This window comes from Taudactylus pleione, unplaced genomic scaffold (genome assembly GCF_031769625.1).
Source record: "Taudactylus pleione unplaced genomic scaffold, aTauple2 ptg000567l, whole genome shotgun sequence".
NCBI classification, from domain to species: domain Eukaryota; kingdom Metazoa; phylum Chordata; class Amphibia; order Anura; family Myobatrachidae; genus Taudactylus; species Taudactylus pleione.
This window is the reverse complement of record NW_028284969.1, coordinates 1,369,057-1,441,145: the sequence shown is the minus strand read 5'-3', so window position 1 is coordinate 1,441,145 and position 72,089 is coordinate 1,369,057.

The following is a 72,089-nucleotide window of genomic DNA, read 5'->3' as shown; positions in this document are numbered from 1 at the left end:
GGCCTCCAGTATGTAGGGAGAACCAAACGCACATTGAAGGTTAGGATTTCCGAACACATGCAGAATGGAAAAAAAGGTCTAGACACCATAGCCTCTCCCAAACTTTAAGGAAACTCACAGTCAAAACCCAGAGGGCCTCAAATTCATGGGGATTAGCCTTATAGAAGAGAACTGGAGAGGGGGGGACAATGAGATCAAAGCAGTAATTACTAGCTAAAACCTTATCACTGTCATTCCACATCAGTATAACACATAATAGGAATGTGATAGAATAAATCTTTCGGCACATAATAAGACAGCAATATAGAAAATAGTTTTACCTTTATGTATATCATCTGTATGATTACTATGATGAATACAAATAGGAATGCTACTATGGAATAAAGTTTATAATATACTCCAGTATTCCCTAAACCAAGATGACGATTGTACACTTAAAACCACTTTAAAGATGGCAACCACAATGAGTTAACCTATGATCCCTGCAAACTCATGCATACCACAACCAAGATGGCATCCAATACCAAATACTTTATTAAGGGAACCACACTCAAGATGGGGCTTACTAATTATCTGAGGAAGGCCTGAAGGCCAATACGCATTGGAGCTCACACCCAATAATTACAGCTAATACCAAACATTGCTACCTACTGCTTCCCAATACTTTAGAGGTCTCATCGGTGCGATCGAGTGAGCCGCCGTACTGCTGAGACCCGGGAATTGCGTGATCTTGCAAGATCGTGGTCACCCCGGAAGTCTCGTGGTGGGCCAGTGAGAGCTGCATCCCAGACAGCATGTGACAGCCCTCATACGCTGTAACACAGAGGCACAGCAGGCAGAGTGGACAGAAGGCAAGGAGGAAGAACAGACCGGACCGCACACCAGAAGGTGGGTGAAGCAAGACAACAAGGGGAAGTTGTGCACCTGGGGGATACAGAGAGCCGCCCCACCAGATATAGCACCCATATATTGGACACTGCAAGTAAACTAATAGACTTTTAATAAGAGACTATTTTTCTTCATCTAAAAGCCATCAGTGTATTTAAACTTAAAGCCTGGACAGCATATTACCCTATATTGGGAGATTGATAAGAGGACACATAATTAGTTAATTACTGGAGAGGAGCACTATGGCCCATATTCAATTGCCGGTGAAAAGTCCTGGACTTTTCGCATGCTGCAGTTTTCACCGTCATCACCAGTTTAGGCTCCGGAAAAGTATTGCGCTCGTCACCGCGATTCAATTGCAAAGGACGCAAAAACGCGTCCCGGCGAAACTCAAACAGGGGAAAAGTCCTGTCAGATATGGGGAAATCAGCCTGACACCCCCCAAACGATCACTGACATGGGGGATCACTATGGATGTTCCCGAAAAGCCCTGCTCTAGGTATTTTGGGTGCTTAAATGCTCTCAATTGGTGCTATTTAGCGTCTTTGCACAAGTGGTGAAGAATAGCATTTAGCAGGGGTTTTTTTGCAAAAATAAGTAGACTTAGCAAATTTGGGGTACCTGAAAATGGGTGCAAGCATGGTTAAAAATTGCTAAAGTGTATTTTTAAAAAACTTAAAAAATGCATCTTCAGCGTGCACCTGCAATAAAAAAAAAAAGCTTGGGCAGACTTGGGGAACCTCCTGGAGTCTATTTCACTACTTTTAAAGTTTATCCCCTAACTTGTTTTTTTTTCAGCCCCCAAAACGAAAGTACTTGTTTGGAGTGTTCTAAAGAATTTTTTTAACTTTTTTTGATGCAGTTTACCTTTGGGGACTGTCCCAAAGCTGCAGGTGTGTTCCCGCAACTTTGCACCCCAAACCCCCAATTCTGCAGACAGTTTCCGACAGGCAAAATGACGTCATCGGCGAACACTTTTCGCCGAGAACGGCTTTTCGCCGGCAATTGAGTACGTCCCTATGACTCCTTTGACAACCAGTAATCAAATAAAGTAACTTATATTTTTAACATAGATTGTGTACAATTATTATGTCATCAGATACCTAACATACATGGGTACAATCATACTAGCACTTAGCACGGACCTCCCCCATGCATGTGAATACGTTGTCCATCCGGTTGGGTTACCCTGTTAGGTCCTGCACCTTTCATTGACATATTAGAAACCCCAATAACTAGCGTAGCGCAGGTCTTTATCCTAAAATTGGCATCAATCACATCTCCACTTGTGGATTATGGGGTGTAACTGGATGGCAATTGCACTTTTGCATGTAGTCTAAATTTACAGATGGCATGTTGGTGGAATTGCCTTTTATGCAGCGCTGTGTACGTGGAGATACACCTGGCAGATCTCTTGTACCATGGACAGGGATGGTCCAAGTATGCCAGATTAGGGACATTGTAAGATAGGTTAGCGGTGTGTGGGGGTCTACCCCGCCGTCATTCTGTAACCCTGTGTGTCTTTGCGATCTTCTGCTACTTATCCGGCTATCACCCCATGAAAGCTGGCATCTCCGGCAACATGTGAGGGGCGCTGTTTGGCACAATAAAACAGTCTGTTTTGGGTGCAAGGCATGCACCATACACACTGCACCCATTATAGATACACCATTGGCACTGGTAAGGATAAAAGCTATGAAACCAAGTGCAGGTTACGATGCAGACACATAAATGTACAGTATACAACTATGGGCAACTCTGTGTATATATGCGGGTGGAATTATAACTGTCTTCTGTTGAACTCTGTATCTGTCCCATTGTCTACTATGATGAGTGAAGCAAAAGCATATCAGTTCAGGGGGCCAGTGACCTGAACGTAAGCTGGGAAACTGTACTTGGCTTATTATCAAATGGCTATTTATTAATAACCAATTGCTTTGTATTATATATAAGAATATTAGCATGTTTGTAATCATTGTAAGCATAGATATTAATTAAGTAACTGTGAACATCGTAGTGGACCCTTTTATGGTAATAATAGTAATGATATATACATATTGTGCTATATCACGATCTTTGAAAAAATTATATTGTGGCCACACTAGCTACACTCGGTGTCTTAAGGACATGCTGGTCCAGTCTCTTAGTAAGTAGTGTAAAGAACAGCTTCAAAGTCATCCCCATGGGGGGCTGTAAGAGTCTTAGCAGTCAGTGCGTAAACTTTGACTGCACTGCGAGACAATGCTGAACTGAGAATCTGTTTTTCACTCCATTTTTTCTGAACTGCCTTTTACATGCACAGATGGAGAAAGCTCTCCTGAGTGCAAATCCAAAGCCCCCGAGTACCTGCTCCCACGACCTTCTCCCTGCAGGTGGGGAACTGCGGTGCACCATGGAGCCGTGAACTGCAGTTTCTTCTGCTTTAGAAGGGTTAAGGGTAATTATTTGAAGTTCTCTTTTCAAGTCTTGTCTCTGAGCTTCAGCAACTAGTTCAAAAGTAAGAACCTGCTGCTTCGATCAATGAGAGAAACATGATGGAATAGTGAAATATGTCTGTCTTACAATCACGATGGCAGTAACCCTTACAATGCCACAGGAGTCTGTTTACAAGATTTCTAATTAATGGAATTATACAGTGAACTCTCACAGTGATTTCCAGAATGGAGGTTCAGAAAGAGTAAATTATTTAACTAGCCAGACATAAGAGCATGGCTACCATAATTGCCTATGGGCACTTCTGCATGTTCTGTGCACAATACAACTAAGGGGTATATTTACTAAAGTGAGAGTTTTTGGAAGTGGAGATGTTGCCCATAGCAACCAATCAGATTCTAGCTATTATTTTCTAGAAGGTGCTAGTTAAATGTTAAGTAGAATCTGATTAGTTGTTATTGGCAACATCTCCATTTCTAAAAACTATCACTTTAGTAAATATACCCCTACTGTAAGTCTACAATGGATACCTTAATCACGCTGACGTTCTTTTTGACTGTGACAATTTCCTGGATATTTTGGTTCAGGAGTGTTTGCTGCGGCTTTTACACTGTGCTTATGCCACTTACAAAGCTATGGAGTCTATTCATAGTTTTCATATCACTTAAATGCGATATATAGCTGTGTTAAGTAGAAATTCATATACACTTACCTCTCCAGTGAAATGATGCGAAATCCATGGAACCAGCAATGATCCAGTCTTCAGCTGCGGTCGCATCCAAGGTCTCTTGTGCGCATGTGTTGGCAGCCTCTACCTGCAGAAGCAGAACAGGGACAGGGACGGGGTGGCCGAGCTAGCTAGGGGCAGCGGAGAGGCAGCAATGGATGGGTAAAGTAAATTAAAAAGGCATGCACAGTTTAACAAACAAAACACTTCAGTGACATGGACTGCTACTTTTATAGCTGAAGTGCTTGGTTTGTTTGGGCACCGACAAAAGAAAATATGTTGGTGGTTTGGTTAAACCAAACTACTAATGGACTTTCTATGCTATAGTATCTGACCCTCACAGACACACCCTTTCCACCCACTCCAATCACCTAAAACTCATGCTCTTAATGTCCGGGCATGCTGGCACTTGTTGTTCTACAAGTGCCGACATGCCAGGGCAGGCTGGCTGGAACCTGTAGTACCACTGTAAAGAACAATATTAAAATCTAGAATTGACACTGTTAACCCCGCACCCACCACCTCCAGGAAAGCAGGGAATTGCCCTGGGCTTTAAGCCCAGAGCTGATAGATCCTTGGAAGGGGGACACTATTTTATTTTTGGGGTACTGACTTTCTGAGGATGTCCAGCCCTGGGCTGACCAGTTTGGGGCTGGTTTTACATTATGGCAGTAAAACACTGCACTGTGTGTCATCTTGCTATCGTGTAAGCCCCACACCAGTTTTTTCCACCGAGTTTCCATAACCAGACCAGGCTGAAATGTCCATGGCTGGTTATGAATTAAGGGGGACTCCACGCAGTTTTTAAAAAAAATTTTTTAACTGTTTACTTGTAGCCCTAAGAAGCCGATGGACATTGACTGGGTTTCAATTGAAGTTTAAACCCTATGGCTGACAAATATTTGGAATTTGCTGTCAGAAATCCCACCAATATCCATCAATTTAGATCGATTTTTAAAATCAATCTAAAATCAACCTTTAGTAAATTTACCACTCAAGTTTCAATTTGAGATTCAATTAAACTATGTTAAAACATACAAATCATATAGTCCACTCTGGGCCTGATTCAGAGCCGCTCACTCTGACAGAGCGCTCGCCTGATTCAGAGCAAGCGCTCTGTCAGAGTGAGCGCTCTGACAGCGCGCTCACTCTGACAGAGCGCGCGCGTTCAGAGCGAGCGCTCTGTCAGAGTGAGCGCGCTGTCAGAGCGCTCACTCTGACAGAGCGCTCGCTCTGAATCAGGGCCTTGGTTTTTTTTTTTTTTGGAACAGCCTCTTGGCCGCTCGCATAGCTGAGGGTGACCACGCACAGCTATAGCAAGCGGCCATGATGATGGTCACGATGGTCAAGACCATCACGACCATCGGGCTTGCGACGAGACCCTTGTGGTAGGGTCTCGTTCATCGCAAGCCCCAGAGAGCTTTCGGCTCTAACAGAGCCGGAAGCTCTCCACTGACATCACTCGTGATGTCAGTGGGGCCGCCCCAAACGGCAGGCGTTTTCATGGGAATGCCTCCGTTTGGGCAGCCACCCCCCCTGGCCCCACCAAAAAGGGTGAGCTGTCACTCAACATCGACAGCTTGCCCCCTTTGGTGCGAGACCGGAGCGATAGAGTGCCCGTCGCTAGCAGGGACTCGCGCATGCGCACGACGGAGCCGGCTCCGTAGTGCGCATGCGCTGTGGGCCACCATCGACCCGTTTGCGAGTGCTCAGCGCTTGTGACCAGGTCTGAATCAGGCCCTCTGTGTGATAGTGTACATAATGTATCCTGCTTATGTTTACATAAGCAGATATTTGCTGAATATCTGGATTGCGTTCTAGAGTCTGAAAACTTAAATCGCATCCAATGTGTGATATATACTGTCCAACTATTCAGATTTCTGCAGGAAATTGTGGGTTCTATTCTGCTGTCATGATTGGGATTGAGTTGTCCCAATTGCTGGCCCATTGGAAGTTACAGTACAATATGTCTATTCACTGCACATCGCTGAATAGCTGCCACATGCACCTCTCACTGGTGACAAGGAGATGGTTAATGGCCCAGTGCTTTTCAGTGCTAGTCACACTGTGGAATGGAGTATGCCCCCTGTCCCGATCAGCTCAACTTCAAAACAACTAGAACTGTATTTTGAAATAAGATGCATTGTAGTGTATTTGGTTTTACCTTTTACATTGAGCAAGAGCCCAGTGCTAGTTAGTATTGGAAATATTCTACTTGGGGTAAGGAAGGCAGACTAAACAACCAAGCCCCGCATCTAGATATGATCTACGCTGAGTAGCATTCGGCACATCCTAATGCCCCTGAGAGTTACCAAGGATGATAATTTAATTCCTAGTGCATGTACAGTACATGTGCCACTATAAGTGCCAGTTTGCACTGACAACCCATGACTTGATTTGGTTATAGAACTATAAATGCCAGCATGCAGTGCATAATATAACTTATAGTATCACAAGTGTGCACTACAAGCATTGGATTGTACAAAATTAAATAAATGGTAGTGTTTCCTTTATCTAAATAATACATTAATCTTGCCCTTCTTTATAAGAATAAATAATCAAAAGTGCCCTTTCATGTAAATAAGTTATTAGAGGTGCCTTCTTGATATGAATAATTAAAGATAGCTCATTTATATAAATAATGAATAGTGCCCTCTTAGGCCAAAATTTATAATTATATTAGTTGCATTAGTAATATTATTATTTTTACCCTGAAAATTGTCAAGTTATTAGAATTAAACTTTGTTTACCACTTAATTAAATATAATCTTTTACTTTGTCTCTCATTCGTGATCTGCCATAGACCAATAGATTTATGGATTCTTCTACAAATTCCATTTTGTTGGCTTAACCAGCATCTAACCTCTTAATGTCACCTCTTGATGTCACTGTTTTATAGTGAATTGATTGACTGCATTTTATATAAACATTGGTTTAGCCTAAAAAATAGCTGAGTGCAAGGACTTTACTGGGATATTTGCTGCCAGGACTTATGCTACAGGGTCCTATTCCCCTATGACTGCAACAACACAAGGTATATGTATCATACTTGCCTACCCTTCCGGGACCTGCAGGAGGCTCCCGAATTTTTGGGTAACCCCCCCGCACTTCTCCAGCATTCTACCCACTTCCTAGTGAAGTGGGCAGAATGGGGAGAATTTTACCGAGGATCAGCAGGTCCGAGAGTAGGGGGCAGGGCCTAATGACATGCTTCTATGAGAATCACGTCATTTGGCCCCACCCCCTATTTAAATATGCGGTGTACGCATCAAATGACTGTGAGGGGGGCTTAATGATGCAAACCATCCGGCCCCGCCCCCAACACCGCCCACCTGCTTCTCCTTCCCGAGTTTCTCCCGGGGAGGAAAACATAGAAGTCTGCAAGTATGATTTGTATAGTATACCCCAGGATGTTGTGCAAGTAAGGCAGCATTCTGGGGGAACAAAACTAAATTCTACTCACAGGTGTAGGGGGCACTTATGTTCCCTTTCTAACTGGCCTGGTAGTGAAGAGCAAAACTGCTTGCAGCAGAGGAAAATAATGCAATTGCTGACTTGGTAACCTTGGAGGCATTTCAAAATTTGGTAGTGAGACCCCAAAATTCCAATTTAGCCCATGACTGTGTGTAAATGGCGGGTACAATTTACAAAATATTTTTTACCTTTATAGTTCTGTAAGTACACAGAAATAATAATAATATAATAATAATAATAATAATAATAATAATAATAATAATAATAATTATTATTATTATTATTTTTTTTTTTATTATTATTATTATTATATTATGCTGTTAAAGAGTTACAGAATAATACATTTACATGCTAGGAGTTGTGCATACTCAGCTATGTATGGGTGTTTGTGTATCATTGACTGACTCTGTAAACCTGTTTTCATTCACTTTTAATGCTCTATCAGCTTATGCCCAGGGGGGAACCTCTCTGGAGTAAATTTGAAAGTCAGCAGCTACGGTTTATGTGATATGTTTTACCAAATGAAAATCTATTTTCTTCTAATATTTTGCTGTAAATAAATTTATGATACATAAGTCCAACGACAGGTCTGCAGCAATATGTTTGATTTTATTATGGCGTGCCACCACTCTCCATACGCATGAGCTATGGATTAGCACAAGATGAGGCCTCATGTTGACCTGAGTCAGATAGAAAAATGTCATTGCGTACTATCCCTTCTAGACACTCTTACGGCAATACTAGCTTGGCGTCTGTCCCATCTGCTCCCCTCCTGCTGCCACTGATTCCAAAGGCTGTGCAGCTGCCCTTTACAAGTAATGCTAATACATTTACTGAACAAATCTCAGATGCTGGCAGTTTTTTTGAGGTTCATTTTGTAGTTGTTTCAATACATCATAATATGAACAGCACAACTATGAAATGTAAATTAGCAGATAATGAGAAACAAATTAGACTCTCAGATCTCTGCATTCACCTTTTGTGATGTTCGCTCTAATTGCCGACACCCACACATTCAACTGCAAATGCACTTTTAATCAATACACTTCTACTACAAGTGTGTTTGTAAGCCTATGATACACAGCTGGATTGTACACGATTAGAACCATGATCATATTATTAGTACATTCAGAGAGGATCTGCCACAGTATAGCTATATTGCATAGAGACATCATGCTAAGAAAATGATTTATTATTAAAACAATGAATATTTTCTTGAATAAAATCAGGACACTGGATTTCTCAAAGCAGCTACAGAAGTTCAACAATTGCTTGGTAATTATAAGACAGCATTCCAGCATTATTCAAAGAGATATATCGCCATAGATGCTCTGTTCATTGGTCTATGAAATGACCAAAGGAATTCATTGGAGTGGATGAAGAATTATCTTTATTAAAAGGTGTCCTGTACGGGATATTTATGAAAATGAGGTAACTGGGAAACTGCAGTGTTGTCAGTAGCAGCCAATCAATCAATCAGATATTTGCATTTGTTTTACATTTTTAAACTGTACAAGAAGGATAGCTGGATTCTAATAGGGAGCCACGAGGAACAGCACAGTTTCCCTATACATTAGTTTCATACTGTAAACGTCCCTAAACTATATTTTCATGATTTTTGTGGTTAACATGGGCGTATCTATAATGGGCTCAGGTTGTGCAGTGCACACAAGCCCCTTGCACCCATAGATAATACATACCTGGGAAAAGAGTACAGGTGACAATTTCCCAAAAATCTGTGCATAGAGCGGTCTCCAGGAAAATGGTATACGCGCCATGTTTCCAGAGATCAGCACATGAGCAGTAGACTTTAGCACACTGCCAGAACCTGCTAAATGCATGTGCTGAAGAGAGTGGGGGTGGATTTAGAGGCTGCACATGGCCCCCCTCCTCTCTTAATCTGACTCTGGTGGATGCACTTAATATAGTAGGCAGTTTTATGGCAAATATGACAGTGCAGGACTGTAGGAATAATATTGTACACAGTATGGATAGATGATGCTCTATATTTTATATGTTCATATTAAAAGTTATGTTTTAGTTGTGCTATATTACTTATAATTTACTATCATTTATGAGGGATTAGTGCCCCACCAAGGAGAGTACTTTCTTCCTTTTCTTCTACTTACATATACTCCACCTACTCTCATGGGAGCACCTCTGTGAACTAATTATATTTATTATCTCACATTAGTTACTCATCACAGCAGTATAGCCATCATTTTCTATTTTTCTGTATCTCCTTTTATGAGGTCATTGTGCCAGTGCTCTAGTCGTGTCCCATTATCCCCATCCCCCCAGCAATACATACCTAAACAGATGCCTGGGAACTTTACAGTAACAGCAGCTCTGGTGAGGCAGTTAAGTAGAAACTGATGTATGTTTGGGGCCCTGAAATTACTAAGCTATATAAAATTGTGGCTAACATTTTGAATGTTTGTGAAGTTACGCTTTACATTGTGGCTTTAGGGTACACATAGCTATTAGTAAGTGGGTGTATACCATCTGCACTGTTATTTCATCTGAGGTATTCAAATGCCACCATTTAAAGCAGGTGAGGGCTCTTACACTTATGTGTGGCTATTAGGGAAAATCCTAAAAACATTCTGGTGTAACTAATAGGGAAGTCTTCAAAGCTGAATCAGTAATCTGCAAATAGATTCATCCCTAAGGAAGTTAATAAACAGTTGGCGAAATGCGTTGTACACTCTAAAGCTGGCATTACCCACCAAGCTGCAGACTGTATTGCATTCCGGAGCTTGGTACTTATGGAAATGCTACCAAGGCTCATTAAACAGCAATTTTGGAGTTTTGGACGTATTTTCATGCTTAGGACATCACGCCTCCAAAGTGTTTTACAATGATAACTTAGAAAGTCACTTCTCTAACTGTAAAGTTAGCAATTTTAGCATGAAATTACTAATTGAGATCGAGAAGATAGTTTTGTCCCTTTTCCTAAAATCAGGTACATTATGGTCACTTTAAATGTCTCAGCTTAGTGTGAATTGTCAGAAATTCGAAAAACAACTTGAAGTAATATTTCCAAAACTCTTTATAAGTCAATAATAGGTTGCAGCAGTGACAAATTGGTGTTTATGTTCTCAGTGCATCTGTAGAATCTTGTGCTGCTCTTTTAAGAAGACATAATAAACTTCAGTAGCTGCAGCAAATCAATACTTTACAACTTGTTTGATACTAAGGACCTCATTCAGAGTCGGTCATTGTGGCCGCATGCTCGTACGGGAAAAGGGGCCGGATATGCAAATGATGCACTCGCAAGTTGCGTCCCTAAGATCGGATCGGTAGCTGGCCAACCAAGGGGAGGAAGCGGCCGGAAGACAAAAAAATATGCCCCCTTCTCGTACGCATTACACGTCATCTCCGGGCATATAAGGATTAATCGAGACCATCGGGAACCATCGGAACTGGTCGTAGGACTTAAGGTTGACCATACCCTCTCTTAAGCTCTACGATCATGTCAGTGTACAAACCTCCCATGTCACATGTGCCATGACACTACTTTGTTAATTATGCACTCCCATAAAATGCCGTTTGCATAATTAGGCACGCCTGCGTTCGGATCTCCACTCCCCCATTTTCAAGCACCTTCCCCTGTTACCACCCAAAAACGCCTCCATCTGTCACTCAAACTACCGACCTGGCTGTGTTCAAGGAGAGAGAAATTTCTGATCGTAGCGGCTAGTTTGCGCACGCGCATTGCGAACTTTACGCATGTGCAGTATAGCGAACATCGGTGGTGTACGACCGTGCGGCCGCTACGACCGACTCTGAATGAGGTCCTAAGTGTAGTTCATTGGGATTTCAGACTTGTCTTATATATAAGCACATTACCTATGTCATACTTGCCAATATGTCATAGCTCCGGAGTCTTGATGACGTGTTTTACATTATTGCAGCTGTTTCACTACTTCAATTTACTTTATACAGAGCTCATATTGATGTTATTTGTACAAATAAAATTTCAAGGGTATAATTAAAAAAGTACAGTCCTCACCATAGTGCCTGCCAGAGAGAAATACACCTTTCATTCAGCTGAAAAACACAGGCATGGAAAATAAGTATTCAGGCATTTAAGGAAATAGCCTCATAACAGAAAAAAAGAGAATGGAGAAAATTGTTCAATGGCGCATCACAAGTGCGTAGCGTAACTGCTGAATACATTGTCTATGAGTGCTCTGGGGGATGGAGCGTGTTGCGCAGAGAAGATTCACAGGATGATTAGAGATTTGCTTAATCAGCCATCACAATCCTTAAAGATGAATAATATTCTGAGCCTGCAGCATTCTGAGAGCTTCCGAATTGCATATGAACAATTGAAATTTGCATCATTTTAAATCCTTGGCTGGCAAGAGACTCTTATTAAATTGTCCCCATCACATATTGGGCAGACATTTTGTTGGCTGCAGGAGTATTCAAGAAAGTGTAGCATACTCTTTTTAATCTAAATGTAATTCCGCCTCCTTTTTGTCCAAGGAACTTTTCCGAATAACCTATATTAAATAACTATCTCTGTGCCTGAACTGATTCCCGGCCACTAAAGACAGTTATAGTTTATAAAAAGCATCTTACACATTGGCTACCTGGGTTACTTTTGGGGGTCTTTGTGTACATGCTGGGGACTAAAATATAGTGTGTTGCAGTACTGTATATCACTCTAAATAGAAGCAAATGTCTGATACTAGAAGTGGATGCTGGTGTGTAAAGAAGTACAATATTATTTAATATTATCACCACTTCGTCGACCATCAAAGACAGGATGCAGCTTTCCTTCAGCACCTACATACAACTCTCCTCCCCCTGAAACGCAGGACACAGCAGTCTGAGTTCAGGTTATAGCTTGGCCACACAGTTCCCTGCATCAGTAGCGCACGCAGGAGGGGTTTCTGAGTACCCAGAACCCCCCCGACAGCCTCGAGAGCAGACACCTTGTTATTAAGCCCCGCCCCCCTCATGGCAAAATGCCATGATACGCGGGTTAATGAGGAGGAGGCGGAGCCAATATGACATGATTCTATTAGAATTGCATCATTTGGATCTGCCCCCTCTCGATTGACCCACGAATCTCGGCATTTTGCTGCTAGGGGGAGGAGGCTAATGACATGGTGCCAGCCTGTCAGGTCCCATCCCCGCAACTGATGCAAGGTAAGTGTAATGTATGTGTGACATATGTATTTGTGTGTAAGGTATGTGTGACATATGTATGTGTGTACATATACTGTATGTATATGTGTGTGCGTGTGTATATACAGTATGTATGTGTATATACAACCGAGTAGAACCGAGCCTGCACATCCCTACTGTATATATGTGTGTGGAAACCCCCCTGGAAAAATCTTGCGTTTGTCCCTGTGCATCTCTAGTCCTCTCCGCAAAGTTAGTACATAGAGCCTTGAATGTCAACTCAAACACTGTCAGTGTTAGTACCCAGGCAGAATAGGTGCATCTCCTCCCCTCAGCAGGGTTCTTCACAAGACATCTAAAGGTCAGGAGGGGTGTAATTTTATATCTGCTGGCTTCTGCTTGGCAGCTTTCTTATCTGAATGCTATTTAAAGATAATTCAGTTCTAATTACCTCCATGCCTTAAAAAAGGGACAAGTGGTCCCAAAACATGTTGGCAGGAGAGGAGATGCAGGTGCCAGCTTCTGCCAGTACAAAGAGGACAGAGCATGCAGAGTGGAGAGATCCGGACTACTCCTCTGTATTTACAGTTTTACACCAGTGCCTGTTACTTTCTGAGATCTGGTAAAGCACCTGGCGAATACAGTTATTTTTATTTGAATTCATTTTTGCATGCAATTCGGAGTCTTGCGTATGGGTAAGGGATGTCTGTATCAGACAGAACTCTTGCACCTAGCATGGGGCTGGTGCAAGTGCTGATACTAATGATGACGGTTATATCTGCAAACACTAGAACAGTGGGTGATACTTGCACTATCAGACGCACAGATTTGTGACTTATTTTGGCTGATTGCGGCTTTAGCATATAAAAGTAAGTACAATGCTGCAGTCGTAGGGAAAAGCTGCCGCAGAAGTGTGAACTCATAGTCAGCCCGAAGGTCATTAACCAGTTATTACAGTTAGGAGCTGATTGATTGGTACTTTAGCTCCGTCCACTTTATCTCTCTCCAAGGCTTAGTACATAGATCCCTAAAAAGCCTTATGTACATACTGTATTACATGGGAGTGCATAGTGTCACATAATGTTATTAGCCACTGACCATGATCAATTATAGGATGGTCACCCACACACATACACACATTTATGTCTACTAGAATTTTTACATAAAAAATCTTCCTGACCTGAAGCTAAGTTTGAGCCATAAAAGCCACCACATATTTGTTTGGGTGATAAATAGGATTAAACAGGATGTAGTTAGAATACCGATGCACGGGAAGCCGTCTGATGAAATCCCGGAGTCGAAATCCTGACTCCAGCACTAAAGATAGGCATCCAAATACCGATGCCGATCTTTAGCCCGACAGCGGAATCCCGACAGACGGCTTCCCGAACTAAGGTAAGCCGGGACAGGGTTAGCGTTAACTGCGGGTGGGGGGGTTAGGCTTAGGCACCAGCGGGGAGAGGTTAGGGTTAGGCACCCCCCAGGAAGGTTAAGTTTAGGTAGCGGGAAGGGGGGCATTAGATTTAGGCACACGTGGGGGGTACATAGGGTTAGGCACCAACCCTGGAGTTTTAGGGTTAGGCACCCCTAAGGGAGAATGGTAGGGTTTGTATACTCAAGTGCCGTGTCAGGATTCTGGTATTTCGGGCTTCCGGCGTCAGCTTTGCACCCAGCGGCTGAACAACCGTCGGGATTTCATACCCAACTCGATTAAACAGCTTTTATCCCCTTTACCACATTCATCTGTTAATTTGGGAGAATTAGTTTGTGTTCTGGAAATCTAAGCATTACTACCAAAGTAATGAGGTACATGAGGTTGCAAGGATAATGAAGGTGGAGGAGCCAGTAACAATGCATTTATTGTGTATTGTTGCATGTATATATATATGAGAGGAAATAATAGGCATTTGAGTACAAATTACATCCCGATGGACATTTGCGTGGCAAACTGAGTGACAATTGATGAGCAAATTAATAGCACATTACTATCTGATGGGAATATGAGTGGCACAGCACTATGTATGTGCATCTGGATGGTATTTCACTACTATTAGGCAAATTTGCAAAGGACATTTCATTACTAAAGATTTTTGATTACTAAAAGCAAGCATTCATGAAATAATCAGTAAACAGTCAACATCCATCATTAAACCAGAATAATTCACCATGTACCCCTCATTCATCATCAAACATTAATGGGCCCTATACAGCTGAGCCAAAACCGTGACCGGCGGACATTGATGTTCGGTGATCCGTCGGTGGATCAGAGAAATTCAACATGTTAAAAATCCCAGACTCTCAGATTCTGACCATTTTCGGGTTGGGGTCGGGCATTTGAGATTTTTCAACATGCTGAATATCCCTGATCCGCCGGGCCAGGTGCCGGCAGAATGGGGAAATGTGGCAAATGTACGGGCCCCTTAACCCACCAAACTCTCTGATTATGGATTGTTTCCCACTAAAATATTGCTTGAGTGTTGACCAGTCTACAATTTGACAATCCAATTGGATCTTCTTCTTCTGATACAAATGGGAACAACTTTTTCCTGTAATCCACAGGAAATATTCTTTAATTAGACAGTAATCAAAAGAGAATGTTCTTACAATCAAAGGGAATTATTCTTAATTTTAAATCATAGGGAATTGTCTTTTTTTAACCATGGGAATATAATATTTCATTTAATCCACTGGAATTATAAACAAAAAATAAAAACAATTCCAGAAATTGCTCCGCAAGTAGCCACCCGCAGACGACAGTGAATTTAATTGACCATGCCTCCCCTTAGGGATTTCCCACACTACTGTAGCTGTCATGTGATTGTCACCAGGGACAAGCGATATCATTCCCAATATTTTAAAACAGTTTCCAGGTACAATTTACGTTGAGTCAGTACATACAGTATAAGCATGTCATGCATGGTATTGGTTTTTGGTGGACCTTTTTGCACTACAATCCCTTCATGCCATGTATACTTTTTATATATCAAGCCAGTAATGTATGTTGGTAGCAGAGCTAATATATGCATGACATGCAGTATATACATGCCAATATGCAGGATAATGTAGCAGGATCTCCTGAGCTAAATGGAACACGTCCACCTCCCACAGTGAATCTCCTACACAGTGAGAAGATGGCGCAGTGCATGCACAGAAGACCAAACTGTGACCATCTTGGTTAGATAGAATCCTTTAACAAAGGAGCATTCATGGAGGCAGCTCAGTAGCGTACTCTATATTTCGACAACATTTACACAAATAGAACTGTATTGTGTAGTTGGTTAGTATTGAAAAAGAGGGACAGTCCCGGGGACAATAGTTTCCAGTAAAAAACTTTGGACTGTTAGTGGAAAATAGGGACAGTTGGCAGCTTTGGCATTATACAGTAGCAAGAGGTACCAAGATAATTTGCAATTTGCAGACAATTGTATCTGTATTTGTGCTGTCAGTGAATGCAATCATTATTAGTAAAGGCAAGGTTTGGCTCATGATCATAATAGGCCTGGTGAATAAAGTTTGAGAACTGAAGCTTTAGAGTATAACTCATAAGATTGTTTTTTTGTTAGCAGTTCAACTGTGGTTTCTGGCTGGAAAAAAAAGGACACAACTAATCTTATAAAGAAAACTTTCATGTGGTGAGTCGGTTATAGAGGTTAACTGCATGGACCATCGATTGCCCTGAGCTGTGTTACTTCATCACTGCATGTAATGTACTGTACCTGTAATAATCTCATAGTGTTACATTAAAAAAGTTCCCAATTATCTGGAACACTCAACAGTTGAATCTGAATCAAATTTTTTTTTTTTAGACTTGTGATATTTATCGTCATGTGAGGACCACTGGAAAATACTGGTTTAGAAAACGATATGTTTTGTCTGGCTTTTAACTTAAACAAAAAATAGGATGTGCTCGTGAATTCATTCAAATATGATTGCCTGGTGAAATTCAAACATTGTAATATAATTCACTCAATTTCACAACCAGCTATTCTAAGAGAAAAAGCTCGGAGCTGTCAGTGTCATGATAATGCCTCATACTCTCATTTAAACCAGCCTTGTCAGAGGAGCGGTACAGGAGGTTTGGCTAAACCAATCAGGGGGCCAATCCCATTTTCAGCTAATTTTCTACTGACCAGTGCCTGCAACCAGGTAATTGTAAATGTCCCAGTTGGGATACTATGTAAGGTTGGTAGAGTCAAATAACCACTGTTTTGTGATGTTTTATGGTGACTGCGCCAAGAATCAGGTCTTCTTAGTTTATGTTGGGCTGAGCTGATTTTTCCATAAGTCACACTAGGGCCTAATGGGCACTGAGGCCCCTGTTAGTGTAAATCAATTTTATGCATGTTCTCTATACAAATGATGGTGCACTGGGTGAAGGGGGTCAACACCAGTATCCTACCTTTGTCTCAATGGGGTCTTTCATGAATCATCAATGTTCTGTTCTTTATACTGACATCCTTTCACAGCCAGCTGTCCTGCAATGCTGAAACATACTTTGCACTGTGAGGTCATGCAGAGCATACAGAAGTGAGCAGCAATAAACTAAAGGGTTTATCAGTTATCAGCGCCTAACTGCCATGTCACAGGTGTTTGAAAAATGACAGTTAGGAGCTGGTTGGTTGGTACTTTATCTCAGTTCACTTTATCTCCATCCAAGGCTCAGTAAATAGACCCGTAAATGACATACAGAACACATCTGGTAGCACAGCACATCCGCCTAATTACATCTGCAATCCCCTGTTGAATTTTTTACTTCTTCTGCTATCATAAAACATGATACATGCAGTCCCTGGTCCTAGACAAGCCTTCCCTGCTTAATCTGTAGATTTAGCTGCCGCCAAGTTAACTTATGTAAGAGCACGACAGCAAGAACAGTGTATTATATCTGAAGGAGATCTTGCAGCCTCCGTGATGTTCATTAATAGACAGTAATGCATCTGTCTCTGTCACCTTATGCTGTAAAAGCCATCCTTATACAGACAGAAGCACTCTCCGCGCAAACCATAAAAAGTGGCTGATAGGGTGATAGATCTTTTTTAAACTCCAGGACATTGCAGCTCTTTTTATAAAGCATTGAACTTTCTAAAGGAATGACAAGTGTAGGCTGATGCACACGCTCTTGTCTGTGTGGCATTAAACATATACGTGCTACACTGTGCTAAAATATCAAGGGAACACCGTATAATTATTAAGCGGTGGGAATAGGCATGCATGTGTTATGTGAGATGGAGAAATGTGATGTGAGAAGTTTAGTGAGACTACTTTGATAGCAGGCAGATATTGGCATTTTTATCAGATCTAGAGAAAAATCATGTCACACGGAATATGAAACACATTAAAAACATTAATCAATATATTACAGCACAGTGTTATCTCAAGGTTTATTTTGTTCCAGACGCTTCTTTTGATTATTAACGTTTAACGAAGAGCTCCGACACAAATTTCACTGAACTCGAAGGCCATTAAGTGCTTTGAAATAAACTTGAGGACACATAAATGCAAGGGCTTGAAAAAGAAGGTCCTGTTTTAGATAATAAGGTGTATATTTACTAAATTGAGAGTTTTTAGAAGTGGAGATGTTGCCCATAGCAACCAATCAGATTCTAGCTATTATCTTCTAGAAGGTGCTAGAGGAATATTAAGTAGAATCTGATTGGTTGCTATGGGCAACATCTCCACTTTTAAAGACACGCACTTTAGTAAATATACCCCTAAGGGTTAACTTTAAAACATTCAATTAATTGACAGTTTGTGTTTGGAATACCAGCCAATCAGGAAACATTGGGTGGGGTTTTTGTTTATTGTATTGTTTATTTTACCAGTTATTTATATTTCGCACACATATTCCGCAGCTACTGTAATTACAGGAAATATTTAGTCATTTACATCAGTCCCTGCCCCACTGGCCCAGTGGAGCTTACAATCTATGAGCCTAATTCAGATGTGGATATTATTTTCATGTTGACATAGCTGAGCGATTATCAGTGGATTATGCATGTGTCTTTGCCGCAATGCGCACACACGGCAATTGAATTGCAATCAAATGCAACTACAGTTTACACAAGTGATTGACAGATTGACAGACAGTCGCCATTTTGTGGGAGGTAATAGGGACTGGAGGCAAAAACGTGTGCAAGTCTTGACTTTTTGTCCATATCTGCGATCCCATATGCAAAAAATATGACTCCAGCGAACATAGGTTATCAAAGGATCTGCGACCACCACTGAGTATTTGTACGCACTTGCTTGTATCTGTGAAAACAACGGTGGGCATCTCAATACAGTTCCAGTTGGCTGCAGGAGATAGCATATTTTTGCACAGCATCTGAATATGGGATTGGGTAAAACACCTTAAAAGGGGTGGTTTAAGAGAGGAGGGGGCCCATGTGCAGACCACTCCATGCAGGCTCCCTCCTCTCCGTGGTACAGAGGACTCATTGTGCCATGGTCCCAGGGATGCCTCTACCGCACATGTGCAAATCTCTGGGAAAATCCCCACCACACCATTTCCTGGTGATTTGCACTGCTACAGCACTGCCAATCAGGGCCGTAACTAGGGTAGTGCGGCCTGTGCCATGGCACAGGGCCCCACAGGTTAAGGTGCTCTGTTTGGGCCTGTCAATTTTCTGTTTATTATCATTCTCACTTGTAGCTTCCTCTTATTTCATCACCAGCTTCTCCTGGCCTCTTCTATCTCTTCCCTGGTCCTTCCCTATGAGGCTATTCCCCTTTTGTGGGTGCGTTATGTACCTATTTGAAAAATGGGGGGGGGCTAATGCTCCTTCTGCAAAAGTGTAGTTACAGCGCTGCAGCCAATGCAGCATTCTGGAGAGGTAAGTATTAAACATGGGTACAGGGTGTGCTGAGTGGGCCCCCCTGGACCCAGGAGCCCGTGTACATCACACACTCTGCACCCATTATAGATATGCCAATGCACCTTACCCATAAGCAGGCTTGGCAACAGGGGGATAGTTACTAGGTGGACACATGTACTGGGACCCGAGCTTCTGAGCCGCACTGTCACAATTCCCCCAGTAAAAAAACCCTTCTAGCTAAGCTACCAGGAGTGTTAATAAACATCTAAAATGTATTTTACAGTATCAAAGTTCCCAACGCTTCATGCATTCCACAACAGTGTGTGTGCAGATGCTATTTATCCCTGTTATACATCCCCCATTGTTCATTTTGAGTTCCACCACCTCTCTAGGACCACTTTAAGCCATGCCCTGCCCTTAGGTAAGGCAAAGTGGTCCTGCTCTTCAGAGGGGACTGACCGTGTTCTTGGGGAATGTTTAACACCAGTGATGTCAGTGGGAGAGCTTCCGGCTCTATTAGAGCCAGAAGCTCTCTGGGGCTTGTGGCCATGAGACCCTACCACAAGGGTCCCGTGGCCACCCACAGCTATGCGAGCGACCGGGAGGCCGCTCCAAAGAAAAACAAAAACGCCCTGATTCAGAGCGATCGCTCTTTCAGAGTGTCCGGCTATGAATGAGGGCCTCAATTATTTATATCATATCAACTATGTGGTAAATCCTTTGCCAGAAGTCTCCTCTTGATTAGGGCCATTTTAGGGTGTCAGGTACACCTCTAGGCCGAAGAATATGCAGTGCACTTATAATGTAATATACATGCTGTTTAACATGTTGGGATATCTGCAATCTCAGAAAATATGTTTGGTGTCAGCAAATAGTAGGAGCTTAAAGAAAAAGTATTGTCATTTTTTTTTTTTTGAAAACCGACTTAACTACCTTTTCACCAGTCTAGTCTTGGGAAATGCTTGCCTGTGTGATCTGGCTAGCCTGTTTGAACATGAGCAGTTGAACTGAAAGCCCAGACTTGGGCTTTCAGTTCCATTAAATGGAAAATTATAATCAAAATAATAATACAAATAATAATAAAAATGTAAATAAAAATATGAATTGGTACAGCCATTGGATAGGACATAGGCCCTCATGCAGAGGCGCTCGCAAGAAGCGAGCGCTCGTTCTGAATGATGGCGGCCACTTAATTTTTGAAGCGCGGTCTCCTGGTCGGTAGGTAAGCTGTGGGTTACCACCCACAGCTTAACGACCGACCAGGTTGATGGTTGCGATGGTGAACACCATCGCGACCATTGGGGCTTGCGATGGTGTTCACCATCGCAACTAAGGTTGGGTCTCGGCAGCCACAAGCCCCAGGGAGCTTCCTACTCTGAAAGAGCAGGAAACTTCCCACTGACATCACTGATGATGTCAGTGCGGCCGCCCACAAAACGGTAGGCGTTCCTTAAGGAATGCCTCAGTTTTGGAAACCACCTCCCGGCCCGCCTACAAAATGGGATGAGCTGTCGATCAACATCAACAACCGGCCCTTTTTTAGAGAGATCTGGAGCGAGACAGTTTCTCTCTTGCTCCAGGGCTTATGCACGCGCAGTGCGGCCGAGCACATCGGTGCTTGTGACCGGGTCTGAATGAGACCCATAGTCCTACAGTATCACTGGCAAAAATAACACCTGTGTGCCCCAAGATGAGCCTTACCAGTGCCATTTAATAAATGGAATTAAAATGTATGACGACTATGGGATGTACTTCACCTTTTCTATTGGCTGTTCCTTTCTTCCAGTTCACTCAGTATATTTAGTGCACACATGCCTGTTATAAAAGTTTGCACTTTAAATAGGAATTGCTAACTTTGCTACTACCTTAGCTTGATTGATGCCTGCATGAAGTCGCTGGCTTAACAGAGACATTGCAGGCGCTGAAGCGAGGTATGCCAGGATCTCTACTTTCTAAATGAGAGCAACCTACAAAGCTCAGTGATAAAATCAATTTGAAATATTGTACACAACCAGCTATGTGTGGAATACAGACTCTCTGGAAAGGCTGCCTATGGTTGGACGTAAAAATGATAATAAAAAATAATAATAATTGTTAATATTATTATTATTATTATTATTATTAATAATAATAATAATAATAATAATAATAATAATAATAATAAAAAAAACAAGGACTCCTTTAGCAGACATTCCAACTTTCCACATTTCAGCCAGACAGGCAGAGCGGTTTGGTTTTGCTGAAAACCAAACACACCTGTACTTTGGGGTTCTGAGTCCCAGATTAGATTACCTTGGGGTTCTGAGGTGATCAAAATTTACTGGAAATTTATGTTATTGATGTTAATAATACTATAGAAACAAAAACATGTCCAAGCTACATGATTACAGCTTTTTTATACATTTTTCAAAGAAATCCAAGATTAAAACCAATCCAAAACACCTGAAGGTGGTTTTGCCAAATCCAAAATAAGATGATAATTTAGAACCAAAACCAATACCAATACACATGGTTCTCAACACCTCTCTATTACATGTATGTCATAAGGATGCTATCTGTATTATATGGCCATCACTTGAATGCACTCTGAATTGTATGACCATCACTTTGATTCTGTAGGAATTGTTATGGCCATCACTTTAATTCTATCTTTATTGCATGACATTCATTGGGATATTCCCTGTATTGTATGGCTTCACTGAAACTCACACTGTATTGTGTAAGAAACACTAGGATGTTCACTGTATTGTACAAAAGTCACTAGTGTACAGTCTGTATTTTACAGTACACTAGGAGACACTCTGTATTGACTGGTGATCACTACAGTGTATAAATGTTTTGAATTATTTCTGTATTGTATGGCAGTAAGTAGAATACTGTTTTTTATGTCATTAGGATGTTCTAAGTTTTGGGTACAGATATGCAGAGGCAATTATTTATTTTTATTTATTTATACTGCTAAAATGTGTTTTGACCTCACTTACTTTTGTGTTAGCCAAACCTATAATTGATACTGTTCTGTCTCCATGAGGTCATTTACATACTTTTTTCAGGGCCACTTTAAGTTCCGAATCTATAGACAATATGTTCAGTATAGGGCTGATATTTTCTTTTTTTACTTTTCATTGCACTCTATTGAATACTAGCTTTTTACAGTGAGTTTGGATTCATCGTATAAAGGAAACTGATGGACATGCTTTTTATGTCTATTTTTATGGTCACTATAAAGATGTTTTTAATTTTTAATAACTTAACTCAGAGGTTCCCATATTCCGCCATTACAGTCCAGGTTTAAGGATATTCATGTTTGAGCACAGATGATTTAATTAGTGCCTCAGTCAATATGATTTAACCATCTAGGCTCAAGCATGGATATCCTTAAAACCTGGACTGTAATGGCGGAGTTTGGGAACCTCTGACTTAACTGAAACAATGTATATAACAATTATATATTAGAGATGAGCGGTTTGGTTTTGGGTGAAAACCAAATACACCCGAACTTTGAGTCGAACAGAGCCCCGGCCCAGCTCACTTTGGGGTTCCGAGTAATGCTGAGTCCCAACTGGGGTCTTCTTGCCAAGTTTGGATCACACATCTAAAAACTGGATCTTGCATATTTTAATTGCATTTAAGTCCCTCCTTCGTTATTTCAGATGCTGTTAGGTAGTCAAAATTGACTGAAATGACTGCAAATTTATATCATTTATGTTAATAATACTATAGGAACAAAACAGATCTACTGTAAGTTACATGATTTTAGGTGTTTTTAGCAGTTTTTAAATAAATACAAAACCAAACCCAAACCGAAACACTTGAGGGTGGTTTTGCCAAAACCAAAACAAGAGGGGTCCATACAGTATATACATATATATATATATATATATATATATATATATATATATATATATACATTCTTTCTAAGACAGTATTTATTTTCTATTTTATGTTACATTGTTTGGTAGTTTAAAGTCTACAGTATGTGAACACAGCTACATTATAATTTGTCTGTTACATGACACAACATTGAGTTGGCTGAGCGAGTTTTACCAATTTTATATGATATACATTTTTAATTATTGTTGCATGAGTTAAAATGTTATTATGGAATTTCACATGTAAGCAGGAAATTGATGGCTTATTTGGTTAGTGCTTTGATGTATAAAATATGAAAAAACAACAGTATTCAGGGATCTGTAGCAGGAAAAAGGTTTTTGTACCACAACCTAAAATACATAGCAGAGTGCAGCTTTGTTTTTGGTTAACTAGTCAAAGCATTGTACAATCAACTCTGTCTGCTGATAAAAATATTCTGCATACTAAACCACAAGAGGAATCTAGAATGTAGATTAAATGTAGTACTTTTTAGTAGATGTTGCAGGAAACCATTTACAAAGAAACATGTTACTGTAAGTGAAACCTGGGCCATAGAGAGCTGGCTCGGGCCCCATTACTATCAAGGAGCGTGGCCTAATCATGGGCGATCGCTCCCTTCCACAGGCAGAGGAGAGGAGAAGTCCCCCTTGTCCCACTGCAGTTGCTGACAGGTAAGAGGGAGGGGAGCCCCTCCAACAAACCCGCCCCCTCCTTTCGGCGCCCCTGAGTGGAACACCTAGGAATGGGAGAAAATTCATTAATTTCCTGTGTATTTGTCATATTATGTGGTGTTTATATTTTTAAGAAGTGATGAGTGGTTCAGTTTTGCTGAAAACTGAACACACACAAACTTTAGGGTTCCGAGTCTAACTAAGTCCCGGCTGGATCACCTTTAGGGTTCTGAATAGCTGTTTTGAACTTTTTATCAATTTTAAAGAAATTAAAAAATGAACCAAAACACTTGAGGGTGGTTTTACCAAAACCAAAACATGATGATGATTTTATTATTTGTTATAGCTTTCTTAACCATGCCCATCTTTCCTTCTTGTTGAGAAATGAACGACTCTCATACAGTTTGATTTGCCAGATGATTTTTCCTACAGGTACTGTACCTAAAAATGCAAGCAAAACAATTGCGTCTTCAGAGCACTTACAAACTTTATTTTAGTGTTGAAACATCATGCCTTACAAATAAATGTGTCAGTCATTTATCATAGGGCATCACTGTCCTCTCTATTAGACTGAGTGTTGCTGTCAAGGGGAATCGGTATGAAATACCGCCGGTTTGTTTCCCGGCAGCCCGACAGATGAACAGATCCCGGCAGTGGCAGCCGGACAGCGCTGGAAATGCAGATCGTGCATAGGTAAGTAATAACTAACCTAACCCCCCTAACCCTCTTTAGGGGTGCCTAACCCTAACCTCCCCCCCAAGTGCCTAACCCTAATACCCCCTGTAAGTGCCTAACCCCCCCTTCCCTGCTGCCTAAACCTAAGTCCCCCAGGTGGGGTGCCTAACCCTAAGTCCCCCCCGGGGTTGCCTAACCCTAACCCTCCCGGGGGGTGCCTGACCCTAAGTCCCCCCCGGGTGCCCTAAACCTAACCCTCCCCCCTGCGGCTGTCCGCTCGCGGTGCCTGGCATCCCTTCGATCAGGATGCCGGGGCGCCTGTCTCCCGGCGTCGGGAAAATGACAGGCGTCTAGATATAGATGCCTGTTATTTAACCCACGCCGGGATAAAGCAGTCGGGAAGCCGGCTGTCGGGATCACGTCAGCCGGTTTCCCGATTGCATCCCCTGTCAAGGTAAGAGCAGGATATTGTATATCAATAGAATGCACCCTTTTACAGTCAAGATGGAACTGAACTGAAAAATATTGAATGTAAAGTAAGTAGGCATTCCATCCCACAACTGTCATTGCTTTCCCAGTCTATTTTGTGTCCAGTGTCAAAAACAAGGATGTACTATGCGAATATGCTTATTAAAATTGAATAAACTTTTGAAAACAATTAATACAGTGTGACAATGTAAAGTGGGACATGCCGACTGTAGATATGTCCATGATGGTCTCTCTCAATGTGAGGAGGATTTGAGTGTTTCTTAAGGTATTGGGAACCTTTGAAATCCTTTAGTGTTCTGCAAGGCATCATTAAATGTGTACGATTCCCTGATTACAGAGGCGCTACTGAAAAAATGATTAATTTGTTTAAGATGTGCACAGATCCCTGTGTTTTGGATTTGGTTCAAATTCATCTTCGTGTTTTGGTTTTGGCAAAATCACCCTCAAGTGTTTTGGCATGGATACGGTTTTGGTTCGGTTTTGAATTCCTTAAAAATCGATGAAAATCAATAAAAATAATAAAAGTCCATTAAAAAATCAATAAATCATGTAATTTGGACCAAAACCCCAAATTGTTTTTTAAATCTGAGTTCCGAACTGACTGCAGAACCGAACCAGGAGTTGGTTTGACTCGAACCCCAAAATGATTTCGAACTAGGACCCGATTCCACTCTCAACCCCTAAGTTCAGTTGTTTTTGTATTTCAGGAAACCGAACCGCACATCTCTAGGGTAAGACTAAGGGCCAAATGTAATAGGATGAGAGTTTAGAAAATGTGAGAGTTTAGCTGTAAAGAGTCTGAGAACAGGCAAACTCGCATGTTTTTCAGACTATAAAAACTCTCACGATTTAAACTCTCGTCCAAATGTTTTCCCATTTTGAAGATGCAACTCGACCAATGTAATAGCGCAAGAGTTTACTGCTAAACTCTCACATTTTCTAAACTCTCATCCTATTACATTTGGCTCCAGACATTTGTTAACCAGCACCTTCAGCTATAGTAAATATTCTGGGAAGCATGCTTTCTATGCTGAATTTGAATGGCAGATTCATTTTATAATTTTTTTCACTGTAAATTCGGATTTTGATCTACTTTTCTCCATCATACTTCCTTCTTAATAAATAAATGTCATCTTTGACAGCTTGATTTTTATCTCTCTTCCTTCTAATATCTGACTCAAAATTGCCCATTTTCAATACCAGGCTCAACATTTGTTCATGTGAATGCATTGGAACTGATATCTATATTTACAAGCTGAGAAATACTGGAGAATTAATCATTTTATTGTATTTGTTTATATTTCTTTTACATTATAACATTTGATCTTAATAGATACTGTGTATAGAATTCTATACTCCCGGGAGTTTTATTCATGTTTTGCATGTTTATTTTAAACTCTGGTATATGAGCTTACATTAAAGATTAATTTATATTACAATCCTTGAAATGTGTTCACGGGCGCCGCCTACTATTCTTGTTTTTAATCTCTGTTTTTGTTGGAAGTTTGGCAATACTTCCAGTGAGTGTGCTGCCATTGTACACAAGGAGGGGAGTTAATCACACACCATCACTGGCGCTTGGGAAAAATATATTTCTCTAATATCTGACTCATGTTGATTTTGGTTAAGGTTTGGTTACAAATACTGACCTTAAAAGACCCACTCTACTCTGGGGCAAAATCCAATGCTGCACTCAAAAAGATCTATAGCAATTGATAATTTATTGCTTGATGTTATAAAGGTATTTAAATAAGAATAAGAATTTTAATGACATGCGTTTGGGATTATGGAGTGATTGTACAAAATAAAGAAACCATTAGAGTTTTAGGGGTGTGGTATAAGAGATAGACAGTAATTAGTTAGACAATGTCTAGATAGACACCAGATGTTAGACAGTCAATAGTTAGACAGGGAAAAAAGTTAGACACAAACAAAAAGTCGACAGGGTCAAATGTTCGACATGAAAATGGTCGACACAAAAATGGTTGACAATTATTTTTTGTTTTTTTAGCCCTAATCTTCATCCTAACCCTAACCCTCCCCTTGGTGCCTAACCCTAACCGTGGGGGTAAGTGCCTACCCCTAACCCTCCAGTAAGTGCCTAAATCTATCCATAATCGTAAAAAAAAAAATGTCGACAATTTTTGTGTCGAAGTTTTTCATGTCGAACTTTTGAACCTGTAGATCTTTTGTAGCTGTCGAACTTTTTACATGACTAACTTTAGTGTGTCTGACTTTTGTCTGTGTCAAACTTTTTTTTATCCTTGTCTAACTATTAACTTTCTAACATCTGGTGTCTATCTAGACATTGTCTAACTAATTACTGTCTGTCTATAATCCGGAACCCGAGATTTAGTGGAAGTTGAAAGAAGTAAGAAAGCAAGCTGGGAGTGGGACTATTATATCAATTACTATCAATTAAAGACATATGACTTTAGGTGCATTAAGGCAGCATAAAGTGGTGTCTCTTCCTGCATTTTGCAAAAAATTATCTTCTACACTATACAAACCCATTGCAGACACAATCTTTTTCATACTTGCCTACTTTTGAAAAAGTTTTTCAGGATGACTGTGACATCAACACTTATGCAAATAGTTTTAAAGATGGTGTTGTACTGCTATGTCTGAGAGACAAGTCATAAAATTGTCTTATCTTCAATCAGAAATTAACCCCATATACATATATAATATTGCAAGACTTTTAGGCATGTTGATCACTTCACTGGAACTTTCTTTCAACAAAAAATTTATAGAAATTATTGATTTTTTTAATTATTTAATTAGGTCATGAAGACCTATTTTAATTTATATTTAATTATTTAAAATAAATGCACCAAGGGATGTTTGGCACCACCTTTGGGGTGTGTCTAGCAGATTAATGTAGCACTATCCCAAACACCCCCAGTGGCAGTAGATCCATCAGTGACAATAAATATCCCCCACAATTCAGTGACAATACCTCTCTCCCCAGTGGCATTAATCCTCCCCTAGCAGCAAACTTTTTCTTGGGGTGACTGATTATCTGTCCTACACCTGTAACTCATCTATGCATTCACAGAAATCAGCCTAATAGTGCTTAGAGGGGAACTCCAGAATTCCATTTGTATGGCATTCTGGGGTGCAAAATCATCAGTGATGTCAAAGACTGCTACATCACTGGCAGAGGTGGCTGGACGAGCAGGAGGAAATAAGTTCTGCAGATGGTGATGGAGCAGAAGGGCACAGCTGAAATTACTCAGAAATTGCTGACTTTGTTGCACGCTATGAGGCCTCAAGCCGCATAAGGCATTACAGTGGATAATTTATGTACGCTCATGCAACGACGTTCAAACGCACTGGCACGCCTGCATTTTGCCGACCACCCCCTGTCACAGTCCACAAATGGCACTTCCTGTCAATCACTCTGCGATGGGTTTGCTTAGTCACTGTGATTGCAGTCGGATCGCAGTGGCTGGTTTGCGTACGAGCACTGCGATGCATACGCATGCGCAGAATGCAACCATCGGCCGATTGCGCGCATAATCGCATTTGCGATCCAACCTGAATCACGCCCATAGTTTGATATAAAAAGTGTCATCTGAAAGATACAGCTAGCATGAGATATAGAATAGCTAGTCCTATCTCTGATTGATTCTTTCTCCACCATCTTTAACACTGATTGCATTCTAGAACATCCCTTAATTAACCAAGCAAGTCACTGAGCTTAAAGTTTTCTGGCAGCAGCTACCTTAAAGACATGCATGCTACTTCTGACAGTGACAGCAGCTTGCAAATCAGTTTGCAGGACAAAAGGCTGTTTGGAAAGGATGCAAAGTTTCAGAGATACAACTTTGAGTTTTGCTTCACATTCTTCACTGTATTTGTAAATTCTGCACTTTTTTTTAATCTATCAGAGCTGGGATGATGGTGTCAAATCATTGTAATCTGTATGGCGATTGGGGTAAGTAAATCATGTAAATGTTTAAAATTTCATGCCAAAATTTTAAATAGGCCAAATATTCCAAAGAACAGAACATTTTGCTCATTGTTATTTCTGGGGTTTGAAATAATACTGTTTCTTAATGGTGTCTATGGCCCCCAATAATAACATGTTGGTAGCAGATATAAATGAAATGTTTCTGTCCATTTGGGAAGCCGAGTCTAATCTTGTTTATTTCAGATGGTAGCTATCCACTAATGTGAGGGTAGATTGACACAGATGTGTCCACATACATTATCCTCCATGCGCTACAAGTCACGCTACACATAACGCAAGAGCTCTGTCTGATTCGGTAGTGCCGAGCATATTTTCGTGCTACTTTTTGCCTTCTAATGTGTCTTATTTGCACAGCAATGCAAATAGTTAGTATAAGCAGCTTCTGCTGATTAAAATGATATGCAGCATGCCTATGTTCTGTGTGTGACTGCTGGTGTATCTGCATGTGACCCGCTATGTTACAGTGACACTGTAACGTTACATTTCGTATTCAGATACACCTGCAGTCGCACACAGAACATAGGCATGCTGCATATCATTTTAATCAGCAGAAGCTGCTTGTGTGTCCTATGTGCATCGCTATGCAAACAAGACACATTTGAAGGTTAAAGGTGCATGTAAAGACACTCAGCGCTACTGAGTCACACCATGGCATGGAGCGACTAGAAGGGCTGTTTAGCGCTCATGGAGGCTAAATGTATGAGGACACATCTGTATCACTCTAGATGCTTTACTTTAGTCCATCATCTCTCTACCCAAATTAATTTATTAGCTCATACATTATTTTGTAGTCTAAAGACTGATATCTGTTGAGTTAATTATGGACATTTTTGTTGCTATTGGGCCTATTGCTGAGTAAGACTCAAACAGTGTGTGCTCCGTAAATGAGTGTACGCAAACATTGTATGATAAATGCAACGTTATTAACATTTTAGTCGCATCTTCACTTACTGTATGACTGAAGAGCCGTAATTGGGAGTTCTCAATTCTCACATAGGCCAAGTTCACTGTGTCGACAGAACGGCGGACCACGCATAAACGTAAAAATTGCTGCATTCAGATGTATCTTTAGCAAATATAAACTAGAGATGTGCACAGACCACTCTGTTTTGATTTTGGTTCTAAATCTTCATCATGTTTTGGTTTTGGCAAAACCACCCTCAAATGTTTTGGTTTTGCATCTGGATTTCTTTAAAAATGTATAAAAACAACTAAAATCATGTAATTTGGACCTGTTTTTGTTCCTACAGTATTGTGACCATTTCACAGATCACAATTTAGTTTTCACCATAATTGGCCAAAGGCTGCAACAAACTGGCTGGCTAAACTAATCGACAGAACAGTGGCACAAACACATGATAGGTTAAAAAATAATATAGCACATCTAGAAAACATAGTAGCACAGCAGTGCTAGACGGGATGGCACTTTAATAAACTATACAATGCTATAGAATGTTTTCATTAATCAAGAACTAATAGTCTAATTGTAAAAGCCTAGTAGAAAATATAATATATTACCAACACACTTCTCCAACCAGTAAATCAGAAATCACAGGCCTCAGGCCAGCAGAGTAATAGTTTAGTACTTTAAATGTTAATGAATTAATAATTATCAATTAAACTAAGCAACAGAGCAAAGACACAAACACATGACAGTTTAAAATAATACAGCACATCTATAAACATAGTGGCACATCAGTGGCAAACAGAATGGCAGTTTTATAAACTACATGACCCTATTGAATGTTTTTATTAACTATGAACTAATAACCCAAAATTGAAAATCTAGTAGAAAATATAATATCTTTCCAACACATTTCTCCAAAGCTGCTAGTTTAGATGCTGCTCATAGCAGTGAAATAGTTAAATAAAAAATAAAATCCATGTGCCCCCTCCTCCCATCCAAATTAATAACCAGCCCTCGACCTCTGAATCTGGATGGTATTGGAAAATAGGGGGGAAATGGCAGGGGGTTCCTCCTATTCTCCAATAACCAGCACCAGACTGAACCAGCTGGGGCCTGACGATATAGAAGGGAGACACACAGTGTGGGATCTCTCTGCCATATCATCAACCAGCCTCAAACTGGTCAACCCAAGGCTGGAATTCCTCAGGAAGTGGTGACCATAAAAATAAAATGGGGACCCCTCTCCCGATGAACTGCTAGGCTCTTCCATGCAACCCCTAGATTTTAGGTATGTGGGTAATAGTAAAATAATAGTTAATAATATTTTCTTTATAGGCAGACTACAGGTCTCAGTAAGCCAGTCCTGGCATACTGGCCCTTGCAGAACAAGAAGCGTTTCTAACCACCCACCCAGTACCAGTAGTGACCAGTACCGAGTGATGTCAGCATCGGACGCCGTGGCCAAATGCGCTGGCTCTGGTCACAGTAGTTACAGACTGGAGCAGAGACACTGCAGAACACCAGCTCACCCAAGGATCAGGTAGGGCCAGTGAGGGCAAGCTAACTATTTGTGGACCTGTCTGTGCAGCAGTAACTGGAATACAATCTGCAATATACACCTAAACCACCCCGCACCTGCTAATTAGTCTTAAAAAGACTATAAACATTGAAGTTATCTTATAAATATTTTATAAAGTTTTATTTACATTTGTGCCTTATACTAACGCTTGTTTATTTTACACTTTTAAGAGGCACTGATACTTATATTACACATAGCACCGAATATATTATTTCTTATAATTACACATTTTATTCCAGCAATGGATCTAATCCAGCTTCTTCTCTCATCCCAAACCCCAAATGGTCAAAATTCATGCTATCTGTGTGACCACATTGCTTTATATAGTGTTTTTTTTTTATAATGTCATCAACATTATATACTTTTGCAATGAGCTGGTCTATTTCTACTCTAGTCTATTAGCATGATAAATTCTTAGAAACTCCTTACGGCCTGAAAGTTTTTTTAAAGCAGTTGAATTAATTGATAAACAAATGTAAAAATCAATAGGAATTTCTCAAATGTTTAAAGAATTAAAAATATATGCTAAATTCAAGAAATCTAAGTGTGAAGTATTTCAAATGTTTTTGACCTTCAAATAACACATTTCAGCTGTTTTTAATAGTAAATGGTGAGCCTGAAAAATGAACTGAAGACTTCAAACACAGTAGTTTATTCACATTTTGCATAAAAAATGTGTTATTTAAATAGTGTATACTGTATATGAGAATATATTTAAAAACACTATTTTTACTGCAAAACATTAAGTGGGAGATGTACAGGAGCAAACCTTCAAAAGCTAGTAAGTGGAAAAGTTAACCATAGCAACCAATCAACTTTTGTCAATTCATTAACTGTGTAGATAAATAGAAATTTGAAGATTAATGGTTGCTAAGGGCAACTTCTCCACTCTATCTCTATCTCAATGGATTAATACATATCCCCTTGTTTTATCATTTATTCACTTGTCCTCAATTTCAAAGAATTTGAATTTACAGATTTGTATTCTAACACCTGCTCCTTGAACTTTTCAAACTATGCTAACTGACACACTAACATAATCTATTTTATATATATTCAATGGGGTTTGTTTAATTTTAATTGTAAAAATGTGGTGTCACAGATCAGATGCTTCCTATATGTGCTAAGCTGCTCGTGTTGTTTGGCACATTAGCAATGGGCTTAGTGCTGATGTTTATGCAGATGAGCAATGTTTGCGACTGCACTTGCACAAAATGTCAAATCCCTTACAGTGCATGTGCAAATCCAAGTGTCCTATGGTATTCACAACTGCATACAGTGATGCACATCTTACAGTATTTGGGTGCATTCAATAGCACGTATAAAAAAATATTTGAAAAAAAAGATCAGAAAAGTTTTTAAAATTGAAATAAAAGATAGTCCCAATGTCCTCATACTGTCAAGATTTATTTAGAATAAAGCTTCAACAAGCAGTATTTTAGTTGGAAATAACTAAGGATGCCGCTGTACTATTTTGTAGGTAATTAAATATTTTTTGTTGTTGTTACAGAACATGCTTCTTTGTTCAAGCATCAATATACAAGTAAATTTGTGAGATACATTTTACAGTGACCAGAACAGGTAAACCTCTTAACATAGCATGGATAATTAACAGGAAGAAGGCATAATAGAGTAGACTTGTAAAATAAAGGCATGTTTCACAGTGATAACTTAAAACACAGCACCACCTGCTGTCCCTCCAGTATAACTTCAATGCTCAGGCCATATTGCAAAGGTGTGGAGTTCTGGTGAAATAATATTAAAGTTCTATTGTCATTGTAGTTGTACAGCAATTTTGGGATTTGACTAGTGGTTGGGACAAATATTTTGCAGCCATGTGCAGAATAAGGTGGATATTTTAAGGAACAGTTTGGAAGACTTTACTCATCTCTAACGATAATCTAAAGGATTAATTTATTTATTTTTTTACAAAAACTTTCAGTGCAATTCTATAGCATTTAACTTTATAGGCAGGGCTATTATGTTCGAGTACAGCAATGACTTAATTTATCCAATCATTAATTTCCTAAAGTTGCTTGAACCTTGTGAAGTCAAGCAAGTCATGTACTAAGTTCTGCCAGTCTCTTCTCAAAGCAATAAGCAGAGATCGTATAACAGTCTCTCAATCCATAATAAACCCAGCAGAACACGTCTCTGTGCAAATGGTTGTGTTTGCTTAGATCGAGGGAGATTTGCATAAAGACAGCTAATCATGTGCATTGTAAACAACGTCAAAACAATAAAAACAGAAATGAACCAATAAATGCTTTACCCTGGGGAGCCGGGGATCATGGGATGCTCATCCTGCATATTGCCTTGGTATGCAAACCTAGGCATTTATCTGCAGTGTATTAACTCTATGCAGTGTAGGGTAAGCAGCAGATCAAATATGGCATGGAAAGTCTACAAGCAAGGCATGTATTACTGAAACAGATTTTATGTATTAATATTATGAATAAGCCAACTGCTGCCTGCATAAAAAATGACATTTTAGATATTTTGAGTAAGAGCAAGGTTACATGCAACAGTCCGTATAAAATGTCAGCCTTCTGCTCCACATGTAACCACCATGTTTGTACGTCCTGGGGTTGGTGCGCCTTGCTGTTCTGCAGTATATTGATGGCTGACTGCAAACTTCTAGATGAAAGTTCAGTGATGACTTAAAGGTTTATGAAAAAGGTTAAACTACATGGTGCTAGCAAGGTTTGTTATTATACGTTTATGAAAATATCTTACAAGCCTAATGCATTATTTTCCATCCTCACAAAGCACATTAAATCTGTTTAATCCTAACAGAAACAAATAGCCCTGAGGAAATGTTTTACAGAGAGTCACACAACCTAATCTCTAGTAGAGGCAAATTTTCTTTGTTTCTACCAGTCGCATTCAGGTACTGTATATCGGGATAATCTAATTAGTAATTATTATGTAAAGCTAACAACATCCAACGTCATGTATATGAGCATTTGAATAAAAAGCTGTGTATATTATGGTCACTTACAGCATAATCACCCTTACATACTTACAGTATGTGCAAATTATAATAGCATTTAACGATACTGTTTGACGAAGAAAAAATAGATATGAGACAGAGATTGGAGAGAATCCTGCTTGTGAAATCTTACAAACTAAACCAAGAGGAGAATATGAATTAGGTGGATGGGATGGTAAAGAGGAAGTAGTATCAGGTGACTGTAAGTTAGACTATAATGACAGTTGGATTTTAAGAGATGGCTTGAAAGTAGGGGTATGCACCGGCCACTTTTCGTGTTTTGTGTTTTGGTTTTGGATCCGGATCTTTCTTCGTGTTTTGGATCTGGATTGGTTTTGCCAAAACCACCCTTCCGTGTTTTGGGTTCTGGGTTTTGTGTTTTGGATCTGTATTTTTTTTAAAAAAAGCATAAAAACAGCTAAAATCACAGAATATGTGGGTTTTTCTGCTCCTATGCTATTATTAACCTCAATAACCTTAATTTCCACTCATTTCCAGTCTATTCTGAACACCTCACACCTCACAATAGTGTTTTTATATCCAAAAGGTTGCACCGAGGTAGCTGGATGACTATGCTAAGAGATACGAGTGGGTGGCACAAACACGTGGCCCATCTAGGAGTGACACTGCAGTGGCAGACAGGATGGCAGATTGAAAAACTAGGCCCCAAACAGTACATAATTCAAAGAAAATAAAGAGGTGCAAGATGGAATTGTCCTTGGGCCCTCCCACCCACCCTTATGTTGTATAAACAGGATATGCACACTTTAACAAACCAAACATTTCAGCGCCAGGGTCTGCCACACGACTGTGGCTGAAATGATTGGTTCGTTTGGGCCCCCACAAAACAAGCTGGCAATTAATCTGTCCCTGCACAAACTGGCTCTACGGAGGCAAGATGTCGTCCTCATCCTCCTCATCCACCGATTCCTCACCCTCTCCAGTGTTGTGTACATCCTCATCCTCACAGAGTATTAATTTGTCCCCGCTGGAATCCACAACCACAGGTCCCTCTGTACGTTCTGGAGGCTGGTCTCCCTGGAAGAGTTGATAATTCATTTTATGAACATCATCTTCTCCACATTTTGTCGAAGCAACCTCCTACGCCTTTCGCTGACAAGGTTCCCAGCTGCACTAAACACTCTTTCGGAGTACACACTGGAGGGGGGGCAACTCAGGTAAAATAGAGCCAGTTTGCTTCTTTTTCCTGCTGTACGGACTGTCTGACATGCCTACTTGGATGCTGTCACCGATGTAATCCTTTAACAGACAGATGCACGCTTGTCGATGCTGCTTTAAGGATGCAGGTGCGGCTACAGCCCACACATTTCACAAAGACAGAAAAAAAAGAAGAATTTTTTTATTGTTTGTGGAGCGCACTTTGAGGGTTACACCACCCTTTAACAGACAGACGCACGCTTGTCGCTACTGCTTTGAGGATGCAAGTGCGGCTACAGCCCACACAATTCACAAAGACAGAAAAAAAAATTTTTTTTATTGTTTGTGGAGCGCACTTTGATGGTTACACCACCCTTTAACAGACAGACGCATTGCTTGTCGCTGCTGCTTTAAGGATGCAGGTGCGGCTACAGCCCACACATTTCACAAAGACAGAAAAAAAAAGAATATTTTTATTGTTTGTGGAGCACACTTTGAGGGTGTCACCACCCTTTAACAGACAGATGCACGCTTGTCGCTGCTGCTTTAAGGATGCAGATGCGGCTACAGCCCACACATTTCACAAAGACAGAAAAAAAAAGAAGAATATTTTTATTGTTTGTGGAGCGCACTTTGAGGGTTACACCACCCTTTAACAGACAGACGCACGCTTGTTGCTGCTGCTTTGGGGACAGTATCATATGCAGTGACAGTAGACTTGTCAGAAATTGTTGGCACGTCCTTCAGTCACGACCAGATGTCCAAACCGGCCCTTGACTTATGACACAGGCGCACGCTTGGCGCTGCTACTGTGTTGATGCACGTGCGGCTACATCGCACACAAGTCACAAACACATTGAAAAAATATTTTTTTATTTTTTGGAGCACTTTGAGGGTTACACCACCCTTTAACAGACAGACGCACGCTTGTCGCTGCTGCTTTGAGGATGCAAGTGCGGCTACAGCCCACACAATTCACAAAGACAGAAAAAAAAAGAATTTTTTTATTATTTGTGGATTGCACTTTGAGGGTTACACCACCCTTTAACAGACAGACGCATGCTTGTCGCTGCTGCTGTAAGGATGCAGGTGCGGCTACAGCCCACACATTTCACAAAGACAGAAAAAAAAGAAGAATATTTTTATTGTTTGTGGAGCGCACTTTGAGGGTTACACCACCCTTTAACAGACAGACGCACGCTTGTCGCTGCTGATTTGAGGACAGTATCATATGCAGTGACAGTAGACTTGTCAGAAATTGTTGGCACGTCTTTCAGTCCGGACCAGATGTCCAAACCGGCACTTGACTTATGACACAGGCGCACGCTTGGCGCTGCTACTGTGTTGATGCACATGCGGCTACATCGCACACAAGTCACAAACACATAAAAAAAAGGTTTTTTATTTTTTGGAGCACTTTGAGGGTTACACCACCCTTTAACAGACAGACGCACGCTTGTCGCTGCTGCTTTGAGGATGCAGGTGGAATCTAGATGGGATTTGGAACCGGGGATACACTACCTCCATCAATTTTCTAAATCCCACTGCACTAATGGCGGATACCGGACGCACGTCTAACAACAACATAGCAGTCAAGGCCTCAGTTATACGTTTTGCTTCAGGATGACTGCTGTCGTACTTCATCCTCATCGCTAGGGACTGTTGGAGGGTCAATTGTTTAGTAAAAGTAGTGGTGTTCCTACTTCCTCTCTGGGATGATGAACAACTCCCAGCAGCAGCAACAGCACTAGGAGGAAGTGGTTCTTGATCTTTCCCTATTTTATTTTTATCGGAGAAAGATTTTTCCTCCATTTATGTTATATTGATATATACATGCGGCTAAGGCGCACACAAACACAGAAAATATTTTTTTATTTTTGCTGGAGAGTAGTGCACTTTGTGGGTTACACCACCCTTTAAGAAATGAGCCAGCTGGCTCTTTACTTATGGGACACAGGCGCACGCTTGGCGCTGCTCCTTTATTGATGCACTTGCAGCCACAGTGCACACAATTCACAAACACAGAAAATATTTTTTTATTTGGTTTGGAGTGTACTTTGGGGGTTACAGCACCCTTTAACGGTCAAGCCAGCCGGCCCTTTACTTATGACACAGGCGCACGCTTGGCACTACTTTGTTGATGCACGTGCGGCTACTGCGCACACAATTCACAAACACAGAAAATATTTTTTTATTTGGTTTGGAGTGTACTTTAGGGGTTACAGCACCCTTTAACGGTCAAGCCAGCCGGCCCTTTACTTATGACACAGGCGCACGCTTGGCACTACTTTGTTGATGCACGTGCGGCTACTGCGCACACAATTCACAAACACAGAAAATATTTTTTTATTTGGTTTGGAGTGTACTTTGGGGGTTACAGCACCCTTTAATGGTCAAGCCAGCCGGCCCTTTACTTATGACACAGTTGCACGCTTGGCACTACTTTGTTGATGCACGTGCGGCTACTGCGCAGACAATTCACAAACACAGAAAATATTTTTTTATTTGGTTTGGAGTGTACTTTGGGGGTTACAGCACCCTTTAACGGTCAAGCCAGCCGGCCCTTTACTTATGACACAGGCGCACGCTTGGCACTACTTTGTTGATGCACGTGCGGCTACTGCGCACACAATTCACAAACACAGAAAATATTTATTTATTTGGTTTGGAGTGTACTTTGGGAGTTACAGCACCCTTTAACGGTCAAGCCAGCCGGCCCTTTACTTATGACACAGGCGCACGCTTGGCACTACTTTGTTGATGCACGTGCGGCTACTGCGCACACAATTTACAAACACAGAAAATATATATTTTTTTTAGCACTTGGGGGGAGCACCCCTGACGGACAGAGCACCCCCTGGACAACACTACAGCACCCCTTTAGGACTGGGACACTGCACAGGACTTTGGAGTGGACACAGCCCCTATGGACAACTGACTGCACAACACAGTCCAGCCAGCCCCTATGGACTTTGAAGTAGTGGACACAGCCCCTATGGACAACAGCAGCACAGCACAACACAGCCAGCCCCTATGGACTTTGAAGTAGTGGACACAGCCCCTATGGACAACAGCAGCACAGCGCAGCACAGCACAACACTACTCTGCACTACACTACACAGCCCAGCCAGCCCTAACTCCCACCCTCCCTCTTCACTGTCCACAGCTGAGTCAGAAAATGGTGCCGACGCGGGTACCTTATATAAGATCCAAAACCCGCGAGACCCGGAAGGCGGGATGATGACGTTTTGCCTCGATTTCAGATCCGAGTCAGGCGGGAAAAGTCGAGCCTGACTCGGATCGGCCTCGGATCGGGGGGGCTTGGGGGGGTTCGGATTTCAGAAATCCGAACCCGCTCACCCCTACTTGAAAGAGTCTTGTCATGTGGTGTTGGAGTTCTACGGGGTATATTTACAAGATTGCAGGTTTTTAGAAATAGAGATGTTGCCCATAGCAACCAATCAGATTCTACTTTTATCTAGCACCTTCTAGAACAGTGGTGTCAAACTCGGGCCCTTCAGCTTTTGTGGGACTACACATACCAGCATGCCCTGCCACAGTTTTAACATGCCCTAATAGAAAAACTGTGGCACTGCATGCTGGGATGTGTAGTTCCACTGATGCCGGAGGGCCCGAGTTTAACACCACTGTTCTAGAAGATAACAGCTAGAATTTGATTGGTTGCTATGGGCAACATCTCCACTTCTAAAAACCTGCACCTGCACTTTAGTAAATATACCTCTATATGTGGGGAGCAGCACAAGAGGAGCTTTACAGGTGGGAGCAGGAGGTGGTATTTGGAGAACGGATGGGCACATGTCATATGCAGATATGAGAGAGCATTGAGGAGAGCATGGAATAGGATTGGATAATGTCCACAGTGAGAGAGGTGCATTGTGGCAAATGTATGAAGTGGTGATATTTGGCAGAACCAGATAGAAAGCAGCATGGTTCCTGCAATGTATCCACACTGTGCATAAATGCTGGGCACTAAGATCCAGAGTCTGCAGGGGAGGTCTGACCTTCAACCTGATGTGCTACTGCACATGTGATTGCAGCCATCTTTACTGTATAGAAAGACATGGTGGGAGACAGTAGTCCCCTACTTTAGCTCATATGAGAGATCCGGTTAATACCTGCAGATAGAAGCTGTTCCAGCATCCCTGCACCGCTACCTGTTTGCAGCATACTCCGGCTGGTGAGCATGTATGGAATGCTGCTCTGCTCAAGCTCCGTTCTTCCTACTATACTTCAATAAAACAATACCACTGTTCATCGTTTGAGTCATCTGCTGGTGTTTGCCTATATAACTCTACAATATCAACACATGCACACACATCATTTCCAACAGAACCTACTGTATGTTGATAGGTGGTAGCGATGGGTGATGGAAGTCAGTCCACATGATGAATAGCTTAAACAGGTATTGGTTTATTAACCAGGTAGAACACAGGATGTGAGAGAACACAGGGTTAATTCAGCACAAAGCAGGAACATACAGTTTGAACATATTCAACCAGGAGTGGGTTAATGCAAGGGGCATGCGGATACATGCAGTGGGGGCAGTGAAATATATACAGTAGTGTACCCAAACAAGAATAATAGGTGGTGCTTAATACACACAACAGTGGATATAATAAAAATCTATTTATTAATGCCAGTGTAAGACCATTAATAACAGTAAACAATCAACATTACAAAACTTATAAATTATATATATAAATACACATATGAAAAAGGGTTAGATACTGTTAGAACAAGAGCATGTAAAGCAAATTAATTGCACATATAATAATAGATATTGGCAGGCATAAACCGGTTAGGATAACTGGAATGTGAAAGGTCTCACTTAGTATCATACTGTACATCGATCATTGCTATTTATAAATGTATCCACACAGTCCAGGCAAGTAACTAACTATCACCGGTATCCAATAGTGTAATTATAATAGCAAGTGTGTGGCAATATGTTGCGGTTTAAGATTGATACACAAGAAGCCGCCACAGTACTCATAGGGGTAAATTTACTAAGAATCGAGTCTGGGACAGTTTGCTTTTTTTCAACTCGATTAGCTTCACTGAAACTTGGGAGATTTCTGGCTCCTAAGACTCTCAAATTTACCAAGAAGGAGTTTAGCTCAGAGTGAGATTTCCGATGGTGAAGCAGAATGAGATTTATCTCCCGAGTAGCAGGTTTTGCAGGAGATTACTCACTAGAGATTGCAGTGTCTTCTCTCTGCAAAACTCTCCCTAGCAAGCAGCCTGCACATATCAGTGAGATATGTGAAGGCTGCTTGTGATCTAGCCTGTAAAAAAATGGGTTAAAAGTGTAAAAAAATGACATAGGGTCCCCCCCCCTAAACCCTAATTAGCCCCGGACTTGCCAGCCTGCCCTGGTTCTTAAAATTATGGGGAACAAAATGAGTAGGGTTCCACCATAATTTAAGAACCAGCACCAGGCTGCAAGGCCAGACCTGGATTTAAGTAAAGGGGAGAAAAATGCGTGAGATTACCCCTATATTTAAAACCAGCTCCATACCCTTTCAAGTGGGGGACTGATGCCACAGCCAAGAGTGCCCTTTCACCGGGCCCCCCAGCCACAGCATCAGCCCTGACCACTAGTCAGCCCAGGCCAGGGATCTCTGGGGAGTTGGGGACCCTTCCAATAAAGGATTCCCCCTCTCCAGGGCACCTCTAGCCTTGGCTGATAGCCAGGGGCTATCCCCGCCACCCCTAGGCGGTGAGTGGTGGGTTGATAGTGTATGTGTAGTGTTAAAAATAGAATTAACAGCATTGTCTTTACTGTAGAACTGCAGGTCCCAGCAAGCCTCCCCCACATGCTGGTACTTGAAGTACCAGCATGCGGGGCATCAAGGGGCCGCTGGTACATGTACTTCACCTGTAAAGAAATGTGTAAAAAAACAAAGATACACACACCATGAAAATAAAGATTTATTACATCCATACACACTCACACATATTCACCTGCTCCCATATGATCACGTCCCCATCTCAACATAAAGTATCCTATGGTAGTACCTGAAAAAAAGTACCAATACTCACCTTTTGTCCCACGTTGTTCTCCGCATTTATCCAATAAGGGACACGGACACACTGTAACCACATGCTTCAGCATGTTGTTACAGTACGCTAATGACAGTTCATGGAGAATGAGCTATCATTAGTGTCGGGCCGCCAGCCAATCAGCGGCGGCTTAACATCAGCGGCTGCTCTTTGGCTGGGACCCACGTGGAGGAGCCGCTCATTGGCTATGTCCACATGGGTCCCAGCCAATGAGCGGCTGCTAATGTTAAGCTGCCGCTGATTGGCTCGCGACCCGGTACTAATGATAGCTCATTCTCCATGGACTGTTATTAGCGTACTGTAACAATATGCTGAAGCATGTTGTTAGAGTGTGTCCGTGTCCCTTATTGGATTTCTGCGGAGAACATCGAGGGCCAAAAGGTGAGTATTGGATCTTTTTTTCAGGTACTTCCATAGAATACTTTATGTTGAGAAGGGGGCGTGAACATCTGGGAGCAGGTGAGAATGTGTATGGATATAATAAATCTTTATTTTCACGGCATGTGTGTCTTGTGTTTTTTACATATTTCTTTACAGGTGAACTACACATACCAAGACAATGTTGTTTATTCTATTTTTAACACTACACCTACACTATCAACCCGCCACCCACCGCACAGGGGTGGCGGGGATAGCCCTGGGCTATCAGCTTAGGCCAGGGGTGCCCTGGAAATGGTGGACCCCTTTATTGGAGAGGTCCCCAACTCTCCAGGTATCCCTGGCCTGGGCTGACTAGCGGTCAGGGCTGATGCTGCAGCTGGGGGGTGCGGTGAAAGGGCACCAGAGCTGGTTTTAAATATAGGGGTAACCTCACACAAATGTTTTCACCCTATATTTAAAACCAGGTCTGGCCCTGCTGCCTGGCACTGGTTTTTAAATTACTGTGGAACCCTACACATTTTGTTCCCTGTAATTTTATGAACCAACTGGCTGGCAAGTTTGGGGCTGGTTAGTCTTTTTTTTTTGTGGGGGGGACTTGAAAGTCCCCACATTACGTTAAGGACCACAGGTCGAGGTTTCTGAAAAAAAGATACCTTTATATGTCCATACATCGCCCTTACAAGTAAGCATACATGTAAGAAACTCCACACAAGATATCCTCATTCAGCTCTGGGTGATTCTTACTGGAGTTGGGACCATACTAAGCCAGGAGAAGCTCTACATAGACCACCATATTCTCCTCATATTCACATCCCCGGGTGGCTACATCGTACAGTGACGTTATTACACTATATTGTGTTTTCCATTTTTTCTTTTTTATACCAAAGAATTACTTATACCGGAGGATGTGGGACAATTCCCTTGATGGACTTATTGTTGACTTATTGGAACAATCCAGAGCGCAAGTGAGGTTGATTTGTTTTGTTAAAACTAAAATATCCCTACCAACAATGTGGTTGCTGGTAAAGTATTATTAATATGAATATTGCACTATTGTAATAATTTTTTTCATAGTAACTATTTTATCCAGCCCCTTGCTGTGCTTGAAGGATGCACACTGCTGACAGTGACTTATCAGAACACTGTGATTGATTCCTATAATCCACAAAATATACAGAATAATGCATAGGCAGTTGCTCCAGAGTAGGCTGTCATAATATTGGGAAGCTTTGATACATGTAGAATAATGCATTGTATATTCTGCTTGGACTGGATGTCTTATCTGTCGCTTTTTACATGTGTAGAATAATGCATTTGGAAGTGCAGTGGGGAAAACTCATACACTCAGCTGTGGGATAAAATTGTGTTGGATACTTCCAGTGTTATTCAGTATTTCTGTAGGGAAATAACCCCGTCCTTAGCAGGCCATTCTACAATCCCATTAAATACAGAACTATGAATTATAAATAACCCTCTTTCCCTGTTTAGAGAAATTAGTTTTTTTGTATTCCCAGATTTCTCAATACCTTTAATATACAGTATGAAACAGATTTTAGTACTACAATGTATTATTATGATTATTAATAACAATGTTCTTTGTACTAGAAGAATATGTACCCTCACACATTTGCATCATACCACCTAGGCTATTAGGTTATATACTGTATTACAGACATTGGTATGAAATATTAATCAGATTATGTAAATTTAGATGCAATTTACGTAAAAAACCCAGACGTAAATTGCATCCTGAAAAACACCACATTTTCCAAAGATCTCAGCAGCTAACATCTGTAAGAATATAAGTTGATTACGAGGAAGTCACAGTGGCGATGCTACAGAACCTAACATCTGAATTCAATTTTCTAAAAGTAGCTCTAGAGTCCAATACAGCCAAGCAATAGTCAGATTTTGTGAAGATTAAACTGTTGCAGTTCCCGGAATACATACCAGTTAAAGTAAGTGCTGCATTACGCACAAGGAATACATAGCTTAAAAGACCCAGGTATAGGTGTTTCGTTTGTCAAAAAGTTTGACACAAGACTTCAGAATGTAAACTGAAAGATGTGAATGCCGTGTAGCAAAAGAAGCATGACAAGAAGAATGAGTCAGCCTTAAATATAACAAGCAGTCATAGGAATGATTGCTGATACATGGACTCAGGAGTCACAGGGCATTTCAGTTGCAATAAAGAGTAGTTTAGATCACTGAGTAAACCTGTGACAGTCGAAGAGACTGAAGACAAGATAGAGTGACAAATACACAACAGGGGGTAACTATTAACAGAGGGGGAAGACTCAAAAAATCTTAGTGGACTCCCCAATGTTTTGATTAGCATCACACTGACCATATGTGATCGCCTTCTCAGCTCCCAACACTGGACCCAATGAAAAATGTATGAGACATTCTGTGAAATAGTTTTTCACCACTATCAACGACGCACTAGGTTAATGATTCTCATCCTTGCTGTACTCTTCCAGTGGTAGCCTCAATGTTACAGTGTATAAATTCCCTAGTCACATGCAGTAGGCCCAAAGTACTATACATTGGTGTTTCCATAAGTTGTACTATACAAAATAAAAGTGTAACATTTGTATTTTTTATATTGTGTCATTTCTTGTTTTTTCCTTAACAAATTAATATCCTTTGATTAATTTAAATGTTATTAGTTTGTGCTTTTGCTCAAAACACTTTGCCATACCACCATGGCAGCCTAGCTATTGGCTACTGCTAATGCAAAAATCTGCCCATGTACAGTATGCTGAACGTCTATCTGTGCATGTGGAATGCCATCCCACCCACTGTTTTTTTTTTGTATCTATCATCATTAGTATCTGTACATGCATTTACTCCATGTTGTGCGCAAAACATCAGTCTGAAACAGGCATCCCATCTCCATCCACATATTACTAAAGTGGCTTACATGCCCACAACACTCCCACTCCACTCTCAGTAGACGGAACAGATCTGTGCATCCACCTGATTGCCACCTAGTTACAGCCCAGAACTAGAAAGAGTGATCCAATCAGTCCATCCACCAGGGATGTAACTAGGGGTGGCTGCCCCACAGCCCTTGTTTCTGGCTGTAACGGCACCCTGCCGCCTAGAATCGTTATTGTAGAGCCGTCTAGAGCGTCCTTTGGATGCTCCAGAAAGGCACACTACAGTGCTGTACTTACCGGCGCTGGCCCGTCCCTTTGGTGGAACATCATGTTGTCATCCGGTCAAGGGTCGTGCCTTGCACAGGGGGCAGTGCCGGCTAGTTACAGCACATAGTCGATGATTTCTTTCTACAGCGCATGTGCAGTATGCTGCAATCTGCAAAATCCGCTTGCATCCCACTCAGAATCAGACCCTACGGTATGTTCAAATTTTTTAATTACATCATTTGCAGTAGGACCAGTCTTAAAAACACAGATTAAGGGCCATATTCAATTTCAGGCGAAAAGCCGTTATTGCAATAATTTATCGCCGATGACGTAATTGTCACCTATTGTCATTATCCCCGTATTCAATTACAAAGACTTTTCGCTGGTGCGAAAAGTCAATGTAAAAAAACAGGGATAATCTTTAGCCAGCCTTTAGCTGGCGAAAAAAAGTGCAGAATTGGGGTTTAGGGGTGCAGGCTTAAAAAAAATAGCCTGCACCCCTGGGAATGGCCCCTAAAAGTAACGTATGTAAAAAAAAGGAAAAAAAAATAGGGCCACCCCAAAAAATTGACTTTCATTTTAGGGGTAAAAATAAATAAATAGTGAACACATTTTTAAAATAGCAATAATAAATCCAGAGGGGTTCCAAACTATGCGGCAGGTGTTTTCTTCATTGCGGGGAGTAGCGGCAGGTGCATTTTTTAAGTATTTTTAATAATCATTTTAGGGACTTAAAATATGCTTGCACCCATTTTCATGCACCCCAAATTTGATGGGCATAGTTATTGTTCCCCCCAAAATTGCTAAATGCTCTTCTGCATCACCATCTTCAAAGCCGCATTAATGCACTTGCCAATGCTATTTAAAAACCCAAGTTCCCTTCTGCATGCAAAACGGGGGTACCCATAGTGATCCTCCATGTCTGGACATCTTTAGGGGGGTCCCATGATGATTTCCCAAAAATTCCCGTGTTTTTTTTCCGCTGATCCAAGTTTTGCCGGGTGCCGTTTTTGCGTCTTTTTAAATTGAAAACGGGGAATATCGGGCACGCGCGCAATACTTTTCCACCTCTAAAACAGGTAAAGGAGGCAAAAAGTTCAGCGAAAAGTGGCATTATTTACAAACAAGATGCATAGGCTTGCTACAAAATACATAGACTAGCATTGCTATATGTGCTGCTGCCATATACAAATATATTATTATAGCTCTCTGTACCCTGCTGCATAAAAATAATAATATGTGAGTGGGTGTACTGTAATCGGGGCATTTAATTTAATTTTACAAGTGCCCGATTATAAATTTATAAGTTGATAGTTCAGAAAGCAATTTCCTTGCATCTGTTATGAACTGAAGTGAAGGATCTGACATATCCCACCTGTATTTTATAAGTAGCGTTTATTAGCAGCTTTTAAACACTGACAACATTTCTTATAGTGTTTGTACAGTATGAGTGTTTATCTGCTGATTGCGTAATTGTCCTAATTGTAAAACTTGTACAGAAAAAGCTGCCTTATTTCATACAGTATGTAATGGTTTGTGTATATCAATTAATGCATTTCACATTTATTCTAATAGATTTTTTTTTCTAAATGCTTTATAAAACAACACTGAATACACAGTTAAGGAGTGTTATGTGCTCTTGAAACAGCAGATAGACAATGAAATTATTTTTATAATATAAATACATAAGTTAATGAAAAGTAAAATAGTTAAACAGTTAAAGTAAAGGCATTTGTGTTGAGTGGAATAATAAAACCCACATGAATTATAAGCATGCACTTATATGCCTTATCAGTTACTGATTTGCAGTGTTAATGACATAGCATTTACTTTTCACTTCTGTTCAGAATTTTGTTTCAAAAGGGATACTTTTCCCCAGGTAATCCTTTGCCAGGCCCCAACCCACACATATCCTAACATTCACTCACTCCCTACTGAAGTGTGGGTGTGGGTGCTGGATTTTATAATCTATATAATAAGCGAGAAAGCATGTCTGTCTGTCTGTCTGTCCTTTATGCATGGCCAGAGTTATGGACCAAGCCCCACCAAATTTGGCAGGGTGGTGTAGTTTGACCAGGATTAGGGTTTCGCCTAGGTTTGAACTTCATCAGGGCCACACACAGTCACACGGGCCTATTCATCATGATTAAGTAATCCTCTGCTATGAGGGATACTTAAGTATCCAACTCGCAGCGGGGGAAACGGGACACCAGAGCAATCATCATTGCACCGGTGTGGGGACAGCCACTCCAAAGAACAGCTGTCCCTTCGGTTAGTATCATAACTGCATAAGTAGCTGCATTACTTACCTCCTCCCTGTCGTCTTGGCTATGTATGCGTGACCTCGGATCGTGCATGCGCACAGCCACCGGGGAGGTAGTGAAGAGGCGGTGGAGGGATCTGCTTGGATCCCTCTTCGCATCCCCAGAACTCCTTCCCATAGGAAGGAGTGGGGCTAGGAGAGCAAGCACCGTCTGAAGATGGCGCTTGTTCTTGTGAGCTCTGAATCAGGCCCAGAAAGCTCTCATGCTGAGAAGAAAATTGCAATGCCTAATTTATGCATACCCATGAAACAGCATTTAAACGGTCAGACATGCCTGTGTTTGCCTAACCGCCCCCTGTTACCTCCTCCAAACGCTGACTACCTGTCACTCACTTGCAAATGAATCCTCTGTGTGAGCATAATTGCAAAACAATCGCTGTGAGTGCGCAGTGCGGCTCTTACGCATGGTCAATGGCAACAATCACTGGATCTGCGTATATGTAGGCATTGCGTACATCTCTGCATCAGGCCTGGAGACTACAGTGGCAGCTCAACACAATCAGTACTGCAAGGCCAAGTACACTACTCCCCACAGAAGGACGGGATATTTAGGGTCTTTAGAAGCAGATCCTGGCTCTTCAATTAACAGATCAAAATTCCATGGAGAGCCTTGCAATTTCAGTGGGCGTTTCTGGGTGGTAACTGAAAGGGTGGCTAACAGACACCAAGGCTAACAGACACCAAAAGTCACGGGCGTGGCTGTGTCAGTGACTGCATATAAAGACTCAATTGCACTGACAGCAGCAGCCATGGTCACTTGGATATTCTGCACCGGATGTGTTTCTGTATATATTGTACATCAGTGAATTTGCGCCACAGCCTGCTGGCATTTCAATAGGACACCCTTTGGCTACAGCATTAGCAACTGCAACTGTATCCACTTCTGAATAACCTTTGTGAGAAGATGTCATAGTTCATAATAAGGAGTCACAAGCTAGAATTCTGTAGCTCTAAAGCTAGGTACACACTAGAAGATTATCTGTCCAATCTGGCTGGTTAGAACGAAAATCTGGAACTGTATGGGAGCAAATGACAATCACCCATTTGCCCCCAAACACTGGAAAACAAACAAAATTGGTCATTCAGACAAATTGATTAAATCCGTTTGATTTAACCAATTTGTCAGAATTACCATTTTTCTCCGTTTTCTCGTGTTTTGGAGAAAATGGTCTATTGTTATTTCCTCCCATACATTACCAGACTATTCGTTCCAACTAGTCAGATTGGACAGATAATCTTCTAGTGTGTACCTAGTTTAAGGAATACTATAGTAGCTTGTAACACCATTTCACGAGTTGTGCTACCCTATCATGTGATGTCTAATATATTACGCAAAGACACGGTAGTGTCCGGCCAAAAGGATAGCTAAATGAGGACACATCTGTAGCTGGTCTATGTACTATTGTGTAGGGAGAAAACCAATTTCTCAGGTGAAAACTGATTATTTGCTGGAAATAAATCTTATATATATTCACAAAGCCCTTTCTGCTGGTGACAGCTTTCACTGGGGTTCCCTGGTGAAAGCTCATCCATGCGAAAGCTTCCCATATTTACTATATTGCTGGCGTCAGTACTGGGAAAAATTATTCAAATAAATATTTTTTTCCTTTTTTAGTATACTACATTCTCTTTCCTATTTTTTTTTTTCAAATTAACTTTTTTCCAAATTACCTTTTTTTTCAACTGGAAGTCAATGTCCAGGCTTCTATTTTCACTGCACATATGTGAAGCGGCAAAGCTAAGTCACTTATTGTATGCTCACAGCAGTGGCGTAAGTTCATCCCAGATGCCCGGAGGCAAGTTATAATTTGGTGCCCCCTAAAACAAAAAATATCTATCTATTTCATATGCACAAAAAATAGCCTTAAGTGGAGTGAATATATTGTGGGCAGTGGAGGAGGTGCCCCTTCAGTGCTGGCGCCTGGCGGCAGGTGCCTCCATTGTCTCCCATAGTTCTGCCCCTGACTCACACTGAAACCAGACTGGCATATGTGTAAAACTCCAGTTACCACTGCCAGCCAGTATTGCTGGGCAGCTGAGTATCACTTATGGCGCGTATCCACTAAATGATTCGCTTGATGAGTGAAATCGTTTAATGTGTGTTCAGTAACGGCACTCTCCCTCATCCCCGATCCTGCACAACCTGATGATATCGTCAGGTTGGACAGCAGGTTCGGGCAATGAGCGACGTCATCAACGACAAACAGTAGCGCACATTGCTGGTCGTTGACTGCATATCCACTGGATGATATAGAGAACGACTGAATGAAAATGATATCATTATTGCTTAGTCTTTCAAAATATCATCTAGTGGATAATGTTTGAAAGAGGGGCATATGTAAACATATGCAGAGGTATGCGTTTAAAACTCACTCTCTGTATGTGCTGAACCGCTGTGTTTAGTTTAAAAGGGGACAAAGAGAGTGAGAAAATATGTGTGCGCGTGCTCAGTGATGCTAGATGAAAGGAATAAATTATACTGTGCTCAGCTGATATGTGTACCATTTAAGACCAGATAAACTAATTACAAATGGTGTGAGTATTGGCTGATGAAGAATACACCTGGGGGGAAGGGAAAGGTGGTCTACAAATGGGTTCTAACTGGTAGATATAATAAAATATGATATAAAAAATAGTAAAATATAACAAACAGAAAACCTTGTACCAAATGATAATTGTCAATGGTAACCATGTATGAATTGTATCAAAACATAAACAGAAGTAAAGGTAAAGAAAATATTTATTGGTATGTAAAAACTGCTAAACCATAGAACTGGAAAACCTGCACATGATGTGTGCTCAAACATTGATGGACTGAAAACATGCACATGCACTAACTTGATTAGTGTGAATGATCAGAGCTTGTGTGAGCCAATGTGTAGAATAATAGTAACAGGTTGATGGGGATGGGTGAGATCCAATGTTAGGTGGAAGGGAGCTTGGTTCAAAAACTATGATCTGTATTGTCCAAGGGCCAGAGTAGATGTTGTGAATAAGTCTCAATGCAGAGGATAAAGTCTTGATGAAAAAATAGTTAATGTCAGTGGCGTCCCACTAACGTTGATGTGCTGGGATGATGCGCTATGTAGAGATGCCCAGGAGTTTCGTCTTGGGGCCAGGATTGGGTGAACCTGATGCAGCGGAGGTATGCTCCTGACAGAGCGTGTGTCGCTGGCAACCGCAGTGCCGGTCATGTGCCTGAGTGAACAGGCAAACACTGGCAGCGCATGCTGATGCGAGCGCTACTGTCTGACAGGAGGAGATGTCACAGCAAAAACCACTCTGCTGGAGCTGTCTGCCGTGTGTCTCCTCCTGAGGGGGGAAGTTACCTCTAACACTTCGCGGCCACCATTCCTGCCCCTGCTGGCTGTTGTTCTGCGTGATGACCGGTCGGTGCTTCGGTGCTTCCTGTGATGTCGCTGGATGTGTTACGCGGCCGTGTGGAAATAGATGGTTCCTCTGCCGGCGTGTGAAAGGGGGGTATTCAAGGATGAAGTAAACAGGCATTCGTGGTTCTTGGTTGTAGCAAAAAATATGAATAGACCGAGTAATCATCTAGTGGATATTTGGCTTTACAATATCTGCCCAACCAATATCGCCTTCATAGATTTCAGCAAAACTATACTTTATGTTGCTGCAAAAAACAGAGAGAGAAAATCTTTGTTATCACCGAAGCTTAGCAAATAGGTCCACAGGTATGTCCTTAGCTGTTGGTATGGCTAGTGCTGTTTAACAAGCAGTTTTACCTGTATTATTATTCCTAAATGGCTAAATAATATATGCAATATCTATCCCAGTACATGAAATAATGGATATCTGAATTGTTTAACCACACACACCAGTCCTGAATTAAAGATAAATGTAATGGATATAATAATATACCCCTACACTGACCCCTTGAATCTTTCCTCAAAATAAAAAATGTGGTATCTATAGGGTTGAGTATCAAAACCCGACGCTGCAAGTCCGATAGTTCAGAATCTTGACAAGTAAAGGTAAGTATCCTAATCCTCCCTTAACCCTAACCCTGCCTTAGTGGTGCCTAACCCTAACCTGCCCACGATGGTGCCTAACTCTAACTCCCCTCCCCGCAGCCTAACCCTAACCCTCCCCGGGGGTTGCCCAATCCTACTTTCCCCCCAGGGGTCCCAAAACCTAACCCCCTTTCCCCGGGCTAACGTGAATACTTAACCAGATCCTATGTTCGGGATTCCAGTGGTAAGGATGATGATGCCGGTATCCTGATCCTATTCGCGTTAACATATTTATCTTACATAGAAGTACAGATGGGCCCAGCTAGTTCGTTGCTCCATTCGCCATGTAGTGCGCCATGCATCTCACACCACACAGTACGCCTTGAGTTGCATGTAATACAACTTCTTGTCCACCAGGTGTCACTTTTCCTAAACTACACAGCGCATGCATCAGATTTCCAATTAAGTTTCTGTATCACCGCCCGATGATTGACTGACAGAAGCTGTAATTCGGTACACTATAGTACAACATTTTCCTCATGGAATCAGGGCTGTAGAAGAATGTGTAATAAAGTTTGAAATCTTGGGCCGTATTCAATTAGATGCGAAAGGTTGAAAAGGTTTCACCTGCCGTACTATTTACCTACATCGTGTGTTTTATATATGTGTGTGAGTCCTGTACTTTTTTATAAAAAATATTTCACATGCACGCACAGATTTTAATGAGGCGGGATAAATATTCACTAATGCTCCCCAACCATCATTCGCTTCTATTCAATGTCGCCAAACTCAATTCATTGTTCACAACTTAATACCACCTGGCATTTCTATGCCACTTTATGCCACTGACTGTGCATTTTAAGCTGCAAAATTGCATCAATGTGGCAGCCTCCACAGCACCGACGTGCCAACAGTGCTGCAAGTGTGCATCTTAAAATGCACAGTCAGTTTGTAATCCAGAGACCCCGCTTTCACTCAAACCCAACTACTAGGTTCTAAGTCATGAAATCACTATAGTATCTAAGTCTGGGACAGTGCTGACATTGACGCAAGTTTGCTTCTTAAAACGCACAGTCAGTTTGTAATACAGAGACCCCTCTTTCAAACAGAACCCACTACTAGTTTCTGTGTCATGAAATCACTATAGAATCTAAGTCTGAGATGCACTGTGTGTGACTCCCGACCTGCTCCATTGTGCATGCGCAGTACTATGAGTTTCCATATGCCACAGCATAGCGCAACTAGCAGGGCACTACATGGTGTATGCAGCACTGTGGACAATGTATTGAGTTCAGCAGGGTTGAATAAGAATACTGAACTTCAATTGCTCGGTCTTTATGCAATACTGGGAGTGACAGAACTCACACACCGCCAAGTGATTTCTTTTTAATCCTGAAGTGAAGATTTAAAAAAAAAAATAATAACAATTGTTCTTTTCCAGGTCTCTAACACGGGAGGACCACTCTGCAAGGCACTCACCCAAACCACTAGCCCACACACACCAGTCATATCAAAAGCCGCACTTGTTTTGTATGTGATGTGACATCTGTGGATTACAGTAGGCAATGTGTACAATGTCAATAGCAGGCTCATCTGTGTGCACTCCACCCACCGGCTGTTGTTTTTAATAATAAAAAAATGTGTCTTCTTTTCAAAATATTATACTAGTACATGTAAACACAGTACCCCACCATTAGAGAATAATTCATCCCGTCTCATTGAAAGCTGTGCATGTGTCTCATTAATATACAGTATCAGTCGTGAGAACACGGCAATTACACTACTGTAGTTATGTATGTGTACTGATTTGCATCCCGTTCTAAGAGCTTATGTGATATTATTAAAAAGATTGGTTGTGCAAACATGCAATATGCAAATACACTGCATGAATGGGATTGGCCCACTCGTCATGTATATCTATCCAATTTAGCAGTATGGTATTTAGTAATACAAATTTAAACAGTGGCGCACTCGCCACCCAGTGGGTAAGCAGTGTATTACATGTTGTGGCTTAACTTTTGTTGTAGAATACCATGGTACACTACAGTACAGCCATCACGTAATGTTCCATGGCACAACACAGAGGCCTGAATTGAATGCTGCAAGAAACAAACTAGCTTGGCCTATTTGTATGTGTGTGGACTAGAGATGAGAGGGTCCAGTTTTCAGAGAACCGGACCCACCCAAACTTTCAGATCAGTCAAGATCGAGTCCGGCTCGGGCTTTCCTGAGGAGGATATTTGTGTAGCTGACGCTAATAAGGATATTGATGATGAGGATGTTGATAATAATGAGGATATTGTTTGTGTAAATCAGGCCCCAGTGGAAGAAACAGTTTTTGCCCATTATATGGAAAAGCCCATCTTATTATGTGTGGAATTTTTTCTACCCAAATCCGGACAACAATTGTCAAGCCATCTGTACCCTTTGTAAAGCCCGAGTAGGTAGAGGTAGGGACCTTAAACATCTAGGAATTTCCTCTCTGTTTTACTTCATCTGCAGCGCATCCATCAAAAATGTTTTTGTACAATTCAGAAACTTTGGCTAAAAAAGTAACAAGCAGTCCAGTGTCAGCTAGCTCCCTTTTCTCTGCTAGATCCAAGCACCTGCCATCTTCACCACCAACACCTTCTTCAACAATATCCTCAATAATGAAACTATTGGTTTGTTTTGGCCCCCAGAAGACTAGCTTCCAATGGGAAGCTGACATTGCTGGCAATGATCTCTACATGCATGCACAAACTGGCTTTACAGAAGCAAGATGTCGTCGCCATCATCATCTGATTCCTCACCCTCATCAGTGTCTACATTATCTTATTTCACACAATATTAATTCGTCCCTGCTGGAATCCACCATTATAGGTGCCTCTGTCATTTTTGGACGTAATTGTTGGTAAAGGTCTTCCTTGTAGAATTTTCAGTTAATTTTGATGAACATCATCTTTTCTACATTTTGAGGAAGTAGCCTCCTACGCCGGTCACTAACAAGGTTCCTGGCTGTGCTGAAAACTCTTTCGGAGTACACACTGGATGGTGGGCAAAGCCAGTTTGTGCAAGGGCCTCCAAATTGCCTATTTCCTACTAGTAGTCAACCAGACTGCCTGCATGTCTATTTGGATGCTATCATTAAAATTAGTCCACAACCATTATTTGAATGTTGACCATAACTGAAGGAGCCATCACTGCATCACGTGCCAATTGAGCTGACAATTTGCTTACCAACAGTTCTTTGCATCTCTTCAGATCTATGTCCATTGGGAATAAAGACACAACCCACGACTTAAACCTTACATACTAAATCTTGTGTTTGTTCTGTTCAGCTTGTCCACATATCTGTGATTAAGTGGACAGTGGGCCACTAATTAAGGTTTTTTTAATGTCCCTGTACAGGTTGGGAATTGCCTTTCTAGTGAAATGGAATCTTGATGGGATTTGGTAGCGGGGACACAGGACCTCAATTAACTGTCTAAAACCCACTGCATTATTGGCGGATATTGGACACACATCTAATACCAGCATAGATGTTATGGTGTCAGTGATCTGCTGTGCAACTGGGTGACTGCAGTTATATTTGCTCCCCCTCACAAAGGATTGCTTAACAGTCAATTTTTTTTTAAAGTACTACTATTAGTCGTGCAGGTCCCTTTCTGGGATGATAATCTACTCCCAGCAGCAGACATAGTGCTCAAAGATTCTTCTGGGGCAAGGACTGATGTGAATTATTTAAATATTTTTTGTAAGTGTTTCCCCTCCTTTAGTCCCTCATAAATTTGCTTCAGAATCAAAAAATTTAATAAAATTTACTACCAATCAACCCTTCCTGTCCCTGCATTCAACTATATACATACTCCATCTTCCTCAGGCCTCTTGATTAATGAAAACATATGTTTCCTTATGTGCCATGTTGGAAGTTGAACTGCCACATGTTTGCGCCGTCCACTGCTGCCGCTTAGCTTAGTCAGCCAGCTAGCTTGGTGCAAATTTTGGGCCTAAATCAGATGAAAACTATATTGTGAGCTATGAGGTGGTCAAAATTGACTGGAAATTAGTGAAAAGTTATGTTTTGGAGGGAGGTTAATAATACTGTAGGAGCAATAAAAAGCCCAAATTATGTGATTTTTGCAGTTTTTATCAATATTTGAAAAATACAGATCCAAAACCAAAACACAGGGGTCGGCGCACATCCCTATCGTGGACCCCCATGTTTTGGTTTTGGATCTGGATTCATCTTCGTGTTTTGGTTTTGCAAAACCACCGTCAAGTGTTTTGATTTTAGTCCAAATCCAAAACCAGAGTTCAGTTTTATACCCGAGTTTCGAACCACCAACAGATCCGAACCGACATTCAGGACCTGATTCAGACCCGATCACTATGAAGTGTTCGGTCGTAGCTGCTGATGGTTCGCATTGTGCGCATGCATACGCATCACAGTGTGCATGCGTGAACCGCAGCAAGAGATTGGGAAGCGCTCGCTCACTGCGCACAGACTGCCCAGCAGAGTGAGTGACATGAGAAGCCGTTTGTAGGTGGTGACAGGGGCTGGCTGCTAGAAATGGGGGAGTGGCGATGTGAACGCAGTTGTGTCTGAGTGTCACAACGTCATTTCAGAGGTGTGCATAAGTTAGAGGCAGCGTTATAGTACACGTCACCTGGCTGGTTTAGACATTGAAATACTCACAGTGCTTGCGGTAGGGTATGGTCTGCCACAAGCGCTGCGATTGCATCCGAAGGTACTCAATGGTACCGATGGTTGCATATACTTCCTGAAGATGACGTGCGCAAGTGGGCGTCTTAAGACTGGCTGGTGGGCGTCTGCATACACTGAGTGATCGCACGCCACGACAAACCTGCTGATACCAGCCATTCTTCAATGGCTGCAACGTCGACCTCAGCACTGCACCAAAATCCTACCGGTAGGTAAGTACTTCCAAGACTCACATCAACACACGGGATGCCGCACAGGTGTTCCTACCCACCATGTACATCCCCCCACTTCCCGAGACTTCTTAGACTGTCGACCATAGATCCAGCAGGGGTGACGTGCAAGGTCATTGAACCGCACGGCAGGGAGCCCCCTGAGAGGCACCACCTACCTCCCCAATCTCAGCACCATGCAATATTGAGCCTCACCCAACTGCCCGGGACCTCATCAGAGCAGCATTGTGACTACTCGAATAAAAGATTTTGCCCCAACAACCATCTCTGGCTGGCGTCATTTCCAATCCTTCTCATTCCCATTTCACATTGTCTTCCTATTCCACTCACTACCCATTCCTACCACCTCTTCCCATCCCCAACGCACCACCACGACCACAGGAATCATTCCTATCAACACAACTCATAAAACACATCACTCACACTACACCCAGTCACCCCACACCTAACCCACCCACGTCAACAAAGTAGTCATCACCATTTCCATTACTACAAGGTAGAACGCACCTACCCCCCCCTACCCTCATTCGTAATCAGTGCAGGAACAGTACTCCCACACATAGGTGCAGCACTCAGCAACCATAACACACTACCCCCTGGTCAACGAGAGCATTGTTCCACCATCCATTTTTGCATAGTGGGAGTGCTAATGCCTTGCCGTGCGATCGCCTGCCTTCCCAAATTTGCATATGCTGGGTGCGAGCGTACGCATCTAGCGAGCGGGTCTGAATGAGCTCCTCAGTTTGAACCAGGTCACAAAAATGAATCCAAACCCAATTCTACCAAGAACCCCTAAATTGGGGTGTGCTGAGATATTAGAAATCCGGACCAGCACATCTCTAGTAAGAATGCTCCAAAACTGTGTTCCAAGTGGAATGGACCATAAGCATAAAATAGGCTCAATGAAAATTTACTGAAAAACAAAAACATTTAATGTTGTAACTTGACCAGATGTGCATCATGAAATGCTTGTAGAGCTCGAATACATAATTATTTTCTTGAACAACACTAGGGATATTCTGGAGCAGCAGAGCATTCACTGTTACTCCCACTTATGGATTGGTCGAAATATAACTATTTATTCCAACCAATACACAGTATTAGAGAACAAGTTCCCTCTCATTGATCATTTTCACATCTCTCGTTAGGGTACTGGAAGCCCAATCCACCCAGATCATGCTGGTCTCTCATGAGTGTGACATGTTCTGGCTCATTTTCATCCACAGCTTATTCTGCAAAATACTTTATTCCACTGAAATATAAATCTTAGTTCTCCCTTTTCTGCAAAGAATAGAAAGGTCATTTAGGTTAATATTACAACCCATCTATCTGAAAGATGCAGTTCACACCCGTACAACTACTGTGGGTGAAGATTTTTCACATCTCTAAATAAATAACCACCTCTTTTTTTTGCCTTAGCAAAGCAATTATTTTTACAGTTAAACTGCGACAAGGCGGCTGTGGAAGGTACAGAAAAGTGAGTTTCAAAAGAATACATGATGCAATTACATAAACTGGCCTGAAACGCTATTAAACATGTTCAGTAATTATTCTTATACACTGCACAGTTTATTGATTTCACTCCTGGATTTTCCTCGGCTTTCAAATGCCTTCTGTAAGAAAATTGCAAAGACGTTTCTTAGGTTAACCCACTGTTACACAATTGGCAAGTGGTAAACTTCCCAGAGAGCAATATTGTGGAGTTACAAATTTTATCGTGGTGGAAACACCATTATTAAGGTCAAAATGTCACAAAAAATAGATATTGGATATTTCGGACTGCTATAAAAAATCAGATTAAATTATTTTGTCTATAAAGTCTAGACATACATTTCTGGCCATGTATCAAATTACCTTAGACAGTGGTATGTCTATTACTACTGCATGCCTCACTTCTCCACCAGTCTTTCTCCAAAACTCCATCTTAGACAAACTACCTGCTTTCTGCCATAATCCTCTTGCTTTTCTTAATCCTTGCCCAGTAATGATCTGCAAGGGCATTGATAGCAGGGACCTGGTCCTGGCAGAGAGACATAACCACTCTGCCCTTGGCTCATGCTGATGCTTCACAGTGCTTCTTCATAGGACCCCAGTATTCACATAAGGTTGTGGTATTGCCTCCATGATTTACCAAGTCCCTCTTCTGGTATTATTATTATTTTTCATTTTTAAGGTGCCACATAGTTTCCACAGCACCGTTCAGAGAATATAGAAAGTAACAATGAAATTTATATACAGTCAGGTGCATAAATATTGGGACATTGACAGAATTTTCATATTTTGGCCTCTATTCACCACCACAATGGCTTTGAAATGAAACAAACAAGATGTGCTTTAACTGCAGACTTTCAGATTTAATTTGAGGGTAATTACATCCAAATCAGGTGAACGGTGTAGGAATTACAACGGTTTCTATATGTGTCTCCCACTTTTTAAGGGGCCAAAAGTAATGGGACAATCTAAACAATCCTAAATATAACTTTCACTTTTTAATACTTTGTTGCAAATCCTTCCAAAAACTGGTACCCCAGAAACTTCCAAATAGCACTACAGGAACCAGCACACCCTCCCAATGCTGGCCCCATCCATGCCCCCCAGAACTACTGAATAAAAAAAAAATCCCTCTGTAGTACAAAGTAAACCCCTCCCTTTACAAGCACCTGTGAAAAACCATAAAGTTGATAACCAACCACTATTTTGTATTGCAGAAGCAGAAACTTCTCAGCTGTGTGACACAGTGTGTGTGTGTGTGTTTGCCCCACAACTTTGCAAATGTACTAGCCTGCAAATTTTTGAGTTTGAGGCTATTACATTATGCGAGTCCATGAAGGCTTCTGTGTAAAAAAAAAAATATAGTAAAATGTTAAAAATAAAAAAATAAAAAGCTGTGGACCCCCTTAAAAGCACAACCAGCACCGGGCTTTTCTGAGCCAGCCCTGGTTGTGAAAATTCAGGGGGAAAAACACTTAGGGTTCCTCTGTATTTTCATCAACCAGCACCGGGCTCAGTGAGCCAGTCCTGGTTGTGGAAATACAGGGCAAAATGAGTAGGGGTCCCCTGTATTTTCCACAAACAGCACCAGACTCCTTGTAGCGGGGATGTAATGCCCCAGCTGGGGGTCTCTTTCACTGCTAGGTAATCTTTAGTAACCTAGAGGTTTCCACCATTGAAGTCAATGGTGGGAACCGCTTATTGGCTGAGAGAGGCAGAGTCTCACTTCTTTTCTATGTAAATTGCCACAGCTGAGCCCTCATTCGCGAGGTACCATCCTTTTAGGACAGTACTATGTTTGTGGCTCGGGCATGGGGATAATATACAAGCTACACACAGTTAGAGCTGTGGTGCGATTTGAACACAAGACCTCAGTACTGTTAGGCAGTAATGCTAACCAATACACCATCCTTGCTGCCCAATTTATATTTTATACACTAAAGGTGACACAGGTTGTTATTATTATTATTCTACTAAAGTGGTCACATATTATTATTAGATATATACACATATATCTAATAATAATGGGTGCTGCCTAATGTTATGCCTTGTCCTTTTTAAGAAGGTCACAACCCACCATTTGATGACCATATGGGCCCATAATGCATAAGTGCGACACTGCCTCTAACCCCGATATTAGGCGAAGTCTGGCTGAGAGCCCAAAGGTTAGAACAAAATTTAAATGTTGATTATTCTCCAATAAATTCATTGCACTTCAAAGGATTTGCCATGTGCCATGCTTCCTGTGATATTTTTTAATTAGAGTACCCCAAATATACGGTATATTAAAATATTTAATGTATAAAGCACCAACATACCCTTCTGCACTGTACATTGGGGTGATACAAACAAATAACATACAATGACATAAAACAGAAGATTAAGGTGACTCTTCCCAAACGTGTGTACAATCAACACCTTTGGTTGCGGAATAACAATAGCAGCTGACGGTGGGGATATATTTTCATGGTTAGTCACAGTGCTAATTATTTGCTTCAAGCAATTACTGGACACACGTACCCTGCTAGTATACAGCAGTTGTATGTATGTATGTATATTTGTAATAATTAAATATAGATCTATTGATGGAGTCCATTTAACTGAGGCTACCTGTTAAGTCTTTTTTACACAATGGAGTGAGTGGCATGATACATAGACAAATAAGTAGGGCACATTGTAATTCATATACAGTACTTGTTATTTAATGTGGGTTTAGCTTCAGCTGTTTAAACTGTCAAGAAACATTCCAAAATTAGCTTGAAAGGGTCACAAATAGGTTCATGTATCAGTATCACTGTCAGGCTATGGTGTGCAAGCTGTTCATATCTACATGCGCACATTAATAGAGTCTTCAGAGTTTACTTATGGTTCACTGAAATTTGCTGCACAATTAAAAATTTCCATGAGTTTGCTTACTGCTGAACTTGTGCCATCATTTGCTTATCTTGGATTATTTTTATGCTAGCAAAAAAAAAAAAGCGGAGAAAATAACACCAGTAAAATAAAAATAAAGTAATTTATAAAGTGAATTTAAAGTTACACACACCGCAATTAGTGAAATAAGGTTCAATGGAGCAGATGTATGAAGCTCTGGGAAGTGATAAAGTGGAGAGTGATAAACTAATCAGATCCTGGGCAGGATGTACTAACCTTGCGGAGTACATCCCGCCAGACATTGCATTGTTACTGATCGCATATGCACTAACATATGCGATAAGTACCGCAAAAGACAGCTCTTCTGATAAGAGCTGTCCTTTGAAATCAGCGCTGCGCTGTGGACTTCTAGGTTTATGACCCGGGAGTCCATCTGCACATGCGCAGAGTGACGCGGCAGCTGCGGTGCATGCTGGGAGGGAACTGATCGTATCCCTCATACTAGCGCAATGCGGTAGAAGCCCATAGCTTCTATAGAGTAACGCCAGCTTTTGGAAAAAAGGGGTAAAACCCAGAAAATGGGGGTTTAACCACATTTTCCATTTAGTACATCCTGGCCCCTAACTGTCATTTTACAATGCAGCCTGTAACATGACAGTTAAGGCTCATACACATTAGACGATAAATTGAACGATATGGATGATAACGATATTGTTATCGTTCATAGCGTTCAATATCATCCAGTGTGTATGGACAATATCGTTAAAGGATCGTTAACGATTTCTTTCAGCGTTCAAATTTGCAGGGCAACCTGACGATATCGTCAGGCACTGCAAGTTCGAGGATGTGACAGGAGACATCACTTAATGATATCATTAACGATATCATTCAGTATGTATGCTCAATGCCGTTCCCTACATTGAGCCCGGCAGTTCAAGGTCAAATACTTAACGATATTGCTCATGGAGCATATCGTTAATTGTGTATGAGCCATTAGGAGCAGATTGGTTGGTCGTTTATCATTCTCCACTTTAATCACTTTCCAGAGTTTCATACATCTGCTCCTATAACTTTTATGGGGTCATTTGCAGCCTGAAAGACATGTGAACAGTCATTTAATGCATCATTTTCATGCAAATGCACCTTTAAACTGCCACGTGTATCTATAGGGTCTAGCTATTTTACTCCTTTGTGAAGTGCCTTCATCCATTCAAGCTAGGAGCAAAATAGGCGCGCATTTCTCAAAATATTAGTGTGTGCAAAAATTGCGTATTCCCTCACAAATGCAGAGCAGCACACATCTCATTATGCATCTAAATGTACAGTCAATAGAATATTTTGTGCTTAAAAACAATATATTCTATTTAAGTTTAGGCACAATGCAAGTTGTAATTCTCTGCCTAGTCCAGAGAAAGGTTTTGCACCCTAGCTGTTACTTTCTCATACAAATTAATGAGCGCAATCACACAAAATATATATAGTAAGTCACAAAAAGGGTAAAAATTGGTAAATGTCCACTTTTATTCCTAAATTTTCTTTTAAGATAATTTTAAAAAAAATTGAACTTATACAGATGTGGTAAAACAAACAAACATAAATAGCAGTAAATAAATGTGAATACCTTTCAATCCAGATCCATTAATAATAACCATTAATAAGCAACATTAATGCAAAATAAGCAAAGCCTAATGCAATGTTGGAGATGAAGACCCTGACGGAAGACTGAAGATCCCGACAGGGTAAGTAACTATCCCTAACCCTCTCCCTCTCTAACCCTAACCTTCCTTTAGGGGTGCCTAACCCCAACCACCCCCCTAGTGCCTAACCCTAACCTCCCCCCAGGGGTGCCTAAACCTAACCCCCCCTTGCCGCACCCTAAACCTAACCCTCCTGGGGGGGTGCCTAACCCTAACCTCCCCCCCGGGGGTGCCTAACCCTAACCCTCCCTTCCCCTAGCCTAATCCTAACCCTCCCAGGGGTGTGCCTAACCCTAAATCCACCCGGGAGCCCCTAACCCTCCCCTTGTGGCTGTTCGCTTGCGAAGCCTGGCTTACCTTCGTTCGGTAAGCCTGCCATCAGGATTTCAGCTTGTGGATAATGATAGGCGTCGACGCCTATCATTAGTCCCATGCCGGGATCTCACAGTCGGGAGGCCGACGGGCAGCATTTTACCGCCGGCTTCCTGACTGCATACCGATCATGACACCAGATGACAGCCACAGCAGCTAGGGCACTCAAAGGGAGGGACGTACGTCACACAAAACAAGTCTACAACCCCTAAGCATAACTCAGGTCATCAGAATGATGGAAACTCAGCACAGGGAAAATGGGGGAGGGGGGCAGAATGATAGCTACAAAACCTGGGAAACACAACATACAGAGAAGCAGTTAACAGAAAGCCACCACACATATTGGGCAGAGGAGCAGAAAAGATAGCAAGAAGGAGGACTGAAGGCAGGAGTGGAAAACAGCGAAGGGAATGAAAGACACACCCATAGCAGCCATGGGCACGCCAATCAGCATGTAGCCCAGTAGTCGCTTTGAGAGCAGAAATAAAATGGTATGTGCTGCACACAGAGGCAACTGTAAGAGCACACTATGAAAGGAATATGCAGCATGACATTCAAACCATTACTACAACATGCAGACAATGCAGTGCAACAAGCAGATGCAGCCAGGAAAATGGGATTATTCAGCCGCGAATCATAGGTTCAACCAAAAGTGATACTAGTTGAAAGTGAATAAATTATCCTCCCCCCAAGGCTAGCTGTAGATGACTAAGTTTGAGAACAGGGAAAAATAAAACGGGGGCACAGCAGGCTGTGATACACCTGGGGCTCACACGGCACAGCACAGGAATCTGCCATAACAGGAACAAATTGACACTTATGGATGATGTAGGAAAAGAAACCCATAATAGCCCTGATTGTTTTTTCTTTTTAGACCCAATAATTACAATTTCTTATTGACGCTATTTGCGGCAATAAGAAATGAACATTCACCTGAAATATACTAAATGACATACAGTGGCTTCGAAAAGAGTGTAACTCTCAGATGTGTACAGAAGCGAAATGATCACAAAATCAATCATTTCATTTCTACATCATGAGCCAGGACCCCTCTGACCACGCATGTGCTGCGGCCATTGCAGGGACGGGCTACGGAGGAAACCGCTCTCTGTCATTTTTAGCGAGATGTAGCCCATATGTTATTATAGGGTGATGGCATTATTCTATCAAGGCCAAGCTTTGCATTCCGGAGCTTGATAAATCCGGCAACACAGCAGCCCCCTGAGAAACCTATGGGTTTTGCGACTGCTGTCAGAAATGGAGGAATCTTAGCAGATATCGGCGATATTGAGGCTGGCGGACCGAGGCCAGGGTGTGTGTCTTCTAAAGCAGATTTCCTAGCCCCGGCAGAGGAGTTCCGATAGTCATTCTAAGTAAGCTTAGGCCTACTCAGAAGGGCAATGGCTGCTCAATGGTGATAAATATTTCATTTGTGTAACTAATACAGATGCTGTGGATCATCATAACACAATGATGTATATAAATCTCACTTAGAGTTAGGCATAAATCTAAGTAGATGGTACAATTCTGCAGCTTGGCACAACCAAGTTAGAGATAGCTCCATTTAAAGGCAGGCAAGATGTTCCCTGCATGTAAAAAGCAAAAGAATGAAAATGCATTTGCACCACTTGCATCACAATGCGATTTCTTTATTTCATTGCTTTACCCTTATTTTCTCCTATCTCTGAATCAGGACCTATGGAGTGAAATGGGCACATTATTACTTGTTACTGACTATTTTTTTTGGACTACTGTATGAGGGACTTAGACAATCCTGACTCAGACTAATCTGTTATTGTCATCTCATATGTTTGTCTAGATCGCTAACCCACGTTCAGTGTTATAATTTAAATGTACATAACAGTTGCTTATGAGATTACCTCATTAGTCATTAGGGACATCTGTCAGGTGGGAAATCAATGTATTTTAGACAATATACATTGATGACAACAACTTAGAATTTTTGCAGAGGTCAAAGAAAAAGAAACAGATCACCTACAGATGGGCCCAGCTAGTTTGTTGCTCCATATGCCCTGCATCTCGCACCACATGGCACGCCTTGAGTCACGCCTTTCAGTATTGATTGCAATGGAACGTACCATGGCGCTGGAAAAAGTCAGAGCGTGTAATGCAACTTTTTGTCCACCAGGTGTCGCTTTTGCTAAACTACACTGCACATGCATCCGATTTCCAATGCATTTTCTGTATCACTGCCCGATGATTGGCTGACAGTACCTGTGATTGGTACACTATAGTACAGCGTTTTCGTTATAGAATCAGGGCTTTAGAAGAATGTGTAATAAAGTTTTAAATGATTACAGTACAGTATGTGTTTGAGTCTTGTACTTTTAAAAAAAAATATATGTTTTAATATTTTTGTCTCAACAGCTCAGACAGGGGTCACACGCACGCACAGCTTTCAATGAGACAGAATGAATTAATATTTGGGTAGCTGCTCGGGTACTGTGTTTACATGTACTAGTATAATATTAAGACAGGAAGACACATTTTTATTATTATTATCATCATTATTATTATGCTTCCCTCACTGCACCCTCCCTAATGGCAGCAGGTGTGTTGAGTGCTCAAGGATTCAATAGATGGATGTGATAGTCTTCTTGGCCTAGTGGTAGAGTGGTGGTTTTACATTGCCATGGTCCAGGGTTCAAATCTCACCACAGCCCAATATTATTTCATAATCATGATTACTTGAGATTCATTCCTGTTTTTTTTTTGTATAAAGTAACCCAGTGGTGGATTCATCCGCACTAATCGAGTTTCAGACACACCCACAGGTGTTGGGTTTCAGAGACTCAAACGCAACCTGTTTTAAATGAGACCACATGATTTCCTGTTCAATAATGTTGCAGTACTGTATTGACGGCACTACATAGCTCCACAACTCCCCTGCACCTTGCAATGACACACCCTCACAGTGATGTGTTGGAGGCGCTCGTGTCGGGTTTAAGACCCACTTTCAGAGTCAGGGGCTTAGACCGGTCAGACGCAGCCACAGGTTTTAGGATTCAGGGACTCAAACTACGGGCGTTTCTAGAGAGGAGGGGGCCCATTTGCAGTCTCCGACACGGGCCCCCTCCTCTCCGTCCGGCACCCGGCTGAGCACTGAGCGGTGCGCGGCCAGCACCACACTTATAGATTCACAGAGTCTATAGCGCATGCACAGGTCACCGGGAAAATGGCCACAGCTCCATACACTCTGCACCCATTATAAATATGCCCCTGACTCAAATGCACCTAAAGTAATGTAGGTGAGTACAGTATGAGTGATTGTGAGTGTGAATGTGAGTGTGCATGTATGCTTTTATAAAATGTTACTATCACGGTGTGTGTGTGTCCTGTGTTTATTGTAATATTTATTTGCAGGTGAACCACATGTACAGGTATGTACCAGCGGGCCCGTAATGCCCCACATGCTGGTACTTGTGGTTCTCCAAGTACTAGCATGCAGGGGAGGCTTTGCTGGTACCCGTAGGTCTATTGCAAAATACAATATTTTTACTTCTTTCATTAGCACCACATTTTACACAATCAATCCGGCACCCACCGCTCCAGGAGTTGCAGGGGTTAGTCCCAGGCTATTAGCCCAGGCCTGGGATGCCCTGGACCTGGTGAAAGGGTACTGGAACTAAGAAATCATATATACAGTTGTGTCTTCTAAATCATATATATAGATAAACACATAAATAAGTAACATACAGAGTACAACAATCAATAATAAAATATAAAGAAAATCTATGCGGCTTGATTAAGAAAGATCATTTTATTTTTATAGATAAAGATTGCAAATGATATGTAGATAAGCATGAATTCATATTAGTGGAATATCCAACTTGGAAAAAACAGGGGAGAAAAAAAAATATATATATATATATATATATATATATATATATATATATATATATTATATATCCATATTAAAAATAAGAATCTTTAAAAATAGTCCTACAGTGAGCTAAACGGATGTTGGTAACGGTATGCAGTCGGGAAGCCGGCTTCCCGACTGCTTTATTCTGGCGAGGGTTAAATGACAGGCATCTAAATCTAGACGCCTGTCATTTTACCGACGCCGGGAGACCGGTGCCCGGCATCCCGATCAAAGTGATGCCGGGCGCCGAGCGCAGACAGCTGCGGGGGGGAGGGTTAGGTTTAGGGCTCCGGAGGGGGACTTAGAGTTAGGCACCCCCACGGGAGGTTAGGGGTAGGCTATTGGGAGGGAGGGTTAGTGTTAGGTACCCCCGAGGGGAGGTTAGGGTTAGGCACCCCCCAGGGGACTTAGGTTTAGGCAGTTAGAGGGGGGATTAGGGTAATCACCCCTAAGGGAGGGTTAGGGGGGGGAGGTTAGGTTAGTAGATACTTACCTGGGGATGATCGGGATTTTCACCCATGTCGGGCAGCCGCTGTCGGGATTTGAACTTGCCTCCGGCAGTAATTCATACCGATTCCGTTGGTAACAATGTTCACAGCAGCAGGATATAGAATTTCCAAAAAAAGTAATAAATAATCTCAGTCCAAATGACGAATAGCAATATATGGCAACAGTCACTGTCCTATGTGTCACTGTCCCATAGGCACCGCCGCAGCGGTGGGGGTCCCCAACCTCCCAATTTGACCACCCACGGGCCACTGGGGAGGGGTGCGCCCTCTATGGGTGGCGCCCCCGTGCGACCGCACTGGTCGAACACCCCTAGAGCCGGCCCTGCAGGTTATTGTAATTGGAGTATAGAATATACAGTATCTGGGCAGTGTAATAGGAGTACTATATATACTGTAGCAGGGTAGGGCAGTGTAATAGGAGTACTGTATATGGCAGGGGAGAGCAGTGTCCAACTCCACTGTATCTAAGGTCTACCTTGGTGAAATCGGGTACATCAGCTGCAACTGACATACTGTACAGTTAATTGTTAGCATGAATTGCTGACTTGTATTGTACAGCAAGTGTTAAATACTGAATACCAGTAATGAACACAATTGATGACAGATGTTACAGACTGAATAACAATGATGAAAACATTACAGTAATTGTTGATTTTGAGAAACACTTTGAATAACAGTAATGTTAACATGCATACCAATCTGTGACACTAACAGTACAATATTAATGTTTATACAGTAAGCAAATTATAATATCCACCACAGTACAGTACTCTACCTTTTACAATGTTGACTGAAGAATGACCATGAACTGACCGGAAAAACAAAACAAAAATTATTACAGTAGGTTAGACAACATACAGTACTGTACAGTACAGTATTATTTTTATATAAATATTTATGTAATTTATGTACAGTACTGTAAGGCTTTATTTAACTGTAAAGGTGCCTATACACTTAGCAATATTTACACGATTTGCCCGATGCCGATACATCATGACGACAAATTGTGTAAAATATGACCAAATCGTGAGTGTCCACTCACTATCACGATGCCAATGCGCATCCTCGCAGGTCACACATCGTATCTACAGATCTGCTGTTCTGTAGGGCAGATTTGCCAATCTCAGTCACGATGCAATGGAATAGTTAGGAGGTACGATAGATCGTTTGTCACATTGGAAAGTTTTTAACACCGAATCGTGCCCACGACTGCCGGGGAGCTGCTGGGGAGAGTTCAAGGGGAAATCGGACACAATATTACATCGTGACCACATCGCCTAGTGTGTAGGCACCTTAAGTGTACAGTATTTGACTATGACATTAGCATACAGTGAAACAAAAATAAATTGCTTTTATACAGCATTTACATTATAACCACCTACTCAGGGCCGGTTCTAGACATTTCGGAGCTCAGGGCGAAAGTTTCCTTTGGCGCCCTGAGCTCAGGGGGTGTGACCTGATAGGGGGCGTGGCTATGGGCACCAAAAAAAAAAAAAGACATTGCATGGATGGCGTCGATATTAGTATAACATTACTGAGGTTATGAGTTCAATTCCTGACCAATGCACTATCTGTTTGTATGTTCTCCCTGTGGGCCTGATTCAGAGCCGCTCGTAAGCGGCCGCTCGATCGCTCCGAGCGATGTTCGCACATCTGCGCATGCGTATGGGTCGTAATGCGCATGCGCCAACCAGTCAGTGCGGTCGGAAAACGTGTGTTCGCAAAATTGCGATTGCCTGCTAATTTGAGTGACAGGATGAGGCGTTTGTGGGTGGTAACAGGGGAAGGTGCTTGAAAACGGGGAGTGGAGATCCGAACGTAGGCATGCCAAACGGTCAAAACAGGCGTTTTAAGGGTGTGCATAATTAACAAAGCAGCGTCATCGACCACGTCACTTGGTTGTTTCTTAGCCTGAACTGTTCGCATGATTGCGGTAGGAAAATCCAACCACAAGCACTGCGAGCAGTTCAGACGCCTTTCGATGTACCCAATTAATCAAATAAATAGCGGAGATGACGTATGATGCGAGCGGCCAGGGGGCATCTTTATAAAATAGCGAGTGCATGTTTCGTTCGCTCGCTCAGACATAGAGGCGTCAACAGACCGCAAAGAGCGAGCGGGGGGTGTGTGTGTGTGTGTGTGTGTGTGTGTGTGTCAAGTGAGTAGAAGAGCACTTAAAGAGAAATAGGCAACTTACTTCAGACCAAGCTGCTGTCTTGAGCAAAACAAATTAAATAAATACAGTCTCGGCAAGCATCAGAAGGACTACAACTACGGTGTCTTGCATGGGTCAAAATAGGTAAGAAGGCATTTTTCTTGCTGATTTGCACGAAGTTAGTGCTGCTGAGCAGCACAGTTTGAAAATATGGCGGCGGCCGGGCGGGTCAGAGAGGGAGCGGCCGGGTAGGTGAGAGCGGCCCGGCAAGCAGGCGCCTACAGGGTGACTGCTGCTGCGCCCCCAGCATGCAGCACTCCGGGCGGTTGCCCTGCTTGCCCGAACCTAGAACCGCCACTGCACCTACTGTACAGCAGTGGTTATCAAACTCTGGACCTGATCCAGACCCGGTCGCAAGCGCTGAGCGCTGGCAACCAGGTCGATGGTGGCCCACAGTGCATGCGCACGATGGAGCCTGCTCCATCGTGCGCATGCGCGAGACCCGGCTAGCGACTGGCAATCTGTCGCTCCGGGTCTCGCACCAAAGGGGGCGAGTTGTCAATGTTGAGTGACAGCTCGCCCCCTTTGGTGGGCGGGGTGGGGAGGTGACTGCCCAAACAGAGGCGTTCCCATGAGAACGCCTGCCGTTTGGGGGCGGCACCACTGACATCACAAGTGATGTCAGTGGAGAGCTTCCGGCTCTGTTAGAGCCGAAAGCTCTCTGGGGCTTGCGATGAATGAGACCCTACCACAAGGGTCTTGTTGCAAGCCCGATGGTCACGATGACCATCGCGACCATCATGGCCGCTTGCTATAGCTGTGGGTGGTCACCCACAGCTATGCGAGTGGCCAAGAGGCCACTCCAAAAAAAAAAAAAGCCTGGCCCTGATTCAGAGCGAGCGCTCTGTCAGAGTGAGCGGCTCTGAATCAGGCCCTCTGTCCTCAAGACCCCGAACAGTTCACGTGGTCCAGGTCACCTACTGTAGCAGGAGCACAGGTGTATTCATTAGTCACTGACACATTTTAAAATATACACAGGTGGATCTAGTACTGTAGTCAAAGTATTTCACTTGTGAGTAGGGGCTCTATTTATTAACATTATTTTGACTAAAATAAAGTGAAAAAGGGTGTTTTCACACCCTTTTCACATTATTTTAGTATCACCTATAGTTATTACAGGGCAATTGGAGTAGAATTCGTAAAATTGTACTCCAACCCCTAAGTACCACTTATTTTTAGTAATCAGATCGCATTTCCCATAATTGTAATGGGAAATGTGATCTGTCTGGTAGTTGCTAAAAATAAATTGTGTAAAAAATACCTAGGGAGGCCCTGTGATAATAACGCCACCTGGAGGTGGTGTTATCCAGGGTCTCCCCGGTTACCGGACTACTACTCTGCTCTAACAGAGAGAGCAGAACCGGGAGTCGGTCCCAGTAATCAGCTGTGTGGTCTAAATAGACCGCATGCTGATACATTGCAAAAAAAAAAAAAAATTTACTTACCTGACTCCAGGGACCGGTGGTAGGGGCTCCGGGTGATGTCCTCCCTCCGGTCAGCTGGTCTCCCATGCTGCACTGCGGCCCGGTCATCAGGTGATCGGGTCCCAGTGCAGTATGGGATATCACCTGACCGGAGGCATGGAGGACATCACCGGAGGCCCGGATCATGCAGGTAAGTGTAATTAAGGAAGGGGGAGGTCGCGAGGGGTCCGCGATCATGGGGGCGGGGCATAGCGCCAGGGGGGGTAGCGGCGGCGGCCAGTCGGGACATGCGCAGGCACTTTGTCACTGTATTTTTTCAGAAAATACCATGACTATTGAGCGGATGGGATTCGCAGGGACAGAGCTTTATCGCAAGCTCTGTCCCTGCAAGGGATTTGTAGTAAATGCCTGTGGTATTGCCTGAATTCGCAATGCGAATTCAGGCCCTCATTCAGAGCCGCTCGTTCGCGGCAGTACGCTCGTTCCGAGCGGTGTTTGCAGATCTGCGCATGCGTACGGTTTTTAGTACGCATGCGCGAACCAGTCAGTGCGGCCGAAAATCGTTTGTACGCTATATAGCGAGTGCCTGCTATTTTGAGTGACAGAATGAGGCGTATGTGGGTGGTAACAGGGGAAGGTGCTTGAAAATGGGGAGTGGAGATCCGAACGCAGGCGTGCTTAAAGGTCAAAACGGGCGTTTTATGGGTGTGTATATTTAAAACAGCAGCGTCAGTGACCACGTCACTTGGTTATTTTAGAGCCAGAACTGCTCGCAAATTTGTGGTAGCAAACACCAACCACAAGAATAGCGAGCAGTTCATACGCTGGTCGATGTACTCGATTAATCTAATAAATAGCGGACATGACGTATGGTGCGAGCGGCCAGGGGGGCGTTTTTAACAAATAAACGAGCGTATGTTTTGCTCGCTCGTTCAGACTTAGAGGTGTGAACAGACTGCAATGTGCGTACGGATCA